Source organism: Populus nigra, chromosome 15 (genome assembly GCF_951802175.1).
Source record: "Populus nigra chromosome 15, ddPopNigr1.1, whole genome shotgun sequence".
Lineage (NCBI taxonomy): Eukaryota > Viridiplantae > Streptophyta > Magnoliopsida > Malpighiales > Salicaceae > Populus > Populus nigra.
The window spans coordinates 2,772,292-2,844,380 of NC_084866.1; the positions used below are offsets into that span (position 1 = coordinate 2,772,292).

Sequence of the window (72,089 nt, forward strand, 5' to 3'; positions counted from 1 at the left end):
GCCGTTGGCCAACAACTTTTTTTGTTTTTAATATGGAAGAAATTTTCTATAAATACATGAAGAAAAAACTTGTAGTTTTAAATTTTTTTATTGTGTCTCACCCTTCTCTCAAATTTAAAAAAACAAGAATTAATTATTCTCCGGTTAATTATTAACATCGGTTGTGTTAATTAGCTGAAATTAAAAGGTATGCTTGTTTAAAAGTTTTTTCTATTTTCTTTTTTATATCTCTTGATTTTTTAGACATTTTGTTGTTAATTTAATATTTGTGATGAATTTTATTTCTTTATTATTTTATGTTTTTAATATGGGTTAAGGAAGACAATTTTTATTTATGTTGTTATCTTTGATAAAATTAAGAGGAATTAATAATGGTAGTTGATATTGATAAAAAGATAGAGTTACATATTTAAAATTTATTTTTGATTGTCTGTTTTAATTTGAGGTCAATTATATTTTGTCTTCTTAAAAATACAATTAAACTATTATATCGATTCTCTTTTAATTCTAAAAAATGGTCAAATTGTTGGCGGTTATGTTGGCGGTCATTTTTTCAAAGTTTGAATTTAAATTTACTTTTAAAAAATTAAATTTTTAACAATAACATATAAAACTTAAAATTAAAAATATTCATATAAATAAATTTTAAATTATATTTTTTAACTTTCATATTACTTCATTAATTTTATATTATTTTTATAAATTACTCATATTAATTATATAATTAATAACATCATAATTATATTATATATAAAATATCTAAATTAGTTATATAATTATATTAAAATTAATTTAACATGAAATATATTAAAATATAAATGGTTTTTTTAAATAGCTTTTTATCATTGGAATGCATATAATTCAAAAAGCTATATTTACACTATTTAAAAAGCTATTTTTTTTATTTAGCTCTTTAATATAACATTTTTCATTGGAGATGCTCTTACACTATAACAATTTAAAAATGAAAAAAACAATTTAAAATAATTTTTATTTTCAAATCTTTTAAAAAGCACAGCCACGCTGAAATATCAAATATGCCCAAAAATTAATAAAATCATATGAGGCTAGGAGCCACCTCCCATCAAGTTTCCCATAATTTACTACCATGCCACTCTCGCCTTGTAGATTCTAGACGGAGCCCACGTGAGTGCTCGGATCCAGCGAGTACTTGGCGCTCTTGCCCTCACCAGTTTGAAGTTTCAAATCTTTAACGATGTCGTAATAGCTCCCTTCCCAAGAAAACACCACCGCGTGAATAAAAATCCTAGGGTTTTGCAGATCACCGTCGAAATCTCCCATCTCCTTCTCCCATGTCTGATTCTCCTCGGACTTGCATCGATCAGGTGGGCCCCCTAAACCCTAGAAACTTCCCAACGGTAAAAAAAATCGATCTTTCTTCAAAGATAAAGAAAATCTGAATCTGAATTTTGAAAACTGGGTTTGTTCGAAATTAGTCAAATTTGAATTCAGATCATAGAAGATTTGAACTAATTTACTATATTTTAGTGCGGATTTAATTATTCCAACACGTGCTATGCTTGTGTCTGTGATTTAATTTACAGTTTTTTGCGTCGAGGAAGAGGAAATCTTCGTCGCCGAATTTGAAGTCGGGAAGGATCGAAAAAGATGCAAGAAGCAAAGTAGTTGAAGGGTCCCCCAGTGCCAAAGGAACTTTGGATAATTACTTGGTGAACTCGAAGGATGATAACCGTGGGCGTGGTCTCTTGGTTAAAAGAAGCTTGGCATTGGGGATTGATGAAGTTTCAAATGAAGAAAAGGAGGAATCTTTTGTGTCTGGTCGATTGTGCGTGGGAAGTTGTGAAGGCGGCAAAGAGGTTCAGAAGGAAATGTCTCAAGGTTCGTCCATTGCAGGAAATGTGGGAAATATTGCGGTTGAAAGGGTTGTGAAGGGTTGCTTGGATCTGGGGAATGGGGTGGAGAATTCGGAACTAAAACAGTTTGCTACTGATTTTTTGTCTCTGTATTGTGGGTAATGTAGTTTAAATTTCTGTATGTCCATTGAAATTATGTTATGTAGTGTGTTTGTGTCTGTTTTCACTATGCAAATGTCATTGCTAATCATTTTATTGCAGAGAACTTCAATCAACTGCAACTTCACCTTCAAAGACAAAGTTGAATGACCATAAGCGAAATGGTGGTCCATTGCTAGTGGATGTTGATTATAAAACATCCAAAAAGAGGCTTTGCATGTCCAATCAGTTAAATTCTGAAGTTGAAACCCCTTGTCCAATCGAGAAGAAGCCAGAAGACAAGCAATCTGCTTTTGTTGTTAAAAATGGAGCATCTGTTTTCAATGCTTTTGGAGAGGTAAAATTGGTGTCTTATGAAGCAGTCTTATGACTGTTATATGTGAGGTTTCTGGTTTATGACCATTCTTTTCCTCCTACTCCTGCACTTTCATGGCAGGTAGCTGTTGGTAATGATCCTGTTCAGCTTCAAGCAAGCTTGAGAAAATGCAACAAAATGGCTAACTCAACGGTAAATATGGCTGAATGCTGTACACCAGGATCATCAATTTGTAGAGAACGGGGTAGTGATGGTCCCAAATCTACACGTGGAAGCTCTATCTTTTCACCAGGAGACGCATTTTGGAATGAAGCAATTCAAGTTGCTGATAGTTTATTTTCTGAAGCTGACAATCCTTTTGTCCAGGCAGTTGGAAATATCATTAATGGGAAGTCTGGCAACCTGTCACGGGAATTGTTAAACAAAGTCGGCAGCAGAGGTTGTTCATTGGAGTTTATAAGGAAGCATATGGAAAAAGTATCTCCACTGCCTGTCAAACAACTTGACTTACTATTTGAGGACAGGAACTTGGAAGTTAGCACCCCAACCTGTGCTAAAGATGATTCAAATGTGGACAGAAGCAGTGAAAAATCTGAGCACGGTTCTAGTAATCTAAAAAGCTTACAAAATGCGAATATTGTAACATATCATCTCAAAGATGAGCCAAGAGAAGAGATGCATAAAGAAGAGGAGAAAACAACTGTGGATACAGAGACCACAAAGAAAGTGGATTTGCCAAATCAAGATGCCAATAGCATTATATATCATTTGCCAGTTAAAGAAACCTGGAATGTAATTGATAATAATGAGTGTGTTGAAGCTGAAACTCCTTCAAGTTTTGGGCCGCTCAAGGACCGGTTAGATCTTAGCAACTGGCTTCCTCTAGAAGTATGCAGCATATATAAGAGGAAAGGAATTTCAAAACTGTATCCTTGGCAGGTATCTTCGAACTTCTGAATCACAATGCTTGAGGTTGCCTTTATATTTTGCTTAGTGATCAGGATGGAAATGACAAGGTTTATTTTGTTATCTCTCCTGCTTATACATAAGTTACCCACCTCGTGCTGCAATTTTGGGTGTTTGGGCATACTATGGAGAGACTCTCCTATCTCTTTCATTTTTGGGACACAGATGTGGATTAGGGTCCACTTGTACTGGCCCCAGATATAATTCTTATGAGGTTGGTTTTCACCATCATGAAATAAGAAGACTTCCACAGACTGGTGTAACTTGTACAAATTTTCAGGGTAGTTTTGGGTTGCCACTAGTGTATTTCTTGTGGAATTTGTTTGTATTGGACGCAATCACATTTAGTAAAACTCAGACAAGTAACCGGCTACTTCATTGGTTTAATTCAATGGCTTGTCACACTCCATCCTTACCAAATTGATGTTCGGATATGTAGTCCAATTTTAACCTGGACAGAGATGGATCATTAGAGCCAAAGTTTGGGGTGTTTTTTTTGTTATATCAGGCAGTAGTGCCAATTCCTGTATTATTTTCGTCACTCAAAAAGTGAATAGGAGCATCTTTAATCGAGGTTCAAATTTACCCTCTGAATCTTTATATTGCTTTCTTGCAGTCTTTATCTCATAGAAAAAACCTTTCTTAGCTTGGGAGTATTCAAGCATGTTTTGTAATCCCTTTTCCAGTGCACATTTATTTTATTTCAAGATCGCTCATCTGAGTTCCAACTTATCTACTTGTTGCCAATCCTTTTTGTTTTGGTTTTATTGTATAACTTGGTGTAAAACTTGATTTACTTTTGATTTTCAAGTGTTGTGCTTTCCGTTTGTATTCTCTCCATATTATTTTTCTGATCTTATCTATATGTTGTTTGGGCTTCATTATATACTCTTTTCCTTTCCTTTTGTTTTAATGCTTTTCTGCACAGGGCGTGTACATATGAACTATTCAAACTCTCATATACAATTTCTCAATTTTAGCTTTTGATTTGCCAGAGGTCATCTATAGAATATTTTTCTCCAGTATTCAAGCACAATTATGCTTCCAGTGGGGTTGCAGAATTCTTTTTGTATTTATTTATTTATTGAGATTTCTGTGTTGGTGCTCATATATTTCAATATGTTTGTCTGACTCTGATGTATTCGGCTGTTCTGTTTTCCAGGTTGATTGCCTTCAGGTGGATGGTGTTTTGCAGAGACGAAATCTTGTATATTGTGCGTCTACAAGGTACTTTTTGTTAATTTGATTTCAGATTATATTCTGTAACAGATTTATACATTTTCTATCACTTATTTCTATTTTGTGCCAGCAAGCTTGTTGTTTAGAAGGAGAACAAGTTCTAATCAATGTTTTCCTTCTCCTTTCCCCTTTTGGTTGTGTCTTATGATGCGGTATTCATTCCTTAAACATGTTTGCTTGCCACAGTGCTGGTAAAAGTTTTGTTGCGGAAATTTTGATGTTGCGGCGGGTTGTATCAACTGGAAAGATTGCGCTTCTCGTACTTCCCTATGTATCAATTTGTGCAGAAAAGGTCTCTTGATAATTTTGTCATGGAATTACGAAATGTTCTTACTCTTTTCTTAGTGCATGACCTGTTTGTGATATACTGTATACCATGTATATTTTATCCGTGTCTTAATTTTCCCAGGCAGAACATCTGGAGGGCCTTCTGGAACCTCTTGGTAAGCATGTCCGGAGTTATTATGGCAACCAGGGTGGAGGAACACTTCCTAAAGATACTTCCGTAGCTGTCTGCACAATAGAGAAAGCAAACTCCTTAATAAACAGATTACTGGAAGAGGGTCGTCTATCAGAAGTTGGAATCATGGTGATAGATGAACTACACATGGTAATTCGAATCATAGGTTCCCATGAATGTAAAACTATGTCTCTTCTTGTATATATCTATATGGCTGTTTGTTCTTTAAGTGAGAACATTGAAACAACCCCATTATGCATGAGGTAACACTTTGCGTCCTTAGCTGATGACATTTTGAAGTTTCATTAATATGGAGTAAAATTACAAATATGCTCTTTAAGTTTCACCCTCCAGAGTCCAGACCCTTCTTTTCATTCTCTCTTAATAACTCCGTCCCTCCCTCTTCCTCAATCTTCACCGGCACTTACAACTGTAAAGAGGTGCTTTAATGGGAGTGTGCAATGTGAAAAAATCTTGTCACCCACAGAGAAGCCTAATCACTGTTCAAATCTTCCTCTAAAACTTTGTATGTTTCAGGTACAAGCATTTTTGTTCATTCAAATAATCTCTAGATGTTTTTTTCCCTTTCTAGTGAAATGACATTTGATCAACAATATAGGAAGAAAATGTTATGTAGAGCAAAACTTAAACTGGATGTTTTCTATGATTTCCCTTTATTTAGACATGTGATTTAAGTATGACTCATACAGCTTTCATAAATTATTCATTAGGTTTATTTATCTGTGTAATTTAAGTATTGTGGCCTTTTTTTTGTGTGGACAGGTTGGTGATCAGAGCAGGGGTTACCTTTTGGAACTTCTGCTGACAAAGCTTCGTTATGCTGCTGGTGAAGGCAATTCAGAATCCAGCAGCGGAGAAAGCTCAGGTACAAGCAGCAAGGGTGATGCTGCTCATGGTCTGCAAATTGTTGGGATGAGTGCTACCATGCCCAATGTGGCAGCAGTTGCTGATTGGCTTCAAGTAAGTGGGTTTACAAAAGATTGTCCGACTAAGGTTTTTTTTAATTTGTGTTTCTGTTTCTTCAACTTACTGGTCAGCCATAGGTGAGAGTCTTTTAATAAACATATAGGACCAGATTAATCTAGGTACAACAGCTTTTAATTGTACTTCTATACCATACAGGATGTTTGTTTGCTCCTACCTTTTCAAGAACTTGTTTCTCTGCCACACTGGCTGTATTATATGTTTTTCTCAATATTATTGTGCATTTGATAGTTTCGTCAAATTGTTTTTGCAACCAATCTTTTGTGCAGGCAGCACTATACCAGACAAATTTCCGACCGGTTCCACTAGAAGAATACATTAAAGTTGGCAACACAATTTATGACAAGAAAATGGATATTGTTAGAACACTTTCAAGAGCAGCTGACCTGGGTGGTAAAGATCCAGATCATATTGTGGAACTATGCAATGAGGCAGGGACCCTTCTTTTTCTAATGTGAATCAAGCTGTATCCAATTATTAGAAAGCTGAATAATTTTGGATGGCTGTTATGTATTTTAGGTTGTTCAAGATGGACATTCAGTGTTAATATTCTGCTCTAGTCGAAAAGGATGTGAATCAACTGCGAGGCATGTTTCAAAATTTGTGAAGAAGTTTTCTATTAACATTCAGAATGAAAGCGAGTTTGGTGATATTACTTCGGCCATTGATGCACTGCGAAGATGTCCTGCAGGATTGGATTCAACGTTGGAAGAAACTCTACCTTCCGGGGTTGCCTATCATCATGCTGGCTTGACGGTATGATTTCCTGGCACTCTTTTTTTATCTATGTTCTGGTAATCTAATTTCTTGCAACTTTTATTATCTATTTTTCATGATGTGTTTTATTTGGTGGATAATGTGATTTGTATATATTCATTCATGTACTCTTTTTTTTTAAAAAATTATGCACTTTATTGTGTGGAATGGTGCAAAAGGATCTATACAGCCAACCCCAAGTAGTTTGAGGCTTGGTTGTTGTTTTTAAGTATATACTTCATTTCTATTAGATGTGTCATCAAAGGATTATAATGTTCTATTTCTTACAGGTAGAGGAAAGAGAAATTATTGAGACCTGCTATCGTAAAGGTCTTTTGCGCATCTTAACTGCTACATCTACCTTAGCTGCCGGGGTTAACCTGCCTGCTAGGAGGGTCATTTTTCGACAACCCAGAATTGGTCGTGATTTCATTGACGGGACAAGGTACAGACAGATGGCTGGTCGAGCTGGTCGAACTGGAATAGATACTAAAGGGGAAAGTGTAAGCTTATCCTAGGAACTTGCTAGTAGTATTTGAATAATCCGTGTTTTATCACCTTACCTTTAATTTTGCTGAAGAGGGCATAAATTTATTTTGAATGAAATTATCCTTTTCCATTTAATAGTTGTATAGCTTTACCTGATCAGGTACTGATTTGCAAACCAGAAGAGTTAAAAAGAATTATGGGACTTCTTAATGAAAGCTGTCCACCATTGCAGTCGTGTCTATCTGAAGATAAAAATGGAATGACACATGCAATTTTAGAAGTTGTGGCTGGTGGGATTGTTCAAACTGCTAATGATATTCATCGTTATGTTAGATGTACTCTTCTCAATTCTACAAAACCGTTCAGGGATGTTGTGAAATCAGCACAGGATTCACTTAGGTGGTTGTGCCACAGAAAATTTCTTGAATGGAATGAAGATACCAAGTTATATGGCACAACACCTCTTGGACGTGCAGCTTTTGGCAGTTCTCTTTGTCCAGAAGAATCACTTGTAAAGATCTGTAGCCTTATTTTTTCTGCATTTTTCGCTCCATTTTCAGACCAATGTTTTGTTGGTTGCATCCCTTTTGTTTAACATGTTTTCCTAAGCATTCTCTCAGTGAGTTTGCTTGCTTTTCAATTTTTTCTCTCTTAATTGTTGTAGCTAACTATTTGACACGTGCCTGTGCTTTCATTTATTGTGGTTTTTTGTCTGGTTTCCTAGATTGTGCTAGATGATCTTTCCAGAGCACGAGAAGGATTTGTGCTTGCGTCCGATTTGCATTTAGTGTACTTAGTCACACCAATCAATGTTGATGTTGAGCCGAACTGGGAATTGTATTATGAAAGGTTTATGGAATTGTCTATCCTTGATCAGGTAATGTTGCTGGTTTTGATCACCTTGTGTCAGTTGATATAGGGCATTCTTTTCGTTGCAAGTTGGAGACAACTGATACCTTGTGGCTGCTTTCCAATTTTTGTGAGAGATGGACTTCTGTATGTTGAATCTATATGTTTGGTGTGTGACATGTGATTTCTGAATAGCATTCTTTCATCCTGGCCAATGGTCTTTTCAGATGTAACCTGCTTGGTGATATTAAAGCCACATAGAGTTCAAATCTTTTGACCTCTCTATGTAGATGCCACTTAGCACAGAACATATGATCAGAGCACCAAGTTCATTAAAATTCAAAGAGTGACAGGAAAGAAAAAACAGTAGAATTGAACCAACATAATTTCTTCATGTAATTAGTTCATATAAACTAACAGATATTGGTACTATTATGCATGATTAAATTACTAAACAGTAGAAATAGAGGCGATGTCTTTCCTCTGCTCATTTTTTTCCCAATCTTTGAGTTATTGTTTCACATTTGATTGATCTTTTCTCTGGATTTTCAATAATGCTTTAAATTTCTTACCCTTTTCTTTTCCAATTTCATGGAATGAAGTCTGTTGGAAATCGAGTTGGAGTTTCAGAGCCATTTTTGATGCGGATGGCTCATGGAGCACCTATGCGCAGCTTGAACAGATCAATAGATAATACAAAAGCCTTGCATGCCAGCAAGTATGAAAACCAATCTGGGGTTACAAACAAAAGTGCCATTTCAGATGATCAGACACTTAGGGTGTGCAAAAGATTTTATGTTGCTCTCATCTTGTCAAGACTTGTGCAGGTGTTTCATCCCTTTTCATCTTTCCTCCAATCTGATCAATAGTATTGACTCAGGGAACCAAATATTTTCCTGTGCGATTCACATCTTTTTGAGTACATCTATTTTTTTGTGCGTGTTGGCATATAATACCATGTGTAAATTGCATATACTAAGAATATACATTATTGGTTATTTCTTTATCCTGAAAAAAGTATATTTATCAAGTATTCTGCTTATTTATTCACATGGTTACTTGGATATGATACCTAATATTTCTTTATCATGGGCTGTGTTTGCTTCTGCTTGCTAATAAATGCTGATTTTTATATTTATTTTTTTAGTTCATTGCTTTGCTGAATAAATGCTGTTTAAATTCTGGCATAAAGGAAGCACCTGTACCTGAGGTGTGTGAAGCTTTTAAAGTTGCTAGAGGCATGGTCCAATCCTTACAAGAGAATGCTGGAAGATTTGCTTCTATGGTTTCTGTGTTTTGTGAAAGACTTGGATGGCATGATCTTGAAGGTCTGGTTGCGAAGTTCCAAAATCGTGTTTCATTTGGAGTACGAGCAGAGATTGTGGAGCTCACTAATATTCCATATGTTAAGGTAATCAATTGCTTCTATTTTTTTCCTGCAAGATTGCTAACACATAGTTGTAATAGTTATTTGTCATCCTGTTGATGCTTCAAAGTTTCTAGTTAATGATTCAGAGATGGCCATTATTTTCATTGCTTCATTTGTAGGGTTCTCGAGCAAGGGCACTCTATAAAGCAGGGTTGCGTACACCTCAAGCTATTGCTGAAGCATCTATTCCTGAAATAGGCAAAGCACTTTTTGAATCTTCATCATGGTCTGCACAAGGTGAACTTGATAGAGTTTTCAGCACATGACCTCTTATACGATGATTTTGTGTAGAAAATGCATGTTATCTCTATTCTAGCTAAAATGTCCTAACTGAAGACTTCCCTTGGTGTAACTTACATGTGATTTCTTCTTTTATGGGAGATTATTTTGTGATTCTTACAGAATTTATTTATCACAGAATTCTTTCCCCACTTTGAGAGGTTTGTACCTTTTATATTTTGGAAGAAAGAAATCACAGATTTATGAACATCATGCCAAGTGGCAGCAGATTCTAGAATGTTGTTGCATGCTTTAGGTTTGGCAATTTGTAGTGGATGAGTTTCTTAGATAGGAAAACGAGTCTTTCTTGTGGTGTATGAGAAACAAATTCTTGGTTCGGATTTTGTGGCACGCCCAAACATGCACTCTGTCTGTAGGACTACATGTGCACCTGCACATTGTATCTGTGTATAAAGATCTATTTACATTCAAATATAATAGTTATATTTCGCATTGAAGTTGTGTGTGTAGGTGCACATGCCTATATTTCAGTTTTGTCCTGTCGTATTCTTTGTGATCCTTTATTTTTCTTTTTGTGCTCAGCAATTTAGGTTTTGGTATATGGATTTAGGTTTCATGTTTATCATTGAGGTTGAGATTTTCAGGATTTAACACTTAGATGTAATTGAGTTACAGCTATAAGGGTTTCTAACCGAGTTTGTTCTCATTAATGACAGGTTTAGTTTTGGGGGTCTTAGGGAAAATGTGCCTAAGAGTTTAGGGTTGTATATTCAGGATAGGTTTGCAGGTTAGGATCCTAGGGCATATAGTTCTTTTTTAGGTTTTAGTGTGTAGAATTTTGGGGTGAGGTTTCATTCTTGGTTGTTATTTCTGTTTTCTAAACATGCATCTATGGATTTCTGATCTAAATCTAAGTATCTCATATTTAATATCATACTTGTAATGGAACTTTTCTAATATTTGCAATGATGTTCCTACTACATGCCTTCTAATAGAGACTTTGTGTACCCTTGTTGTCTCTGTTGTGTAGCATGCATTTATAGATGCATGCATTAAATATTTGGATTTATTATGATTCACACAAGTTGAGAAAATTGATGCAGAAGGTTCAGCACAAAGACGCGTGCAATTGGGAATTGCGAAGAAAATCAAGAATGGTGCACGTAAAATTGTACTTGACAAAGCAGAAGAGGCAAGGGTTATTGCTTTTGCAGCTTTCAAATCACTTGGATTCAATGTTCCACAATTTTCTCCGCCTTTGTTATCCAACGCTCCTGAAAATCTTGTTGAGCAAGGAAATGCAGGTACCTTGTTTGGAGATAAATCTAATATCATTTTGCATGTGGACCAAAGAGATCATGCTTCATCTATGCTGTTCATAGAAGGTAGCAAGAATTCTGGTAAAGTTACAATGGGAACCGGAGAAGACAAACTAATGAAACCAGTCAGTGTTGGATTGGTAGTTGCTGCAGAAGGAAACTCAAATGGTCCCATTCAGTGCTATATTGGTGCTGAAAATTCTACAGTACCGGCTAAGAAATCTTCAAATCTTGGCACCGAGCTTTGTACCACTGTTGATCATAAGAATAGTGCAGAAACAATCCCCTCTGTACAATTTGGACATAGTGGTGATGGAACTGGGACCAATGACCGGATCACTGATACCAGAGTTCAGGGGCAGTGTAGTGGAGAGAATTTAAGTAGTGATAAAAAGGACAGTGCTTGCAAGAAGGGTCCTACTAATGCAAGTAATATTTCTGGTGGATTTGATTCTTTCTTGGATCTCTGGGATGCTACCCAAGAATTCTATTTTGATATCCATTATAACAAGCGATCAGAAGTAAATTCTGTCAGCCTATTTGAAATACATGGTATTGCCATCTGCTGGGAAAACTCTCCTGTGTACTTCATCAATCTTCCTAAGGATCTACTGTGGTCTCATAAGCAAAGGAATGATTCAACTCCCAGTCAATCTGGTGACAAAAATAATGTTCAACCACCTGAGAATTGGTTGGAGATAGTTCGAAAGAGATGGAACAAGATTGGAGAAATAATGGGAAAGAGAGGTGTCCTAAAATTTACTTGGAATTTGAAAGTTCAACTTCAGGTGCTCAAGGGTGCTGTAGTTTCCATTCAGAGATTTGGCTGCCCGAGTTTTCCAAGGAAAATATTCGGTCCTGAACTCATAGACAGTTCGCACTTAACATTATCCCCTATTAACATTAAAGAAGCAATCGACATGTGCATTGTGGCATGGATTCTTTGGCCTGATGAGGAGAGAAGCTCCAATCCGAACTTGGAGAAGGTAATATTAACTAGCTGCATTTAAAATGTGAATCCGAAGATTAGCTTGTGCAGTCTGTCTTTGAAAGGGGAAGTTTCCTTTCCTTTTCCAGATAGGCACCTTTTCTTTATTTTTTTCTTTCCTGTTCCACTGATTGTCATGATGATGAGTTGATGATGCAGGAAGTCAAGAAAAGGTTATCAAGTGAGGCTGTGGCAGCTGCTAATCAGAATGGCAGGTGGAAGAATCAGATGCGAAGAGTTGCTCATAACGGCTGTTGTCGCCGCGTTGCACAAACAAGAGCCCTATGCTCTGGTCTTTGGAAGTTACTGACTTCTGAGGGACTCTTTGAAGCACTTAAGAACATTGAAATCCCGCTGGTAAATATTCTGTTGCTTTCAGCCATACTTCCTTAAATGTAAATTTGTTTCTAGGCATTGAAAGTTTAAACTTTTATACGAGATTTCAATAAAATCAGAGCTTAGTATCTTGAGCTTCACCTTACTTATTTTCATGGAAGTTGTGGGGATGGTAACACATGATCGTTTGGTAGAGATTCTGTTCTATATTAAATTCCTTTATTTGTTTTGTAGAAGAAAAGTTGCTATCAAACTGTTTAATTGGAAGCTGCTATCATCTAGTGTTAGTATCTTCATAGAATCTTGGCCTCTCATATGGCTGGTCATGCACATCCACAAATGGTCATGTGATGCGAGATATTTTTGGTTTTGGAATCACTGAGCCAGTATCATTAGTAATTTCACTCTGTAACTTGATGTTCACATTACTAATCTATTGCTTGCAAATTTGTATCAGGTGAATGTTCTTGCTGACATGGAGCTTTGGGGGATCGGTGTTGACATGGAGGGGTGCCTAAATGCACGCACTGTGCTGGGGAAAAGGCTAAGGTATCTTGAGAAGAAGGCTTATAAGCTGGCTGGCATGACATTTTCACTGTACACAGCAGCAGACATTGCAAATATTCTATACAGACACTTGAAGCTTCCCATTCCAGAAGGACACAATAAGGGGAAAAAACATCCTAGCACTGACAAGCATTGTTTGGATTTGTTAAGGTATGAGATGGTCTTACTTTCTAGTACCCAATACCTTTAAGTGAAAAATATGCTAAGCACATCTTGCAATGTTTGTATATGCAAAATGAATGTCCAAGTTATCTATATAGATCTGCGTTTTCTTTTGTTTTGTGGATAATCAAGTGTTATTCTTGCTCCTGGAGAATGTCATGGCTATGGCTTTTGTCACAAATACACAACTCTTTCTTATTTGCTTACAAGATCAAGTAATTTGGATTAAGTCTTTGTTGAGCTGTACAATGCCCTGAATGGAGTAATAGAATTGCTCTTGTGGTCATTTAGAGCAGCCCACTTCTACCTTTACTCTTAATGTTTTGGGCGTAATGCCTCTGATAAAGTCTGAATATTTAATAAATAGGATGGATTATAATTGTTGACCTTATAGTTTTTCAATGTGAAAGTTTTAATTGCATGATGGAATACCCCATTGACAATATATATGTGTCAGTTGATTTATGGGTCTGAATTATCTGGATTTATCTGAACTACACGATTCAATTTGGGTTAGCTAATTCATTTAGATCGGATTTAGGGTTGGGTTGGGTTACAACCTGAATCTTTTTGAGGCAATTTCTAGTAAGAGAAAGTTTGGGTACCCAAGTTACCTGGACTGTAATTTCTTTTTTCTTTTTTAATTTTGTCGTATATTATTTTTGGGCCTCCAAAGATGCAAGGCCTGCATATCCTATATCCTACAATGGAAATAACATTTTTATCTCTTGTTTAAATTGCAATTTGTGTTATTTTTCTTCTATGCTTATGTTCTAACAAAAGTTGTTGAGATGAGAATCATCCCTTTGTTCATTACCCTTTTTACATCTTACAAAGATTTTCACCTTAACTTTTTATTTGTCGATTTAGGGTCTGTTTTTTTTTTTTTTTTTTTTTTTCAATTCACAAATGGATTGTAAATAAAGGGTATTTGTTTCCCAGAATGATTTTGATTACAAACAAAGCAGTTTATCTGACATTGGTAAAACCAATATTGATATATATTATTATTAAATAGGCAATTTAATAAAAGATAATTAGTTCACATAAGTCCCTGTTAGTTCTTGTCATGTTGTCTCTTGTTTTTTAAGTTATATTATTTTAACTAATAAAATAATATTTTTATTATAAAGGGCCCAAAAAATTCAAAATGGGCTCAGTTAACTTGAACTACACGTTTGGGTTGGGTAAGTTTGGCAACATAAAATTGGTTTGGGTTGGGTAAGTTTGGCAACATAAAATTGGTTTGGGTTGGTTAATGAAAAAGAAAATTGGGGAAATGTTATTCATCCTGAATTCCCTTCTTCCAGCCTGAATTACCAGAAATGACCATCCCTAATTGAAGGCATTACTTTCAAATTTAGCTGGCTTTTACAGTTTATTGATTACTGGCCCATGTACATTTTGATTACAAACAAAGCAGTTTATCCTGTCATGCTCTGGGTATCTAGATGATTCATGGTGGCTTACTCGCTGCATTTATTATGTTTGTGAAAAGAAGTACATTAATAGGATTTGTTTCCTTTCAGGCATGAGCATCCTATTGTTCCAGTCATCAGAGAGCACAGGACATTAGCAAAGCTTTTAAACTCGACACTGGGATCAATCTGTTCACTGGCGAGGCTATCTATGGAGACTCAGAAGTACACACTACATGGCCATTGGCTCCAAACATCAACAGCCACTGGTCGGCTTTCAATTGAAGAACCTAATCTTCAGGTTACAATTATTTATATTCACCCTTTCTTTTGTTACAGTTATTCTTTTCTTTTCTTTTTTTGGTAATCTGAATTTAATTTTAGTGCTGGTAACCATTCTTGCTTTTGAGTTATGCAGTGCGTTGAACATGCAGTTGATTTCGAAATGAGTTCAGATAAAGAGGGGGATGATGCTGAACCTGAGCATTATAAAATAAATGCCCGTGACTTCTTTGTTCCTACTCAGGTAATATGGTCATTTAGCTTGTAACCTTGTCTCATGCTTCTCACTTAATGAATTTATATGTATTTGTAGTTATTATCCAGTATATATCAAATATCTTCTTAGAACTTGAAAGGATAGCCTGGAAAAGAAAAACAGTCTAGGGTATTAAAAATCCTTGAGCTAATTTAGCCCCTTTCTTTCGGTAATGCAAACTGGAGAATGATAAAAGTTTTGTGGGGCCTGTAGATTATGCTTTCTATGCATCAATCCTAATTCCCAAAGGATCTAAAGCTCAAATTCTTATTGCAGGATAACTGGCTACTGTTAACAGCAGATTATTCTCAGATAGAATTGCGGCTGATGGCACATTTCTCTAAAGACACTGCATTAATTAAACTCCTTACCAAGCCACATGGCGATGTTTTCAACCTGATAGCCGCACGATGGACTGGGAAGCCTGAAGCTTCTGTCAGCTCAGTTGAGCGAGATCAGACCAAAAGGATGGTCTATGGAATTCTTTATGGAATGGGTGCTAACACTCTTGCTGAACAACTGGATTGTAGCTCTGATGAAGCTGCAGAAAAAATTAAAAGCTTCAAAAGTTCTTTTCCTGGGGTTGCTTCCTGGCTCCATGAAGCAGTTGCATCTTGCCGTGAAAAAGGGTAAGGGTGTTATCTTATTGCAGTGAGTCTTCACATGACTTATTTTAGTTCTATTGTCATCTTATTCTATTTTTATTTAGTTCAAGTGGGAAAGGTATTGCATAATTTTGATGTCATTTTGGATGCATATATTTTCATCTTTTTTATTTGTAAATGTTTCGCTGTATATGTTTTTCTAATGCATATCATCATAATTTTGAAGTCTTTTTGGATGCATGTATTGTCATCTTTTTTATTTGCAAATGTTTAGCTGTACATGCTCTTCTAATGCATATCATCATTGGTATCAAAAGTTGTCTCTTGTATTTTCTATTTGATGGCATGCGAAGACAATCCTTTTTAAATCAAGAGGCGTGTAGCTCTGTATTTAAAGTAACTTGAGATTATGCATGGCATTCAAGTTTTCTTCTTGTTCCTCAAGATTTAATTGTCAGTATAAGTATCTATTTACTGTTAATTCAGATATGTGGAGACCATTAAGGGAAGAAAACGGTTCTTGTCGAAAATAAAATTCGGAAATAGTGAAGAAAAATCAAAAGCTCAGAGACAAGCAGTTAATTCTATCTGTCAGGTATAGTGATTTTTTGGGATGGTCAAAGACATTAGGACAGCATGGGTTAATAATAGTTTCGTCCTGATAGCTGCTTCTTACAGGGATCTGCTGCTGACTTAATCAAGATTGCAATGATAAATATACACTCTCTGATTGTTGATGGAGTTGATAGGCCAGAGTCTAGCTCTTTACATGCAAACAAGTTTCACATGCTGAAGGGCCAATGCCGAATTCTATTACAGGTTACTTTGGAAAACTGCTTCAATTTCTTCAGTTTTTTTTTTTTTGAAATATTCCTTCATTTCCAATGTCTTTGAGAAGTATATATAGTAATTGCTTGGACACTGGAACTCTGATCTGTGCATTTGTTTGTCTATGATCCGTCAATCCAGCAAGCTGAACTTTGAGTTGCAGTGTCATTTGAGAAAGTTGATAAGAATCTTGGTGACTACTATTCAGGTACATGACGAGCTAGTGCTGGAAGTTGATCCATCCTTGATCAATGAAGCTGCAGTGCTGTTACAAATGAGCATGGAAGATGCTGCTTCTCTTCTTGGTATGTGTTCAATACCTTTTCTTTTTCAAAAAAATCTTGACATCTTGATAATGTAATTAACCATAATTGTACAACATTCATTTCAGTTCCTTTGCATGTCAAACTAAAAGTTGGAAGAACCTGGGGCTCTTTAGAGCCTTTCCTTGCTGATCAACATGTAAACGAAGTTCTTATGCCTGAATCATGAGGAACGAGTTGTTTGATAAAGAAGTAAACAGTTGCGTGGTGTTAGAGGCGAAGATTGTTGGCAATTTGGACCGCTGTATGTTATGTGATTCAATTGGTTAACAATATTTTATTTTATAAGATGGAAGATGTAATTTCAGATCTTCTGATTTAAGTATAGTTTTATGCAGAGATTCCAGCTTCTATATTTATGCTGAGCAAAATGTTCCCCAAGGAGATGGAAAATTTTATGAGCTCCACTTGAATTGCGGTTTTGAAATAATAAGCCTTGACCTGATGTTATCTGGAAGGTTGAAAGAAGAAATCACAGAGGTGCAAAGGAACTGCTTCTCCAAGGTGGGCAAGCTAATGAGATGACTAGATATATTGCCTATGTGTTTCACCAGAGGATCATGTATGAGTTCTCTTGGAACAAAGACTTACAGTGTCCTTCATTGAGCTTGCCTTTTACATACAAGTGCTAATGATTATTTGTTTTCACAGATTGGCTGCTGATCCTGCCAGTGCTAGGAAATCATGAGCACATAGCTATTCCAAATTCCTACAAGGTCACCTGCCAAGCAATTGCTAACGTACTCAGTGTTGGAAAAGAAGGTATGTATTGGTAACAAGGAAGCCAAATTAGTTGAAATAAGCACATATCGCAGATGAGATGCATTTTGTTTGTGCTCTGGTTGTATTGTATCTCTGTCACCATGCTCATTGGATATATGATTGAGCTCTGGGCACACTTTATTTCCATACCACGTAACAAACCAATGCATAGGAGCTGTTGTGGGTCACCATCTATGTTTTTGACTACACCATCGGTTAGCTTAATTGGCAATAACATGCAAACTAGTGGTTGTCCTAGGTTTATCAGGGCTTAAATGATGCAGGCCTCAGTGCCCTGAGGCATGGATGGGATATGTCGTCCAAACATTGCCTGGAAGTTTTATATTTTTCCAGTTTCCATCATAATGGCTTGTGAAAAAATGTCTACTGGTCCTTCTACAGAGTATTGTATGCTGCAGGAATTATATTTCTGCCTTAAAGGACCTTCAATATTGTTTTGTAGCTGAAGAATTTAACTCATGGTGCACAACTTGCAAAATAGTTATGAATCTCTAAGACAACTTGCACGAGGAAACAAGAACCCACATCCATTCTGTACCTCAATTGTGTCTGCACTTCCTGTTGATAACTTCCAACAGTGGACAGGATATCAAACCCAATAGTTTTCTCCTCCTATTTCTTGCAAGTATGTAGTGTGCAGTGATCACACACAGCTGATTTTGGATGCCTATGATAAGCATTCAGAAAAGAAAAAGCGGAGATAAAGGAATTTTTTGTGCTGCAACAATGGAAATCATAACTGAACGGATAGAAACTAATGGCCAGCTAGTTGAAGAAACAAACATGAACATACCATGATGTTCTTTTTTCCTTGAATTTCTGTAGCACTAACGTTTTCTATTACTCCAATTATTTAACTCTCCCCTCAGTCTCTCTCTTCCAAATTATTTGTACCAGTTTTCTCAATTTTTTCCTCTTCTATCCTATCTCTTTAATTGCACACACATCTCTCTCTCTTCTTTCTTGTATTGATCTTGTAGTGCTTTACTGCTTATATAAACAATGAAATACTTGTTTAATAACAATTTTGTGTCATGGCTCAATCAGTTGAGGCGCTTGTGGGGAGGGCACAAGTTGCGGGTTTGAGTGTTGGGAGTGCTTCTACTTTCTCACCTTTTGTTTTTAAATCATCTGCCCCCTTGATAAACAAATAGAGGAGGGTCGGGTGTGCGAGCCTAGCCTACCACGTGCGCGTGGGCTAGGCTCTTTGCTGGCTTTTTTTTCTTTGGTTTTTTTGACTTTCCAAGAAAAATTTACCGGATTCACGTGCTATTCAGTTATGACATGTTTTTTTAAATATTGTTATAATTTTTTATTTGAATTTTAATAATTGTTCTTCAATTATTATGTTTTTGATATGAAAATAATAATAATGAATTGTTTTTGAAAATTTGATTGAAATCAGTTGTTTATTATTAAAATGTTTAAATAGATTTTGAACATGATTTTATTATATTTATGATTTTTTTAGCTTTCAATCATACAAAATATGGACATACTATTTTGATATTTTTTGTTAACTTGCTTTAACAATCATAAACGATATTTTTTTTTTTAAGAAACAATGCTTCTAGTTATAAACATTATATTGTCTAAGATAAACAATAGGAAAATTTATCATTATATTTTTTTTTTCAAAACAACTATTTTTGGGTTTAATGATAATATCAAATGATTTTTTGAGACTCAGATTTTTTTTACATTTAAAGAAATTTGGGTTCTGTGTAGTATTGTGCAGGTATACGAACTGGTTTTTATCTATAAGCACTTCTCCTTCCTGCTGTCTTTTCTTCAGATGGAAAAATATTTGCTAAGTTTTCCTATATTCTATCCATACATAATATTCATCTACCTTCAGTGTATGATTGTAGTTTTAGAATTAACGAAAATGCCAATTGAGCAGAAACCGTAGGCTATGCTTATTGCTTAAATAACAAGATTTTAAGCTGAAGAATTCTTCTTCAATAACATTCACCAGAAGTATTTAAAATAGGAGCAAATACCTTGCTTTCCAGCTGGATGAAGAGAGGCCTGTGGCAATAGGCTTTAGAGCATGTGTGGCTAATCAACCCTTCATTTTTTTTTACCTGAAATTTGTCTTAAATTTTTGTGTTGCAGTTTGGTTGATGTCTTCTTTCAAATGACGTTATGTTTGGAATAAATGAAGGCCTTAAATCTCTAAACTAGATTCATCATATGAGTTACGAAGTCAACCATCTTTGATTGATATGGTGATCACTCAAGTGGTTGGACTAGCTATCAGGTATGAAGGCCTTAAATCTCTTTTGCAGCTTGTTTGTTGGCTTAGCATATTTTGTTGGTGTAATAACTAAATGCCATGAGTAACTGGGTAATTATTAACATTAAAGTGATCATTTTTCATCAGCTATTGGGATTTGAATAAAATAAACAAGAATAATTGGATATTACTGTCTATTCACAGGAGTTTATCACGGTGAATGCCAATATTAGTAGATATCCAGTTGGGGTCTTCAGATGCTTTCTTGGAGTAAATATTATCTAGCAACATTATGCTAAACTTCTTCAAGCATGTATGACCTGTTGATTTCTTTTTTTAATTTCATGGAGATTTCCTTATTCTCCTTATTGCATTCTTTTATTCTCATAAATTCTCTTCACCAATTGAAAAAGAAATTAATATGGGATAAAGCCTCTCTCTCTCCATGATTCTGCTTTAGTTTTTCTCTTGTTTGTAATCCATTTTCTTAGTGTTTAATCATTTATTTTATCTTGGATACAATGAGATTGTGACTGTAGTAACTTCACAAGATTTCTAAGGGGCTGTGTCAACCATAATTATTTTGAAATCCTTCTAAAAACTTGCCTCGTTTAAAACGTGCACATGGGTATGAAGGTGGTTTGGTCAGCCTACACATTTTCTATTTTCCTGAAAATAAACACAAAGGCATGCTATGCACGTGTGATGGCCAAGTTATCTTTCAGTCTTGCAGTTGACATAATTGTGTCCTCTAATTATTATAGTGTTTCTTTGTTTAGTTATTCCTTCTGATAGAGAGAAAAATCTGTGTTACAGTTAGCATGGTAAGCTGGGACATTAGAGGAGAAGAGTGAACTGCAGGCTGAGGCAGCAAAATTGAGCAGCAGCAGGTTGAAGATATTAAGCATGTGATGGAATTGTAAACACGTGATTCATATGTTAGTTGAAGTAATCAGTTGCAGTTTGTTAGTTAGTTTAGAAGATAATAACGGCCAAGTTAGTTATGACTGAATGGCCAACAGTCCAGGTAGTCATTGATGAAAAATTTGCAGAAATTGCGAGATCTTTCTCTCCTTTATTGTCCTCCCTTTTCTAGCAACTTGTAAGGAATCTTCTTACAATTGGTATCAAGGCCACTTTCCAAGGGTAAAGGAAGGTTGCTTTTGTTCCTGAGATACCAACAATGGTGGAAAACAACAAGATCAAGGCTTTAGAGGAGCATGGTAGGAAGGTTGATGAGCATATTCAACACCTACAAGAAATTACAGGAGCATGGCAAGAAGCTTGATCAGATCAACTCACAATTGGAAGCCATAATGACTATGTTGAAGGCTAACTGAGGAAGTCAGGAAACTGAAAGAGTTAACACCATAACTGGAGGTATTATTCAAAGGGTGAATCCGCGAGGAGATGGGCTTATGAATCACAGAGGAGATTGTTTTGGTAACCAAGAAGCAGCACGAGTGGGACATCATATGGCAATGCCAAGGATTGATCTGTCAAATATCCATGGATACATAAATGCAAGAAATTCTTCAAGTTAAACTACATACCAGTACACCAATGGGTTAAAGCTAGCATCACTATACTTGGATGGTAAGGCAGAAGTTTGGTACAAAGGGTTCTTGTATGTAGAATAAAATTTAGCAAGCTAGGAGGAGTTTACAAAAGCTTTGTGTTTAAGATTTTGCAATAGAGAGGATGTGGTGGAAGAATTCAATAAGTTAGCACAAAACAAGAGTGTAGATGAGTATGTGGAAACATTTGAATAACTCAAATCTTTAATAAATGCTTTGAACCTTTCCCTCTAAGAATCATGTTATATTTCAAGCTTTGTAAAGGATGATATCTGACCAATGTTGAAGATCCTCAAACCTACAATGCTGGTACAAGTATTTGAACAAGCCAAATGGCAGGAGGAGTCCATTAATGCCGTAGCTAAGTGAATAAGATTCTTGCAGAAGAGCAATCCAGTTTACAACTTTGGAAAGATAACAGGCAACTCTTATGCTAAACCTTTTATTCAGTCAAATAATGAAATAATGGCCAATACTAAACAACCAGAAACATTGCTGGACAAAGAAGAAGACTAGGTCAATGTTTTAAGTGGTGAAAAATTCATGCCTAGACACCATTGGAGGACGTAAGGAAGAAAAAGGAGTTCATAGAAGCAACAAATGGTGATGATAATGGAATGATAATTGATGGCGAGAGAGTAGATGAATATGACATGCTCTGAATGCCTTTGCCCAGATCTATGCTAGTAAACACCATAAGAATTTTGGGGTGTAGTATGGGAAGGATAGTTTTATTGATGAGTTTAGTGGTGGATGAGATTAAAGCAGTGGTTCGGAGAACTATTTTCAAGTTATTTCCATTTGAATAATAATGTCCTTTTAAAAATAAATAAATAAATATATAATGGTATTTAGATGGGTATTTAGGAATATGTCATGTTGTTTAGGATAATAGTTTATTTCTTGCTATTTAGTCATTGTTTTTTAGGGCTTTCCCCCTGTTTTAATCCGGGTTCCTTTAGGGTTTTGCGTGCCAATATAATGAAAAAACATCCCCATATAAATTTATGCTTTCGTGTTGTTCCTTCCCGTCTTCTACATGCTACTTACGTTAGGAGACATTAGAAGAGTAAAACTCGTCTTGGAAAAATAACAACTGCAGGCATGGTTTAGTGCCAAGGAACTCACCACACAACACCTGAGGTTTTCGGTTGGACACAGTTTCTCAGCATATGTTCTCTAGGTACTTGGTGTCTCGGATCTTCTAACCTGTCATTCCCAGAGGTTTTTGGAACATCTTTGTCAATAACTATAGTTAGTGGGTCTGTTTGTAGTCTTCTTGAGATTTGCTGTGTAATGAAATGGACTTCCTGCTGGGTAAATGGTTGGCAAAATTCGTCGTTGGAATTTTAGTTCGGCTATGAACGACGAAATCTTGTTTGAGGGGAACGGGGACATGATTAACAAAATGCTCTTGTTCAATGATTAACAAAATGCTCAAATAGGCTCTTTGTGCTGGTTAACTCTTCTCATGGAGGTCTCACTTTTCACATTACATGCTCATGTGGATAGGAAAATGGCAACAGAAGAAGATGTTAACTAATAATAAACACCGTGACTCACTGAATCTACAGCAAGCTTTATATTATACATAACCTATTGTAGTGGGTTTTAGATGTATTATTGTGAAAACCGAATAGATATATAAGTATACAACATTCCAATTTCAGCTACCGTGGACTGAAGAGAGACGAAATGACTGGGATCCAGACTCCTAGTTGGGAAACCACACAACATGATCCTGAGGAAGGAAATGGCAGACTGGTACGGTTCCTGGCTTAACATTGAGCACCTGGAAAGCCAAATGCTTTGGGTTCCATGCAGATGTATCCGTGTGGCACACTGCTACAGCTTTAGCATTTGTTCCATCAGCACCCTCCAATGGAACCGCGTAAACCCTCGTGGTTTGTGTTGCATGGCAGTAAAAGACGGCGTATGCATAGTTCTGCTTGTGGCACACTACAGATTTGTCTCCTGCCATCTTCTTTACTCCGGTCTTAATTGTATACTTTTGCATCTGGGTGCTTTCCACTTCTGTGGAGATTGCCTGAACATTCTTTCCTAGTTTGGAAGTGCTGAAGTCGATCATTGACTCCAGTGAAGTTGCGCATTCTTTTTCCTCTCCTTCAATTCCAGGGTTTTCACATTCCTTGATTGTTTCCTTCATTACCTCAGCTTCTGTTGATCCAGGTTTGACTGAAAACTCACTGTAGATTTCTGGCAAATTGTTAGATGAAAAGGGTATTGAATCAGCAACCTGGCGAGGTAAGAAAGTTGCTGTGTTAGTGTTTTCAGTGAACTGCAAGTTCATCATTTTTCCTGGATGCATGTCTTTCTCCAAGAAAAAAAGGGCTACAGTAGGGTCATGGTGTAGTTGAGTCTCGGTGGCCGCATACTTGTATAGGAATGGGCTTGGCCCGGGGTGTACCCCAACAATTACGGGCTTGCCCTTGTGTCCTGTGCCCACCGACACTCCGCCTTTGCCAACACCAACTTGGGTTCCTTTCCCAGGCTTTCCGGTGTTAACACCAACACCTTTGCCTCCCACGCTGACATGGGTCCCGCCGCCTGGCTTTCCTTTCCCTGAGTTTACATTCACTCCACCCTTTCCAACATTTACAGCAGTTCCTCCAGGCTTTCCTTTCCCAGAGTTTACATTCACTCCACCCTTTCCTACATTGACAGCAGTTCCTCCAGGCTTTCCTTTTCCTGCATCAACATTTACACCACCCTTCCCTACAGCAACAGAAGTGCTCTTGTCCTCCACCAAGTCTGCATTTTTAGTAACGTCAATTAGAAGTGCTTTTTTTTATTTTAGACACGGCAAAAAACTAGCAGAAGTTTCATCCAAGTTATTAAAGAGTGTTACCAAAAAAGAAAAAAGAAGAGGAAGTCTTTAAGAGATCAGGTCTTAAAAATCTCACCTGGGTGTAGAAGATCTCTGACAGATTTTGGCATAGGAGTGTTGGGCAGCACATTTTTCCAGTAAAGTTCAGGTGGCAAGGCCGCATGGCTTACCACAAGTGCAAACTGCAGCAGGATTAAATACAAACTTTCACAAGACACTCATTATAAATAGGAATGCAGGTGAAGAATTGGGAACAGAAAATCTCCTGAAAGACCAATCCCTGGTGTATCAAAACAAGTGAAGATTCAGAAACTTACAGCGAGGAAAGCAAGAATGCGTGGGACATGGAACTCCATTTTTAGCCTCTGCACATGCAACAAAAAGCTAGGTAGCTAGGTATTATAATGAGAGAGAAGAACGTAAACCTAAGCTGATAATGTAGGAGATAGCAAGTGGCTTGCAAAATTTATAAAGGGAGTTCTGCTTTGAGGAGGCTGCTTCAGTTGGAATAGCAACACATCACTGACCGCAATTGTCAGCCTGCTCAATAATTTCCAACTGCCCCCTCCCCGGCTGCTCACTCACTTAAATGCAAATGGGTCAGGAGCATTAAAAACAAGAGGTGATGGGCTCATATGAAGTGTTGTAACGCAAAGTGTTGTAACGCAATTTTGGATCCACCAAGATTTTTTTGAATGTTATTTTATTTCTATTATTATTTATAAAAATCCAAAAAAATTAAGAAAAAAGTTTAAAAATTCAAAAATATACTTTTCTCAAGTCAACCACATCTTTCCATCAAAACCGAGTCCACCGGGTCAATACGGGTCAAACCATGTCGACCAGGGTAAAAAATGAGTTTCGGACCGTTTCGGGTCAAAACCGTCATTTTTGGTCAAAACCGAGTCCACCGGGTCAATACGGGTCAAACCATGTCGACCAGGGTAAAAAATGAGTTTCGGGCCGTTTCGGGTCAAAACCGTCATTTTTGACCAAAACCGAGTCCACCGGGTCAATACGGGTCAAACCATGTCGACCACGGTAAAAAATGAGTTTCGGGCCGTTTCGGGTCAAAACTGTCATTTTTGACCAAAACCAAGTTCACCGGGTCAATACGGGTCAAACTATGTCGACCGGGGTAAAAAATGAGTTTCAGGTTATTTTGGGTCAAAACTATTATTTTCGGTCATTAAAATTAATTTTTAGCGGTTGAAACGAGGTTTTTCTAATACTGATTTGAGTTTTTAATTTTATCTATATAAATATATATATTATTATATATAATAAAACAAAATTAATAATTCAGAATTGTCATATTAGGCGGGGCAGTTATATTTATTGTAGGCGGAGGAGTTAGATGAATACAATTTTTATTTAAAGGAGATGCTTCTTGTCTCCTGTCATTGGCTATAAATAGCCAGTGATAGTTCGAGAGAAAAAAGGGGAGGAGAAAAAACAAAAAAAAAAGAAAGAGAAAGAACGAAAGAAAAAAAAAAAAAAGCGAATGTGAAACTTGTGTATTTTTTTTTAGTTTTTCTTCACGAGAGTAGGATATTGTTTTAAAAAAAAAACAATTTAAAAAATACCAAATATATCCCGACACATCTCAGCCGTTGAAATATTCCAAGATTTGATCCCGTTGCGCCATGTCATCCAGTGCACCGAGATTTCTGTGCACCGCGACACACCAGATCAAAGCTCCGCTCATCCAGACCGTCCGTTCAATCTGCTAATCTAGCCAATCACAGCCATCCGGTCATTTCATCCGAGATCCAACGGCGTACAGTGTTCAGAGGTACCGATGTACCATACACGCGTTCACACCGTTGCGTAATCTCGGAGCCTCTCTCTCCTCTCGCCGGCGACGCTCTCTCTCTCATCCGATCTCCAATTTCCGGCCGTCTCCAGCCTCCGCACCACCACAGAAAGGTTTCTCCCCTGCTGTAAAGAAAAACCCCGGTGGTTTGCAGCGTTTTCTCCGCCTCATCTGGCCGGAAAAAGGCCGCGATTTTCGTCGGCCATCGAAGCTTCAAGTCGTCGATTCTCCTTCGTCAGCCATCAACGACCATCGAGACCACCACCATCAGAATCCTCGACATCAGATCTACCAGGATCGACCATCTTTTGGTCAGAAACCTCGCCGGACAATTTCGCTGCCGCCAACAGTAGCCGCGCGTGAGTCACACGCGCTGCCAGTGGCATTTTCGTAATTTTCGGAGAATTTCGAGGGTATTTCAGTCTTTTACCTATACAGTGATACTCAGGTAAATTTTTTGAGATTTCTAACATTTTTTATTTTGTATATAAATTTTCTTGCATGTAAAAAACAATAAAACAAAAAAATATAAAAAACAATGTGGTTCCCACACCCATTTTATCATATTATTGTTCGTGGATCCAAAGCCCAATTCTCGAATATGGTTATATCCATTTCTCAATAATATCAAAATAAAATTTGTTTTTATAAACGAATATTATTTGTCGACACGTCTCTTTTTAAAAAAGGACCGATGTCAAAAAATGTAAATATCAAATATGGATTATGTCCATGATCTCTTTTGGTAACCGAGACGTAACTCTCCTTTTTAGGGTTGAAACGTCATATTTTAGACAAGTCTCCTAATTTTTAGGGACTAATGTCATTTTTAACGCGTCTCCTATTTTTAAGGACCGACGTTAATCATTTTAAAAAAAAACAAATTACCAATAAACCCAAAATATAATGGATTATATCCATTATTTCTTTTGGTAACTCAGACGTAACTCTCCTTTTTAGGGATAAACGTCAATATTTTAGACGAGTCTCCTAATTTTTAGGGACTGATGCCATTTTTAACGTGTCTCCTATTTTTAGGGACCGACGTTAATCATTTAAAAAATTACAAATAAGCCCAAAATATAATCGCATTTGAATCAAATAAAAAACACACAAGTAAGGGTAACCTTTCTTTTGAAAGGATGTTTTAAGGGTGGTGTCTACCTTCCCTTAATCATAATTAACCCCGTACCCGAATCTCTAGGACCAGTGTCTAATTTAGGATTTCTAGTTCCCTCAAATTACTAGATGACGACTCCAATAAAATCTTTGTTTTTCCCCAATTGAAAAAAAAATCATTTTTGTTAAATAAACAAAAAAAAGGGAGCCATCGCCCGACGTCGTGTATCGACATGAGGGTGCAGATTACAAGAAAGAGACCAGCAAGCGATGGTTTTCAATTTGATTTTGGTAAGATGTTAAGCTCTGCAAAATATGGAAACAGAAGGGCTCTTCATACTCTGAACGTCATTATTAGTTAATGTCCATAGCATCCATAAAAATTGACTTGTGGAGCAGTCCTTAAGTGCTTTTACTTTGAACAAACAACTGCCATATTTATGAGGTTAGTGGGTGTTGAGACTTCCCGTCCTCCATAATTATGTGATTCCAAAGGCAGCATGTATTTTTTTTTTTTAATCTTTTCTCTGATGATCATGTCATGTTTTTTGGAACTATTTTCTCATTCAGTTGGAATGGATGTTGCCTATTGTTTTTGGGAGATCATCAAATAATGGGCGAAAACTTCTGTGGCAATAAAATGATGCTCTTGAAACTAAGATGTTAAACCAAATGATCATCAAATATTAATTTTTGAAAGTTCACTCTTGAAACTACAATGTTAAACCCTTGTAAGTAAGAGTTTGTTTGTTTTTGTGTTTTTTTAATATTTTTTTTGATATTTTTAGATTATTTTGATGTACTGTAGTAAAAAAATAAATTTTATTCTAGTTAAGTTTTATTTCGAACTAGAAAAAATATTAATCTAATAAAATTTAATTGATTAGACTTGAATTTTAGTGATCTAGTTGATATGATCAAATCCAATCCAAACTATCAATATCAATACTAAGAAATTCTTTTTTTTTATAAGAAAAATAAAACATGTGTTTGAATAAAAATAATAAATCTAGATTGATCTCAATAATGCATTTTAATAAAAACAATCAATCTGGGTTGATCCCAATAACATGTGAGTTGACTTAATAATCTAATCATCTGGGTCTTTTTTTCATATCAATCTCAAGATCGAGCTTGACAATTATCAATAACTCATCGTTCACGTTGGTGCTAATTAAGAGCTTGTCTTGTTTCTTCATAGACACCTAATGGTTCTAGAGACAACCATACCTTTATAAGAGTTCATCATTAGCTAACCGTTTGGAAGTGAGTTTTAATTTGCTTTTCATTAAAATTTATTTATTTTTTACTTAAAATTAATGTTTTAATGTTTTTAAATCGTTTTAATATGCTAATGTTAAAAATAAATTTTAAAAAATTAAAAAATTATTTGGATGTTTTTCCAACTAAAAAACCCTTTAAAAATAACCACTACCATAAATACCTTTTAAATACCAGTTTAGAAATACAGGTTGCACCACAATTGCGTCCATGTTTCCAAACAGGATTTTAAGTAGACAACTCATGTAGAACTCATCGGAAGCTAAACTTGCTTTGACTAGGAACAGGTAGGAAGAATGGAAGATGGGATTTGAGGTGGCGTATGAGTAATGTTCTATATGCTTTGACTAGGAACAAGTATGTTTTTGTTTCACTTTTACCAGCTTCCTTTGACTAAAGCAACAAAACTATATAATTTATAGTACTAAGTCCTTTTTTCCTGGCTCTTTTTTCGAATTGAAAACCTTTGAGGCCAAACCACCTCATAATGTAAAGCTATTATTGCCAGAAAGAGACTGAAGAAAGTGGCCTGTTCATTCAAAGAACTTAGGCCAGGGCTGCATTGGACCTCAAGTTGCTTCGCCCAATTGCATTTCAATTTTACATCAATGAATTGGTGAAAAAGAGAGTGAAGTCTTTTTTTACTTGTGAATTAATTAGACACAAGTGTTGATTGATGCTAAATCATGTGATTAAAAAATATTTGAGGTTACAGTAGTTGTTTTTTGCTTAGAAATATATCAAAATAATATATTTCTATATTTTTAAATTTTATTTTTAACATCAACACATCAAAATAATTCAAAATTATAAAAAAAAAATTTAATTTGAAGAAAACAATTCCAAAAATTCCAAAAATGTTTTTTAAACACAAAAACTAGTATCATTTTATCCATCGAATCTATTTAACTCTTGGTAAGAGATTGTGATACTCATCTCCATTAACTCTTCAGTTGAGAGAGAGATGAGCTTCTAAATCACAACCATTTCTGGTAGGTTTTTTTGGCAAGATGTTTAAGCAATTCACAACCATTTCTGGTGGTGCTCATTTATGTTTTTCTTGAACAAGGGGAAACTAAGCGTAAGCGCACATCAAAGGTGACTGTTGCCACCACCTTTTTTGGACCTCATTTTTCTTTCTTGGGTTTCAAGCCCCTTTTGAGCTACTGTTTTTGCTTATAAGATATTGGGCTTTTCACTACCACTATCATGTGTGCTAGAGATTTGGGCTTCCATGAATTTCTTCTAAACCACTCAAATTCAGTGGATTCTCGCACTTCCTGTTACCTTGCGTAGGACCAAACGCAGAAATTTTCAGAAATACGTCTTCGATTAGCTGCTAGCATTGGCTTTCCAAGGAGGGGAAAAGAAAAAAAAGCTAGAGAAAAACAAAGACAACAAGAAGAGGAGGTATTTGGTTCTTTATAACAACTACCACCAAGATTTGCGATAGATCTTGCTTTAGGGTATTTGGTTCTTCGCTTAATTTCAATATACACCAGATCAGAAAGCTAGCAGCAAGAAAAATAAATAAAGAAGGCACATTTTCATGCAAAGATGGCTCAGGAAATGAAGCCAGGAACAAAATATGGTAACAAAGGCTCGGGGTTCGGCCTTGTTTATTTATTTATTTATTTATACTTTAAATCCTATCGATCTCATGGTGGGCACTATCTTTTTTAATCTTTCTGCTCTCACATGTAAGCCATTTCGTCTAGTTTATCTAAAAACATCCTTTTGTCCACTAATTTGTTTCTTTTGTACACCTTTAATTAATTTGTTGCGTTCCTCTTCCTAATCTGTGGTGGGCACAGTGTCTTCCACTCATTAGAGAGATTTTTTTTCACTTCATTTTCTTACTATAGCTCAGTGAGTCAATCTCTCTGTAATGGTAGTTTGGTATAGAAACATTGGTGGGACGGTTTACAGTGCCAACATGCTTTTATTTGTGTGGCAATTCAAAAATGAGAGAATCCACATTATGATATCGGCCTGCTATGGCTTCATTTGCATTGGTTTTTGGACATTTCTCGTCTAAGAATTCATGATTTCCCCGATGACTGGATTTCTCAACCACACGAACTCCCATGCATTATATTTTTCAAATAATTATTTTAATTAAAAAAATTTAATTTGTTAAGTATGTTTTCAAGATATAACTTATATAATTTTTTAACATATTCTTTCAAGTAAAAATCATTTCAATTTAAAAAATTGTACAAGTTTACACTTAATATTTATTGAAAAAATAAAAATATTAGTGAGATTTGAATTCATGATCATTTGACCAACAAAACTCTAATATTATATTAAAAAATTATTTCAATTCAAAAACTTTAATGATTAAAGTTTTAAAATATAATTTTTATAATTATGTAACAATTTCCAATGTCATGCTTAATCTCATCTTTTAAGAATTTTCTATGCTATAATGCATTTTGAACGCAATGGACTTTAATCATTCGTTTCTTCCCTTTATTGTACTACTATTATTATTTTTTTAATTAAAAACTTTCTTAAACTCAATATTTTTGGTTGTAGGAGTATGACGTGATTTCATATTCCAAAAGTGTTGTGATTAAGTGTAGCATGCATGGAGAATCTTATTGGTCTAAACCATCACCAAAATGAAGAGCATTCATCGTGCGTAGGAGGATTGCCTGAAGCCTTTCGCTATTGATTATCCGGCTGTCCATATATATTGAAAAGAAGTTCATTGTTAGTGTCACTAATATATATTTTGTTAATAAAATTTAGGATGAAAACAAATATGGAGTTAGCTTAGAGACGTGAAAACACTATTTTTAAGGTGTTTATTTGTTCCACACATAGATAACACCTTCAGGATACAACTAAGCCCTTTAAACCTTTAAAAGAATGAGATGATAAGACCAAGAAAAGAATATGTCTTTTTGTTGTTATTTCTTTTTTGTATAATAACATGCTTTTATAGACTTGAAACATAACGATGAAACAATATGACTGTTCATCAAACAATATGACTATTGATGAAACACTATGATTGTTCATCAAACAATATGATTGTTGATGAAATAATATGATTGTTCATCAAATAGTATGACTATTCATATTAAGTTCCAAGTTCCAAATGATATTATAAATATTCATATAATAACATTAGGAAGCCAAATAGGAGAGTTTGTCCATCATGGCTTAATTTACTACACAATAGAAACTCACACTTAGAAACATTAGGAGAGAGTGTTTCTTTCCAATGTGGGATAAACATATTTTCTTTATTCATTTACAAACTACACCAACATATTTTGTGTAAATTAATTTGGTTTTGATCTTATACCTTTTGGTGGTATAGCAAGCTAGCTAAAAGGAGTGATATTACAGATATGAAGAGGTACCATTGGATTTTACGAGTTGATTTTAAGGATATATTATTCACATCAACCTGATATACATAAAAAAAAAACCCTTTTAAGTAATGGTCTCAAAATTTAAACTAAAACAAGAATATAAATTTTTAAATAATAAATAACCCTTGAAATTGTGCTAATACTTTCAGAAAATATTGAGTAAGTTTGGTGCGTCAAAGAATTATCTCAACCCAATAATTTAAACTTTTAGGTGAGGTTTCAAGATATAATTTATATTATTCTCTACTATGGCGCTCATGCAACAATTAAAAATATAAGGCAAACTATCAACATGCACTTCTGGTTTTCTAGATATTCCTCATTCATATTCTTGTAAATAAGAATTTATCAATTATAGTCTCGATCTTATCATATTGTTTTTAATATACTCTTATTATTAAATAAATTTGTTAAAGTTGCAGTTTTACATTATATTATACTCTTACTAAAGCTAATTAACAGGTCTATTCAATATAGGTAGACTATAAATAAAGGACAAACTTAGAGTTACAACCAATTAATTTTTTTTAAAAAAATATAATTGAGAATCTCTAGAAAAAACAAGGGCGAGTCAACTAAATTTATCAAAAAAAAAAAAATCCCAGAAGAAATGAAAGGTGATGACCTACGTACAGGTCATTATTTGATATCAACCTGGTCGACTACTGAAAAATGCTTTCCCAATTGGTTTATGGAAATTAAAACCCTTGTAAATACATAAAAAAGAATGAAAACGACCATGGAAGCTCTCTTTAAAGGAAAATACACAATGTCTCGCTTCAAAAAGAGAAGAAATGTCCTAAAAATTCTCGTGTAAAGTATATGCAATGCATGTATAGATACTTGTTATTAATCATGACCGATGTTTTCTTGCAGAGGAAAAAAAAATCTTGATATATTATAATTAGGATAAAAGGATTAAGAAAATATCAATAAAAAAGTTTGAAATGATCAGATTGATGTGATGTTCCTTTCCAATTTCTCAATCTTTATTGGATATATGTTTTGTCATTAGGGTTAATGTCATTAAGGTTAATGCAAAACAACACTCACCTTGGCTTTAATACACAATTGGTTTATATCATCTTATTGCCGATTGATCACTGTATTTTGGGATCAAGAACTTTCGAGCTATCAAACATTACAAGTTGCTGTTAATGGTGTTAATCTATGGGTTGCTTATTATCTTTGAATAAACAAAAAGGTCTTAGGACAAATGCACTTTAAATAATGGAAAAGTTATGGCCCTCTACGGTCTAATCAAGCTTTAGATTTGAGTGATTAAAACATGATAATATATAATTTAATCAAATATTTATGTTATGGGGCTAATGCAAATAATTAAAAAAAAGCTCGAGAGAGTGGAAGAGGTGCCCATAATGATTTAATCATGCATATATAGTAGTTTCCCTTTCAAGAGTGGAGGAAATGATTCTCATAAAGTTGCGTTTTTCTCCCTTATATGTGTAAATAAACCGGGACTTGTAGATTGTTTGCTTCTAGCTAGCTAGCCAGCCAGCCAGCTTTTGAGGGATTTCTTGGGCTTGGTTTTTATTTTCTTCCTTCTCCTCTCATTTCAAGACGTCTTAATCAAATAGGTACATCATTGTGCTCAATGATACTCGATGGAATATAAAGTTTTATTTTGTTTCATAAAAGTTCTCATTTGAACTTATTTTAATAGGAGGTTTGCAATCATATATATGTTGTTGAGGGAAGAATCCACAAAAGCTTTCCAAGTAAAAAAAGTCCACATGGATTCATCAAAACATATTACGGTATATATATTACATGTTCGAGCACCTCCACCAATAGGCATGAGAATAAAACCATCAAGTACAAAAGAATCTAATGAAAATTGCGGTATTTACCTAGAAAAATGATCATTCATAGACTTTTTTCTAACTATAATCACTATTTATTTTTTTATTCCAAAACTTTAGTTCATCAAAACAAATCATCAGCACGACGAGAACAAATCCTATCGATTCCTTGAGTGTACTTGTTAAGAGGGATTCAATGAATGATGGAAAGTTGGATATTTCATTTGTTTTGTAAAAAATATGGAAGACTCGAGAATATTTCAAATGTTTCTTCACCTTTAATTCCCCATAATGTATTAGCTATAATCTTTCTTCTCTTTTATAATTTTTAATATTAGAAAAAACTAATAGATAAAGTGATATTACTGTAGCAATTTTCCTTGTAGCATAAGACTCATACGTACTATGAATTGCAATAGTGAATTCATAATGTTTTTTTTGGTTGGTTATTTTTTTTTAATTTTATCGTCTTCATATTTGTTTGATTCATGATCAGATCTCATGGTTCGCTTTGGCTGGCTTTGCATGGGATTCTCTTTGTGTCGGGAAAAACAAATCTAGCACTCAATTGATGTTCGGTTTAGGAAAAACAAATTTGATTTCATTGATTTAAAACAATTAAAGCTTTAGGGATGAAATCAAAACTTGCCAATTCAGGGACTAATTTGAATGAAAAATGGAAACAAATAGGAAAAGTGGTTGGTGCATGCGTATTACTTGCTAGATTGCCAGAGAGGCTGCCTCACTTGAAGGCCCATGTGACAGCCTACGACGTCTAGTTTTTCCCTTCCTTGATGTCATCCAAATCATCTCACCACGATCTACCTCTAAGTGCAGCGCATGTCGATAAAAGGGCTTCTGTTTGGCTCTAGCAAACCATTATTCTTTTCTTCTTTCTCAACTCGATTTCCACGTCAAAACTCTTCAAAAACTAAAGTGGGCTGTCAATTTTTTTTAGCTGTCAAATTTGATCTTCATTCTTATGATTGATATTTTTACCAATATTTTTTTATTCAATTTCATCCTTTAATATTGGGTTTGTTGAGAATTTGATTTTTTGATTTTCTTTATTTTTCCTTTTATGAAGCAATGCTAGTCTCATGACCTAGTTTACAAGGTTTTCGTGTTGACCTACGATTACTTGGTCTTTTTTTAATTTTTTTTTTAGGTATGAAATTGAGCTTCGTGGTTTTTTTTTTATTTGCTATCTAAAAGGTAATATCAGTCTCATAACTCAGGTCGCGAGTTTGAAAGGTTTGCTTGGGTTGACTTGGATCTTTTTTGGATCATTTGTTTATATATTAAAATTAAAATTCATTTGTTTAATTTCATCATTTGACATTGAGTTGATTCAAAATTAAAATTCATGATTTTTTTATTTCTTTTCTATTAAGTTGTCTCAGTTTTATGACCTACGTTGCGAGTTTGACAGATTAACTCGAGTTGTCCCAAATCTTTTTTTGGTTTTTTTATTAAACGGATTTTCTTTTTGCAATTTCATCCTCTAACATTGAGCTGATTAGAAATTAGGCTTAATAAATTCTTTCAGTTTGCTTTCTTTAAGGTTATCTCGGGGTGACTCATGTCTTTTATGTTGGTTTTTTAAAATTGATTATTTGTTTTAAATTTCATCCTTTAATATTAGGTTGGTTGAGATTTAGACTTTGTATTTTTAATTTTTTTTTCTTTTGATGGGGTTATCCATTCTCATGATCCATGTTGTATGTTCTGTGGGATAAACCGTTTGAATCAGTTCTTTTTTTTATCTATTTTTTAAATTAATATATATATTTTTTAATTTCATCATTGAACATTGGATCGGCCGGGAATTGAGCTTCATATATTTTTATATATTTACTTTTTATAGGGCTATCTGTTTCTCATGACCTATAATGCGGGTTTGACCAGTTTACTCGGGTTGACTTCAACAATTTTTTATAATTTTTTTTAAATTGATTTTTTTTTAAATTTAATATTTTTCTTTCAATTCCATCCTCCAACATTGGGTTGTTGAGAATTGAGCTTTGTAGATATTTTTAAATTTGCTTTTTATGAGTTTATCCTGTTATCATGATTCGTATCACGAATTCAATGAGATAACCCGAGTTGACTCAATTTTTTTTTAAATTTAATTTATTTTTTGATTTTATCCTCCAACATTGGGTTTATTAGAAATTGAATTTCATGATTTTTATCAATTTTCTTTCAATGGGGGTTATTATAGTCTCATAACTTGGGTCATAAGTTTTCTAACTTAACTAGGGCTGACTCTGTCAATTTAATATGTCATCATCTCAATATTTAGATAAAAAAAATGTTATTTAATATGTCACAATCTTAGTATTTAAAGAAAATGTTGTCCAATATGCATAAAATTCTTATTTCATGATTAAATTTTTTTATACTGGAAAATATGTTAGTAACCTAATGTTTTTTTTTTACATTTAAAAGAATTAATATGAACCGTGGTGTAATGCAAACCATAGATCTAGTTGTTATTTGAATAAAATGACTTTCATCATTGTCCTTCTTTACTTGTCAAACAATTAAATATTTATCAACCTCATTTTATCTTCTTTTTTTTCTCATTGTTCCAATTTATCTCGCCATCCTTTCTACCATATAAGAGATTTGTTTTTAACTAGTTTGGTTAGCCAAACATACTCTTGAGACATGCTTTGGGGTCTATTGTATATATATTTTTTTATTTATTTTAGTTTTTAGGTTTTTGATTTTTTTTCCTTACACTCACTTCATGTTTATATATATGCAATTTGTCTTTTACTTTTTTCTTCTTCAATTAGGCTTCTCATTTGGTGTTAATAACTTAGCTGTTATACTTGGCTCATGGTATGTAAAATCAAGGGAACATAAAGAAAAAGAGAAGGAGAAAAGGAAGGAGAATTTGATACAAAAAAATTTATATCTTTTGTTATGATTCTTTGTATTAGATTTAATGTGTTATATATATATATATATATATATATATATATATATGTTAATTCTAGTATGTCTCAAACTAATAAAATAAAAATAAAAAACAAGAAAAGTATATCTCCTTGTATTTTTATGAATCTTATGGATCTCTTTATCAATATTGAGATCTAATATGCCTCTTCAAGTTGATTGTGAACATGAACACACAACCAACTTGGATAAATAAAAGAAAAAACAAGCAGATCTTAATGGGTTGATATGATAGTGGATGTATTCTCTATGATAAGGAGGGATGGTTCGAATGCATTAATAAAGCCTTACATGCCTTGCCTAATAAGAAAAGACTTGATTTGAGCTCTCTAGAATAACCAATTCTTTTGTTAGTTTCAAAGAAATATAATGATGAGCATTCGGGAGTGAGAATAATGAGGATGCTAGTGTAGTTTATTGGCTAGTTAGGAGGGAAGATGTTTGTTGAGCAACCTGGAAGGGAGAAATAGGCTACAACTTTGATACCATATAAAATAAAGGGAATAAAAAGAAAAGGAGAAAGAAAAAAAGGAGAATTATGTGGAAAATTATTATACCCCATGTTTTGAGTTTTTGTATTAGATTTAATGTATTTCTAATACATTACAAGTGTGTGTGTGTTAATCTTGATACAATCAAGAAAAATAGAAAATAGAAAAAATATATCTCAAACTAGAGTAGAAAAAATATAAAACAAGAAAAATATATTTTTTTTAACCCTTGAGTTACTAGGTCAATCTAAGTTGTTTGAGTCAACTTGTAAGGTTGAACCGAATTTAACAACTATGGTTAATAATATAGTCTTCAGATGCAAACCAACTCTAGTTTGTATAACAAGAATAAATTTATTTCTCTTGTTTTGAATTATTTTCTTGTTCTATTTCAATATAGATCTTCTCAAGCCTAAGAAATGGTTGGTGTAATTTTTTTTTTACCATAAAGTATTATTAAGGGGCCAACATAATTTTTAATCTTAAAAAAACCAGAAGTATTTCATTAAGTAAATGATAACAATAACAATTTCTCAAATAATAGCAAGAGTAATAATAAGACTCCAAGCACTCTTCATTAAAGAAGATATACAGTGTTTGGCTCCTTGGCTAACTCATTCATTTAAACTAATCAAAGGAAGAATAAAATAGCTAATGAAGACGAAGACGACACCTAACTTCTTTGCATATGAACCATTACTTTATAACCTCCACATAAGTCAACCAATAAGTAATTAAATATGAAATGCTCCATCGATTTGCTTTGTTTGGGTAATTAAAGGAACAAAATACTTTTTAATTAGTTACCTTTCCCCCCTAGTTCTCTTCCTTTCAATGCATCCAGCTGGGTATAAACTTCACAATGAAGTTACACTTTGATATTTATAAATATATCTTTCCCCATTAATTAACATTAACAAATTATTCATGATACTAGTGCGAAAACTTTTTTATATATAAGTACTTCAAAAGCTAGTTGTTTTACTTTCCCCTTTCTTCATGACCCTACTTAATTATGTGATGATTAGATTGATTAGATAATTATATCCTTAATTAATACAATTCACTTCAAAAGCTATATATATGCTTTCGGTTTAATGTCTAATCAAATTAAAGAAAAAAAAAGGATTGTCAACTTAGAAAAAAATTATAGAATATTTTTTTTGATGGATGGTACATGTGTACCTTTTTATTGATCCCATGGTCCCGAGAATGACCAACCTTCTCTTCTTTCTCTAGCGTTGTCTCTATTCTAGTTTTATTGTATTTAAACGAATAAATTTATAAGAAATATTTGAATTCTATATTAATTAATTAATTTTTTTTTGTTTAATAGACTTTTTTTTAACAAATATTTTTAAATTATTACTGATGAGGTTACCGATGGAATTAGAAATAATTTCGTTGGTATATTCTAGAAAGTTAAAAAAGAATTACAACAAATGTCATTACAACTATTAAATCACCGATGAAATAATTCCGTCAGTATATTTCAGAGAATTGAAAAAGAATTACTACAAATGTCACTGCAACTCATAAATCACTGACATAATAATTTCGTCGGTATATTATAAAGAATTGAAAAAGAATTACTGCAAATACCACTGCAACTTAAAGATGGAATTACCGATGGATTGAAGTGGATAATTTTTTTTTAGCACCCATGGTTCGTCTGTAAAACTATAGGTAAATTTATTAACGACGGATTTACCGACAAACTAGAAATTACCGACGAGTTTCAACGGACAGTTTCCGTTCATGATTTCATCTGTAAAATAGTCATAGATAGAATGTTAATGTAAATACCAATAGAAATTTTCATAAATAAAACTATTAAATCTAGTAATATTGGTTGTCATTTAGTTCGCTCTTAGATTTCGTCACATCCCATATCCATATTTTAGGAGAAGCTGAAAAAAACTTTCTTATAGGCATTCATAGTTCAAGAATGAACTAGTAAATAACTCATAGTTTATGTCGTTAAGATTGAAGGACATTGAAAGAAAGTGTTTCTTCTACACCACTCTGTATAATTCTTCACGTGGAAAAATAATTCTCATATATTCAGGCGAAGGAACTAATCTTCGAGCCTGAAAATCTCCTGTGGCTTTAGTTACAGAAGGACTCGGTGCAAACATTTTTTTTATGCATTCTGGCCCAACTACCATTGAAATTATATCCTGAGATTTATTGAAATAAAGCGTATTTCGGAGAAATTGTAGCCCATTATTGCTAGAAGTACATTCCATTCTATCTTTCACCGTTAAAAAAATTGATAAATACAAATATAAATATTGACAAAAACTTTTCATCTGTAAGTTGCGATAAATTTTATTGATAGATTAATTCCTTGTTGTGTTCATCAGTAAACACCACTGGCAAATACAAATTTGTTTCTGGGAATTGATGGCTTGCTTGGGAATTTCAAGTTTCAGAAGTGTTTTCAATGCCAACTCTGCAAGAACTCCTTAGGAAGTACAAAGGAAATGGGTGTGCATGTAGTGCCTTTGCTCAGTTTTTTTTAATCCTTATAATTGGAAGCTTTTATTATTTCTTTCCAAGAAGCTGTCCTGGAATAAAGTATAATATATATATATATATATATATATATATATATATATATATATATAGAGAGAGAGAGAGAGAGGGGGGGGGGGATATCCAGAACAGATTATACACATTTCAATTAATTTCACAAGTTAATCTCACAAGGTTATTTATATTTTAATAGAATGACGAAGATTTCATATATAATTAACGAATATATACCATAAAATGTATACAGATTGGCAAATATATACATGTAAAGATCAATAGAATCATTCATAGCTAGCAGGCACCCAATTCCATGATTCCTAATATCACTAGCGATCGAGTTAACAATATTGCATTATTTCCATAAAGAAAGCAAATGAAAAGGTATGGAATTGGTCTTCTTCGAATAAGTATACGCATGTCATAAGCTATGAATTCATTGGGGTTCGAGAACTAGTTATTTATGTCATCAAGGAGTGATCAAGAAACCGAGCGGCAGAGAGGGAGGTAGGTGGTTAAATTACCACCAACATTGTCATGTCTAAGGGGTGGTGGCCCGCCATCCAGTTCCAAGTCTGCCACCACTCCTCTCATTGATATCTTCTCTGACCTAGCTGAAACCTAGCTAAGGCTTGTCATCTGTGCGCAATTCTGCAATCAGATCAGGAAATCATTAGATCTTAATAATTGTACTTTAAAGTCAAGTTTTAACATGAATGCTGTTCGTACCGAAGGAACATGCAAACAGGATCACTAGAAATTCGAGGGTAGGCTAATTAGCATGTAATCAACTTTTAAGCACTGAATCTTGATTTACCTTCATGTCATGGTTGTTTGTTAGGTTAAATTTAATCTTTTTGCTCTACACTTCTTTTTGATATCAATAATGATGCTCACTGAACTACCTTTCCATTTTCAGAAAAACGAAACGAGAGTCACTCGCTCCGGGGACATGGTTAACAACCTGTGTTTGTTAAAGTGATGCACCGCGGCAAGTTCCATATCTAATTTGAGATTTATTCATTTAAAGAATTCATTAATTAGATACTAATAAGTGCAGCACAACTAACAAATATGTGGGTGTGTATATATGATAGATATCAAATCCGACCCGGGGTTGACCCGGTTAAAGGACCAGGTCCCGAGTTTCGCGAGTCAATCTGGATCAACCCGCAAAAATTAAAAAAAATATTTAAAATTTTAATATTTCATATGAAAAAATTAAAAAAATATCAATGTGAATATAGGTTATACATGTTGTAAATAATGAAGTTTTAAAAAATATTTTTAAAAGTTTTTTATCTCACGTTGAAAAGATACAATGTTATTCTTTTAAGTTAAAGTTTTTAAACCAAAAAAGTTTTTTTTATCTTACATTGAAAAAACAAAATTTTTTTCTTGTGAACATAGAGTATATATATGAAAGGGTTTCAAATTCCACATTAAAAATATATTATTTTTTTCTTGGAAACATAGAGTATATATACGAAAAAGCTTCAAATTTCACATTAAAAAAATAATTTTTTTCTTGGAAACATAGAGTATATATACTAAAGGGTTTCAAATCTCACATTGAAAAAACATAACTTTTTTTCTTGTGAACATAAAGTATATATACGAAAGGGTTTCAAATCTCACATTGTTATAATTTTTTTCTTGAGAACATAGAGTATATATGTTAAAGGGTTTCAAATCCCACATTAAAAAGATATTATGTTATCCTTTTAAGTTAAAGTATTTAAACCAAAAAGTTTTTTATCTCACATTGAAAAAAATGTGAACATATAATATATATACTAAAGGGTTTCAAATCTCACATTGAAAAAATAACTTTTTTCTTGTGAACATAAAGTATATATACGAAAGGGTTTCAAATCCCACATTGAAAAAATAATTTTTTTCTTGGGAACATAGAGTATATATACTAAAGGGTTTGAAATCCCATGTTGAAAAAATAAAATATTTTTCTAATATTTATATAATAAACTTTAAAAAGTGTTAATAACCAACTAAAAAAATATATAAAAAAGAGGAGTATAGAAGAAAAACCATATTTGAAAAAAAAAAGGTCTCATCTGGGTTTGCCCGGGTCATGGGTCGATCGGGTTTTGCCAGGTTGTTACATCGGCCGGTCTTTTAACAAATTTGGACCGGTCCAGCCACCGGGTCGACCCGTCGGGCCGGACCGAGTTTAATAAATGTGGTGTGTGTGTGTGTTATATAAGCTTTCAATTAATTTTAGTAAAAATAATTTACAATAAACCTATGCTAGAACCTGTGATTTAAAATTTTTAGTTAAATTGTTTTCTTATATATTTGTTTTCTAACTTGGTATTAATATCTTCATTTCTTTATTTGTATGTGTGATAATTAAGAGGGAACCACTGAATATTTCAATTTTTATTAAATAAAAAAAATATTATTGATCAAAACTAATTTTAAAGGAGCACAGCCTTCATATTTTAGCTTTAGAATTAATTAATCACATTGGTATGAAAAATCAAGGAAACTTTTCAAGTGATTTCTTTTGCATGATCTTCAAATTAAATTAACATCGAAGCAACCGGATCGTTTGTAGTTTATTTGGGTGCAGTACTGCCACCAGTTCATGGCCTTCACCAAATCCTCTATCTAAATAATATTAACAACAACAGAATTCTTGTGATAGTAACCTTTTTTTAAAAAATTAATTAATTTTTTTTAATTTAATTTTTTTTGGTGTTTTTAGTTTTTTTTTATATGTGATGTTAAAAATAATTTTAAAAAATATTATTTTAATATATTTTTAAATAAAAAATATTTTAAAAATAACTATTATTACATTTCTAAACACCAAGAAATAATTTCTCCATTGTATACCACACGTATCCTGACCAACATATCATCTGAAATGTTGCTCCGATTATATGCTGGAAGTCAACTCAGAGTAGAGATAGTTGATTCTCTCATGATTGACTATTTCGATAGAAATTCAGATACTATGAGTACGTCCAATTGAAATTTGAGGCAGGTCATAATTACCCAAATCAAATGCACATGAATGGAAATCTCAGATTTTAAAGGTTTTTTCACTTTTAGCTAGTCTCTGCCCTACTAGTCCATGATTACATCTTTGCCTCGATATTCATGGTGGAAGACATCTCGGCTACAATTCACACTCCACACAAAGCCCAAGTTGGTCCTTGGTCCAACCCATCGCCCACCCACATAATTACATCACATCCATAGATTCAATTTGGAAACCAGACCTAGTTAGTGCTAACCTTCTTGATTAATGACTCCAATTAATTAAACTAATCTCCTAATTGTGGCTAATTTAGGACTTTGTTTTGCTAACCCACAACCAATTCTTTTACTAATCCTTGCCCAATGAGGTCTCTAGGTCTCTCTTGTGACAAGTGAAGTGACGTACATCGATCTCTATTTTTTTCTTCTGACTTGAAGCATGGCTGAAGCCCTACATATATTTATATATATTCTATGTCGGTTGATGATAATTAATTAAAATTTTCTTTGGCTTAATAATTAAATATTTGAGACCCTTATACATATAAATATGTCCCCACTACCATTACTCATCTTTACCACTCAAGCCTTGCTCGTATTTAAGTTCTTCAATGAACAAAGGGAATATATATAGACATATCACCATCTCTCTCACTCTCTCTCCCCCTCTCACATTCATTGTTGAATGCTGATTTTGCCCCGAAGTTCTTTGCTCATCTTCCGGTTTCACCTCCATTGAACAACACAACGCACAGAGAATTCAAAAAAGAAAACAAAAGTTATTCTCATAAGTGGATAAGTCCTCTTAATCCACTCCAATATTTAAGGAATTCCCAAGGCCTAATCTCTCTATAGATAAGAGAGAAATCCATCACTAAATCTCGGCTTAATCTTTCAACTTAGTCCCCCACTTACTCTCTCCCAACATCAACAACACGTTGTTTGGCCGAAGTGGTTCTCTTCAGTTCTGCTCTTTCTCTTGAACCCAACAACCAAATTAGCTTTGACTCATATTAGTTATAGCTGATACAGTCAATCAGTGTGTTTATAACCCTTTTTTTTTAACCACACTTATATATTCAGTTCTTAAACAGATCATGGACTGCTTGAGAGAATTAGAAGGCAAACATGCTCACGATCCTCTATTTGAAAAAATTATGAATAAACCTTCACGTGTATTTGTCCCTGGTCCAGTTATTGTTGGTGCTGGTCCTTCAGGCCTAGCCGTGGCAGCTTGTCTCAAAGAAAAAGGTGTCTTAAGTATGGTACTAGAGAGATGTAGTTGCATAGCATCTTTGTGGCAGTTGAAGACTTATGACCGCCTACGCCTTCACTTACCAAAACAATTCTGTGAGCTTCCTCTCATGGGGTTCCCTAGTGAATTTCCAACTTACCCTACTAAGCAACAATTTCTTCATTATTTAGAGTCATATGCACAAAAGTTTGAGATTGGTCCCCGGTTCAATGAGACTGTGTCACATGCTGAACATGATAAAGTTAATGGGTTTTGGCGCGTGAAGACTGTTGGGAAGAAGCTAGAGGAGACCGAGTATGTGTGCCGCTGGTTGGTGGTGGCGACCGGAGAGAATGCGGAGGCGGTGGTGCCAGAGATTGATGGAATGGGAGAATTTGGAGGGGACATAAAGCATACAAGTTATTACAAAAGTGGAGAAGAGTTTACAGGGAAAAAGGTTTTGGTGGTGGGGTGTGGAAACTCCGGAATGGAAGTTTGTTTGGATCTATGCGACTATAGTGCTAAGCCTTCACTTGTTGTTAGAGATACAGTAAGTACTGCTCATCTTAATTAGTTAAGCATATTGTTCTCTCTTTTTTCTTAGAACTTTATAGCAAAAAAGAAAAAGAAAAAACCCTTTGAAAGGTTAATCCTTAAGCCTTTGGTCTGTTCAAATCCAAATGTTCTGATGGGGAAAAAAACTCGTTTTGATGATAGAACAATAAGATATACAGGTTTTGTTTTTGAAAAATCAATATAAATATTCAAATTCCTGGTTTCGTATTATTTCTCCCTTTCACTCATTTTTCTTAATAAAAAATCCAAATATAAATAAAACTCATTAAAAACCTTTTCTGTCCTGGCATGTATGATGTATTTCAGGCTCATTTCTTTCATGGGAGTCTAATAACAATTTCAAATTGGCCTGGTGTGCATAGTGACTTCAAGTTCCAACAGGCGCTTTCATCTCTCTGTCTCTCTTTTTATTTAAAAAATGATGAGGAAAAAAAATAGGGATATGTAATTTTATACATAAAAATAAAAATAGTGATCTTTCACTTTCTTGGGATTCCCAAGCATGCGCATACAATGGTAAGAATTGTAAGGTTTTGCATTTATATCATAACAATACATCTCCCTTTTGTGTTCCTATAATTAATTTTTCTCTGTAAAGACCTCTAGGCATATTCAGTCATGACCTCGAACGAATTAGCCCACATGTACACACACATCACTCGGGCAACTAGACGGGTCACACCAATATCATCAAACTTTTAGCTCTTTTTTGAGTCATTCTATAAGCTTTCTAAGTTGTAGAAGTAGTAACTTCTTGTCTTTTTCTTTTTTTATATATATAATATTTGTGGGAATGTTATTTGTTTTGATTGAAGGTGCATGTTCTACCTCGAGAGATGCTGGGCCAATCAACTTTCGGGTTGTCCATGTGGTTGCTCAAGTGGCTGCCTGTGCGCCTTGTCGATCGGTTCCTGCTGATAGTGTCGAGGCTAATGCTCGGTGATACGGCACGATTTGGATTGGACCGGCCGGAATTAGGTCCCATTGAACTCAAGAACTTGTCCGGGAAGACCCCGGTATTAGATGTTGGGACACTAGCCAAGATCAAAAGTGGAGACATTAAGGTACTTTCCCAATTATATCACGTATCTTATAATGAATATATCACATCATCACTTTTCATTTTGCTCTCCCTGGCATCATATGTATGTTTGAAATGAATCCTACTGTGCCAAACAATCGTACTGTTTTTTTTTTTTAATTTAATGTAGGTGTTTGGATCAGTTTTTTTTTTTAATTTTATAGTTAGTATCGTGTAATTCTATTTTTTTTATTTTTTTAATTATATATATATATAGAGAGGTTCGGAACTTAATACACTGTATATCCTAGCTAAAAATCCTATTTTTACTGTAGAATTCCTGAATTTTCCTTTGTTGTTTTAGATATGTCCAGAAATTAAGAAGCTAAAACGTCACACGGTAGAGTTTATTGAAGGGAAAACGGAGAATTTTGATGCTATTATCTTAGCAACAGGCTACAAAAGTAATGTGCCATCTTGGCTAAAGGTAATTTTTTTTTTTCTTTATCTTTAGTTCTTCATAATTTCCATTCTTCTCTAAGTTTCTTATTCTTAAGGATATGTTATTTTTGCACCAAGTTGATGATCAAAATGCTAAAGAAAAAGAGGACATGGGCTTCTTTTTTTTTGTTTTTTAATTGTCAGGAAGGAGATATGTTCTCGGAAAAAGATGGTTTTCCTAGAAGACCATTTCCAAATGGATGGAAAGGGGAGTGTGGGCTATATGCAGTGGGGTTCACTAAACGTGGAATATTAGGAGCCTCAGTGGATGCTATAAGAATAGCCGAAGACATTGAACGATGCAGAAATGAAGAAGCTGCACCGTGTGATCGGTCAGTTTTGATGAAATCACCACCACCACCACCACCACCAAGTTTTTCTTGTCTTGAGTTCGATTTATAGAGAATATGTTGATTGAAGAATTATAGCCTATGAGAGGTTCTTCGGATGGTATATGCCAACAGACACAATACTGATCGATGGTGCCAAAGTTGACATGTATCCTCCAACTGAGGAAAAGAGGAAGAGAAAAAGAAAGAAGGTTGCATAGCTAGGGAGAGAGTTTTGCAAGAGAACCCTTATCTTTCCAAGATGGCACCAACCAGATTAACCCTTGTGAAGGAGGAATCTGAGAAGGTTGGTGTTGTTGTTTTGGGGGGGACCTCAGATATATCGATCATGTACAGCTTGTACAATACAATTTTTCTCTAATTAGATATGACTTCTAGAGAGGGAAAAGAATGAAGAGGGCTATAGATTGTTTTGCATAGGTGAGATGACATGATTGTGCTTAACCTTTATTTTGCTTTTCCATGGGTGGGTTTGGGATGAGACTTGTTAACATTATTCTCAAGTTTTTCTCTAATGTATGCTTCATTTTTTTTTTTCCTTTCCTATTAGGGTTTGTCTTGGGATGTATGTCATGGTGACTTTCGAGAGGAGGAATTGATGACTTCTAATTATGAAATCCTTACATATCATGACTCTCCATCTCTCTGTGTTTGGATTTTGAATTCCTTCCTTTCTTGAGGGCTAATCATCTGCCATTTTAGTGACTTGTAGTCGTCTTGATTCTCATTAGCAGCCAGGACCACCACCTTTCATCAGAACCTACATGTGTACGTTTACAACTCCTCAGAATACTATTAAATGAAAGAAATGCCAAGCCATTAATATTGCCGCATTCAAACTAACCTCAAATTTGCTCCCAACTATTATTAATTCTCTAATAATAAAGTGGATGAGAGGCCTTTCTTTCTTTCTTACGAATAGTTTGAAGCTTGCAAAAAGAAATTGTATATTAACACATGCCAATTCATATAGTAATTTTGTTTTTTTTTTTTAAAAAAAAAAACTGCATATATATTCATATACCTGCAAGCATGCTTCTAACAAAGAAGTAGAAGATCCATTTATATATGCTAAACTCTTTGTGCAAATTCATGTTTCCAGAAAATATGGAAGCACCATGAAAGATATGACCTTTCTTTTTCTGAGAAGTTAGTGGGTAACTTGAAATACGCAAGCAGATGTGATATTCTTCGAATCTTCCTAATGATGTAAAGCAACAATATGGCCATGGGTGCTCTTGAGAGACATACAAGTGAAATGGATGGCTCAAAAAGCAAGCTAGGTATCGCAGTCATCAGTTTTCATCAACCTGAAAAGCAAAAATGGTTGTGATATGTAATCAGGTGGAACTGCAGGATATCTGACCCACGATAAAAAGTGAAACTATCTGAAGAAAAAGTTGCGAGCACAGGTTTCTTGACTAAGCTACATGCCATAAAATATGGCATTAGTAAGTAGTATGTCTGAGTCTCACAGAATATGACAGCTAGAGTTGGAAGCATATGCATTCACCACTTACAATAAGCCTGGAAATTAAAATCAACTCTACTTGTGCTTGTTAATTATTATCAATATTCATGTGCCTAAATACTTCAGGCAGGCTGTTAATGTCACATTTAAGAAGCTGATCTCAAATGTGAAATTTGATAATTAATGAGATTGGGGGTTTGATGATTTCAATTATTTATTTATTTATTTATTTGCGGTGAAATCTTGGTTAATTCGAGAAGAAGATTTAGATATGGATCTATGGTTATGTTGCTATACTGAGATTGAAAGAAGTAAGTTTTCTGTAAAAGAGGGACGCTTTTTGGAATAAAAATCACTATAAATTGAAAGTAACAACACCACCCTAATTAAGTAATGAGAAATTAATGGAAGTACTCAACTATAGATGGATTTATAACACATTAAAGATGGGTTCGGCTTATGAGTTCTATTAGAATACTTATTAAAAGTTTTTTTTTAAAATTCCTAATTAATTTATCATGTATCCTTCTCCTTACAATTTGTTATAAATATTATAGTTATTAGACTTGGCATAAGGTTTAACTAAGGTTAACACAAGAGTCAGCAGAACAACCCAAACTAATTTTAAAATGATATTGTTTTGAACTAAAAAAATTGAAACAATTTGACCGTGTCTAAATTAGGTTTAAGCAAGTCAGTTAGGATAGTTCAAACCCAATGAAGATGCTTGGGTTTACTTGATTCATTTACTGATTATGTTCAATGATAAATCCAACTCGAATCAAGCTCCAAAGCAATGAATTTTCAAATCAACCTATTAAGTCGGGTGAGGTTTCATAACTATAATAAACACTCAAAAACATTGTTATATGCCATATGTTTATTTAATGTATTTGATTAATATCATTGATTTTTATTTTTTAAAATTCCTAAGATCACTTGTTAGCCCTTTTTTTAAGTATGTATATATTGACTAAATTATGATTAATTACTTTTTTTAAGTATGTATATATTGACTAAATTATGATTAATTACTTTAATTAAAGATCTTCAAAACTTCATATAATGTGGATATTAATGTTATTAATTTACACATAATAATTTATGGACCATATAGAAGAAAAAAAATATCAACTAGTCCTCTTGTAAAGTCAAATAAAGAATTCAAATTTTAGATTTAAACTTCACTTATATAGAAAATAAACTCTTAATATCTTCTGATGATATTAAATTATGGTATAATACGAAATCTTAAGTAGTTTTTTTGTTTTTTGTTATAGCAGGTCAATTTTTTTAAAGTTTTTTTTTTTATCATGTTCCTATATTTTGCTTTGGCTATTAGTTTTATGTACTTTTCAATACACTCTCAATGATTATTAAAATAAAAACAAAGAGTTGAAATTTAATTGATAAATTACACATACGGTCAAACTTCACAATTTCAATTTATGGTCACGTATGACCGTTTCATCCGTTTATACGTGTGGATGTGGCATTCATCTAATTAATGAATATGATTTTATGTAGATATCATGTGATTAAGAAAGTAGAATGTGAGGATTCTTATACCCAAAATTATAATACAAGAATTGGAAAGACCAATTTTACTCATTTTCTTGCTATTCCTTCCGATTGTTTTATGGGATAAAACGAAAGGATAAAACAGAAATTTAGAAAAGAGAAAGGATTCTCCATCACTGTGCAGCCAAAGACCAGTTCATTGAATCTCCTAATGAATCGGGAACAAAATGCTTGTAAAAAATCGAAGAAGAAACCCAGAAAAGATTTGATGGTGGGATTAAATTTAACTAACTTATGCACCTATGATAGTTGATTTCACCGACCCCGTATTCTTTGCCGAAAGTAAAATTCTAGGATCTAGTTGTTGATCCCATTATCCAAGATAAGAGGAATGGAAACAGTTTCAATCCCCCATCACTGTAGCTCCATGTTTAACATGCTAATTCCTTTATTATGCTTTCTTGGTACTGTCGTATATATCCAAAGTCAAAATGGTGCCATGTTTTCTTCTTCCTTTGTTTTTCTTTTTTCTTAAATTGTTATAATGAGTTATGAATAGCTAGCTAGGCTGTGTAAGAGGACTAATTCTCATTATTCTTTACCTTTTCTCCGTCCATGTGCATGTAAAAAGAGATTGAAAGTGTGAATTATGATAAAAAAAGGTTAATTACTAGCAATCTCGACTTTTGAATACAGTCAACAGATCCTAATTTTGCTTATATATATATATATATATATATATATATATATATATATATATATATATATATATATATATATATATATATATATATATATCTTAGTTAAGGCTATACGAATTGCTTTCTCAAAAGCAAAACTAATGAATTAATCACGTTACATTCACACAAAATCTTCTCTTGAATGTATTTTCGAGTAAAAACTCTTGCCATGCGTGTCTTTAATTGAACCTAGAGCTCTCTTATTGTTATTTTGGAGCGGAAATAGAGTGTTTTTTGTGTCATATTACTTTTTATAATTTTAAACAGCTTTTGGTGATTGTTCATCATATATTGAACAGCATCTTGTTCCAAGAATTATGAGTTTTACTTATCAATGGGCCACGAAAAAAGCACATAACGTTCTTTACCAGTTCTTTTTGTTCTTTTTTACAGTCTTGGATTTGCATGCTGAATAATATGCCGGCCGGTGATACGTTCCTGAATGAACTTTTGACAACATGTATATAATTACATGGAAAGGGTAGTTAGGATTTTAAAGAAAGTGGGTGGTAGGGTTTATTCCGACCGCATAGTGTTGTTGATGAACAGAAACACATAAATATTAAATCCAGTCTTACGGACACCACACTCCTATCAATCATGAGAGGCTGAAGGATCAACATCAATGGGGGGTCATCCTTTTCTTCTGCTAATTCCATTTAAAGCCAGGCACGGGAGGTTACAGGGAGCTGCGTGGCCCCTGAGATCCATATGGCTATCTACGTCGGACCCCCTTGGGCTTTTATTACCCCCAGCAATTGTCGTTTCTTTCTCCTTTCTCTGTTCTGTGTTCTTGGAATTACTTTGGTTTAAGAAAAAAAATCTTCTTGACAGCCCAACCACCTCTCGTATCTTGAGTTAATTTGGTTTTGGTGCATGCCTTTTTAGTTCCCTTTTGATTCCAAAGGAAGTGCTTTAGCCTCTAGGACCCATTGAACTAAAGCAAGGAGTGCTTGTGCCACTGTACTAATTTGGAGCTTCTGTAGTCTTGCTGTTCAATTTTGGTAACCAAATATCTCGGATATATGGGAAAAGATTTTGTTACCAAGGTCATTGGAGGAGAAAACGATGCATTGAATCACAAAGGAATATTCTAACACCCACAAAGGCTAAAATATTAATAGAATGTTTGATAACGTGGCAGTAATAGGTGATTTTTAAAATGTTTTTTAATTTAGAAATATATTAAAATAATATTTTTTATTTTTAAAAAATTATTTTTGATATTAACACATCAAAATAATCCGAGTGTGTTCAAAAATTAAAAGGAGAAGTTATGGACTATGTAGTTTAGGCTATGTTTGTTTTTGCGTTTCAAAAATGTTTTAAAAAAAATTTGAAATTTTTTTATTTATTTTTACTTCAAATTAATATTTTTTTGATGTTTTTAGATCATTTTCATGTGCTAATATTAAAAATAATTTTTTTAAAATAAAAAAAATATTATTTTAATATATTTTAAAATAAAAAAATAAAAAATATTTTTAAAAAAACCAAAATATACATCAACAACTTGATCAACTTGAACCACTCGATGATCAATGTGATTGATTGAACGTGAGAGTTGCCGTCCATAATCAACAATCAATAATCAGTAACGAATTTTCTTTCAAATGTCCCGTTGATTTAATAACACCCAGCAGTAATTATTGCATTTAAAGACGAATCATAGATAGAAAATAATGTGTCGGTGACAGCGTCGTCTTTAATTATTTCTCTACGGAAATTTGTTTAAAAATAATTACTTACAAAATTACTAAAAGAAATCGAGATATAATGTTACATTTCCAAGATATTCGATACAGTTATATGGATTTAATGGTTTTAGCCATGGATTCATTCAATGCCCACGTGCAGTTTAACTAATAGAATAAAAATAATTTTCAATTAAATACAAATTTAATCAATTAAGCGCAATTATATTCAGAATACAAAAAAACATTAAAGGAAAAAACTTAATAAGATAAATATTTTTAAAATTAAATACAAATTAATTACATTGCTAAAAATAGAAAATTTAAATATATATATTAAATTAACTAACCTAACAAGATTAACTCAAATATAAATATAAAAAACTTGTAAATAATTTAATAAATTATCCTGAATTATACTTAATATAAATTCACAAATAAATTTAATGATTTAATTATTCAGATTAATGACATTAACTTTCTGAATTCAAGGTAAGTTGTTAACTAGATTAATTAAAAAAAAATATTAAATATAAATCAATTCAAATAAAATAAATAATAGTAATTAAGGAATAATAATTTGAAAAAAAATTAAAACAAAGTTTGTACACAAAGTTTTAATTCTTAAACATAAAATTAACCTAATAACTAAAATAATTGACTAACATTAAAAAAGATATATAAATTCCTGTTAATACAGTAAAAAGGTCAAAGCCACGATGAATTGCCTTGATATGTGAAACATCTCTCAAACAATAATATATATTTTTATCCAATCATTTAAGTATATATTTTTCTTGAAATTTCTTTAACATTATGTTTATATGCCTCTTTGGTTAAGAGGCAACAACCAGTATATGGCATTGATCATCAAGTTGTGAGAAAACTTCACATGAAAATTAAGTTTTTTATGGCTAAGTTTATGGATTTGATTCATCATTGTTCAATTCAAGTATAAAAAATAAGTCCCTTGAGGAACATATAATTCTTTATACTTAAATTAGTATTTTCATATAAAAAAAATATACATGAAGAGAAAAACTAAAGTAAAGGTTAAAGAGCATGTATTTAGCATGGAAATTATATGGTCGGGCTTTCATGGCCTTTTGGATGGCTTTGATTTTATGGTCTTGGCTTGTAGACATGGTTGTAATTTGGCTTGCTTATTGATGACTATTCAGTCCTGAAATTTCTTCATGGTAAAGAGATTGTATTGTTAGTCAAAAAATTAGTGCTTGGTTTGCACGTGTGCGGTGTCGCAACGAATGAGTCCACTCTCGGGTTGTATTTGGAAAATGGATTCTGTGGGAGACAAGGATTTCCTTTCTTTTCAGTGGAAAGAAGGAATGAAAGTCACCACATAGTATTTGATCACTAGAAACCCTAACTGGTCTTAAAGATTGAGCATGAGGACTGATTGTGTAAATGAAAGGTATTAACACTCCAAATATGCCCCATCTAAGGTAAATTGCATTATTTAATTATCTGATGTATGCTAAGGTAGTGTCGTGTTTTCTAATTGGTGGTTTGTTTAAGATTTAAGAAAAGTTCTTCTCGATAAGGAGATCCTTATCTTATCGTGTAAAATCTAATCATTATAATATCAATATAAAAGAACTACATTTTCAATATCGAGAATATCTTTTACGTAAAAGTTTATAATCCTAGATACTGAAAGAAAATAGAATATTTTTTTGGTATTTTTGAAATATTAGCGTAATTCTCATCGCTTTAATAAATTGGTTATTAAAGCAAAAAAAATGCATGCTAATACATATATTTTTTTGAATTTTTTATTGTATGAAAATACGATATGGTTTTTGTATCTTTGAGAGGTTTGAACGTATGCATGAAAACAAGATATTTTTTTTTTTTGCAATATTTTGAAGAAAACATGGTTTTAATACCATATTTGTATCTTTTAGTATAAAAATATAAACCAATATTAAGCAAAATTGATAGAAAAATACGCGGGAAAATAAAAATTTTTAAAAGAATGTTTTTGGAATTTTTTTGTCTTTTTTTTAATACAATATAATATTATTAATATATAACGGGATGGGTTGGCCCTATTCTTTTCTTTTTACTGGTCCGGCCTAGTGAACAGTGGAGAACTCTCCAGTGTTCACTTACAGAACAATGGAGGCAGTGAAAACGAAGAAGAAAAGGAAGGAAGTTGACCTGGCAGTGAGGACTGCATTATTGCTATCGTTGATTTTCTTCTTTCCAGTGCAGAAGCAAAGTCTTTGTTTTTTCTTCTCCTTATCTATTTCCTCCCCTTTTGTTTCTTTCTTTTTCTCTTTTTTTCTTCTCTCTGTTTTACTCTGTTTTTTTTTTAAATATTGTCCCTCTCCATTTCTCTACTCTTTTTTTGAATTTCTTCCACCTCCTGGTTATCTCTCTTTCTGTTTTTTTTCCTCCCCTTTTGTTTTGTTATTGTTCCTCTCTCTCTCTCTGGTCTCTCATCCCTCTCTCCTCTCTTTCATTTTTTCCCTCCCTTGCTCCCCTATTTTCTTCTAGAATTTATAAGTACAGGGGGAGAGGGAGCCACCCTGCCCTATCCAATCATGGCGCAGGGGGAACGAGAGCTACCTTACCCCTGTCTAGTCATAAGAACAGGGTAATGTGGCTAGGACGGTCTCTATACAGCCACCCCAGAGCTACTCGCAAGGCATGTCTCTCCTACCCCTTCCATCATGGTGGTAGGCCATGACGAGTGGGGGTTATGTCAGGGTTTGGGCAAGTAGGGAGAGAGAGGGAGCGGGAAAATACAGGGGAGAAAATCTTCTTCTTCCCTTGCCTATGCACGTTCAGGGGAAGAAGAAGACCCACAATGCCGTTAAAAATGACACTGTTTTGGCCTTTTTTTATGAACAGTACATGAAATGATGTTGGTTTGAACAAAAACGTTGTTTCATTTAAAAGAAAATGGCGCTAAAAAAATCAATTTCCAAATCAGTCCTCAATTGTAATTTTAATTTGAAGAATCAATTCAATTGCATTCTTATCGAATTCAAATGTTAGCCCTGATGTTGGCTGCCTTTTTTATTTCAGTCCCTAGTCTTGGATTTATGCAATTGAACCCCTAATTGACCATCAAACTTTTAAATTACTTCAATTTGGCCTTTGATTCTCGTTAATTGGGTCCCTAGAGTTTGGTGCCTTTTACAAATTAGTCATTGGCTGTAAATTTCTTCAATTTAGCCCTTAATTGATCTCAAAACTTTGATTTTCTTGCAATTTTGCCCTTGATTCAACCAATTGACTTGGTAAAAATTAAATTTGGTCTTTTAAAATTTCAATCTTCTCGATTAAACCCAAATTGGGCTCCCAAACTTAATTTTTCACCAATGAAGCCCCTAATAAAATTAATTTGATCCATTTTAAGTCCTGACACTTGATTAAATCCTTCAATTGGACTCAAATTAATTCTGAAACATAATTGAACTTTAATTTGGCCTATGATTAAATAACATTGGTCTATTAAAAATTTAATTATGCCCTTGGGCTTAATTTCTATGCAGATTCGTCCAATAATCATTTAATTTGACCTTGAATTTGCATATTTCTTCAGTTTTTGGTATAATTGGGTACAATTAGGTTTTGAATTTCATCCAAAATTGCAATTTGATTTTCCTATATGTTTGAAATCCTCCTTGACCTATTTTCTCTATGTTAGTCTTTATTTTATTTTTTAATTTTTGTTTTGGAAGAAAAAATATAAATTCGGGGAATCACCAAAAATACATAGAAGGATGTGTCAAGTAGAATTAGTTAAACCGGGACAACACCTAGTCTAAATGAAATTTTAGGTTGAGAATTCCAGCCATTTAAAGCAAGCCCAAATAACTGGAGAAATCATCATCATGTTTTATATGTCTATCATCAATACTATCAATAAGGATTACTCCCAGCCTTGAGGGGGTATAGTTCTAGTGGTCAGACTTTAGGTTTGCTCCCTAGAAGTCATCAATTCGAGTCTCATAAACCTCAAGGCTACTGGAGGCTTACATGATTGTTAACTTTAAGGCCCGTGGGATTAGTTGAAATGCATGCAAGCTGCCCGGACACCCATATTAATAAAAAAAATAAGGATTACTTCCTAAATGAAACTTAACAATATGCTAATTTTATGAAAAGTTTTTAACTAGTCACAATACAGCTGCATTGCTATGAGAAAATTTTTGAAGTCTATTTTTTATTTAATTATGTAATAATAACAATATATATTTACATTAAATATAACAAATAAAATTATCAAGTAAAAATATTATTTTTTTCATTAAAATTGTTTTTCTTATTCAAGTATTGTTTTTACTTTGATAATAAAATGTATTTTCAATTAGCAACATAGTTCATTAAATAAAGAAACAAAACAATATTCACAAAAACTATAAAGATTTGAACTAAAAAATAAAAATAAAACATATTTTTTTTATTAAAAACCTTAATTTTCTTATTCGTTCATTTCTTTTTTATTTTAATGACAAAAATATTTTTTATGAGAAGTATTGTTTTTTCAAGTAAATATATATTTTGATCATGAAAGTAAATTTCAATTAAAAAAAATTAAAATATCATGAATTGCTCGTTTTTACACACCTATAAAAGCAAAAAAAAATGAGGATACTAAATTTAAGAAAATTATATAAAACATTTATAACAAAAAAATTAAAGAATATATATTTATTATCATTAAATATTAATGAGAACATTCTTTTAAAAACTATACATATTAGGCTAATACACTATTATTCATAAAGAAATTGTTAATATAATTGTACGAAAGACATAATCTTAAAAACAATTTCATAATTACATAATTGCTTAAATATTATTTCAATAAATTGAATTGAATAGATTTTAAAAAATAATTAAAAGATGAAACGGATATCTAGAAAAAGAGGCAGTCGTGCTTGACCCTATAATAACATGTCCGCACTCCTGGTTGGTTTTTTTATTTTTTTAATGGATGGATGACACTTCATCTGCCTAACATTTTTTTTTAAGTACTAGATGATGTGTCATATTCTAGTTAAGGGGGTCAAAAAGTCGGTGTCCAAGTTTGTAGACCTTAAAAATCCAATTCTCAACTTGTTTCCACCAGGAAAAACCAAAAACAAATTCTAAAAAACTCAATAAACCCATATCAAACCCTAAAAAATTTACAAGGACTCTAAAAAACCAAAATCTAACCAAATAAAAAAAAACACCTTACAAGTTTTGATATACTTTTCACCACATGTTCAAAGAAAAACATCACCTCCATTAAACTCATCTCTTTAAGACAAATCCATTAACATTAAGATCGACTTCTTTGATGGGTGAAATAGAGTTGATTAACCACTTTCTCTCTCCTCTTACATTTTTCATTGACTTTATCTCCTCTCAAATCTCAAGAATTGAAATGTAAAATAAATAAGTGCAGGATTGAAACATAAAATCCTCAAAATAAATTAAAGGACCAAAAAAGAAAAAGTAAAACTTTAGGGACCTAACTTTAGCTTTCTACATGCCATGAACAATAAAAATGAAAAAAAAAAGAGACTTTTGTTTATACATTCAATTTGGTCTCTGTTATTTTAATTTTTTAATTCATAAAACTAAATCCTATTTTGCAAAATTAAGCATTAATTTAATACCATGACTTTTTTTTACATTGCTAATACAATGTAGTACATGAACAAAAACAATTATTAGGCATAACACCGTGTGGACACTACATTAAAGAGTAAAATTAAAAACAAAAAGTTTAAGAACTATAATAAATTTTCTAGGATCAGAAAAATGAGGGGCTTACTCAAGGGCATAGTTTGGTCCGTGGAGCACTTCAATCAAGTGTGACATTGAAATGAACAGTAAAAAATGATTTTGTTTTAGTATTTCTTACGAGTGATATTGTTCACACATTGTTAGAGAGAATTTTTTAGAATTTATTTTTTACTTAATTATATGATAATAAAAATATATTTTCGTATAATATACAACAAACAAAATTATAAAGGATAAGTATTACTTTGTTTGTCAAAACTATTTTTTCTTATTCATGATTTTTCTCTGTTTTTTTTTTTACATCAAAATAGTTTTTTTATTAGTAGCATAGTTCATTGAATAAAAAACAACAACAACAATCAGTTGCTATAACATTAAATTAATAATTACGTGTTTATATAATTTAGAGTTAATTTATTGATTTTCATGTTCACAAATATGAAAGTTGCACGAACGATAACATCAATGATGAAAGCATAAATGAATGTGTCTTTGTTGTAGTGGAGCCAACTTAGAGATTATCCAGAATGAATGTCCATGGTTGAGGCTTGGAGGGGGAAGTTTAAGGTTAATACATATATAATCTATAATTTTAGCTAATACACATTTGCTTTTAAATTTATAAACTAATTATTTTATTTAAATTATTGTAAGGAAAATTATGTTGGGATGCTGCAAACTCCGAGGTTGCTAGACGAGTCTGGGAAAATCATATAACAACTAGGTGAGTTTTAATGTTTCAAGTTTATAATTTTTGTAAAAGTATAATCTTTTTTTATCGTTATGTATTTTTTAGTTTAACAAATTTCTAAAACAAGTTATGCGACTTCTAGTATGATGCACATAAATACATTAAGAGAAGAACTGAGTCAGATGACATTGACATGTGGAAGAATTGTACACCTCTCCATATCGTTGAGAGTAACTAGGAGAAATATCTAGTGTTCTTGACGTCGAATGGTTTCAGGAAGCAGTCATGAAGTAGGTCCTTGAACAAAAAAGAGGAGACTCACGGTTATATTAGCAAGCATACTGACGGGTTGTTTTCTTTTAATAACCATGCAAAGCACTTAGTAAAAGCTTGTTTTATTTTTAAGTATTTTTCTTAAAATATTAGTTACTATTTATGATAACGTTTAACTAATGATTTATTTTGCAGACTACACAGCTTGGGTGAGAGCCAACTCTAATAAAGTTAAACATGAAAACACATATACAAAGGGAGGATTGGTAAAAATGGATGAAACAGTTCATGGATAGCCGAGCTAAGGCGTTTATTGTAAGTAAACTTTGAAACCTTTTGTATATTGTTTGGACTAATTTTTTTATCCATATCTTTGACTTTTTTTTATATGTAGGAACAATATAAAATTGACATTCATTCCAAACATGAAGAGGACCATTGAACTCATCCGAAATACGATCTACAATTATGGTTGGAGGATGGATCAACTAGTGGACCCAATAGGAATAAAGTTTATGGTATCTCTAAGAGATATACGATTAAATAGTAATGTCTCGACTATAAGCACCATATAATCTGACTCTATATAGCCATCACTAGTTGTTGAGGAGTTGGTTGAACAACAAAATAGTGTTTTGGGGGCCAAAGTGAAGGTAAGGTATAAAGAACAAAGAAACCAATAGGAGGAAGTGATGGCATACTTGTTCACTCATTATCCTTCCCCTTACGAATCTCCATGAGATTTTCCTCCCCTTTCCCCTTTCCTTTGCCCTCCCCGTACATCTACAACTTCTTAGTAATGTATATAAATAGTTATAATTGATTTTGACAAATAAATTAATAATATTAAATATGTTCTTCAATTTTAATTTTTTTTAATGTTATTTAATGTCAAATTGTTTGATAACAATTAAAAAACAAGCTACTAAACCATTGATGGACATAAAACAATTTATCGATGATTTCGTTGGTACAACAGACCCATTTTCCTAGGAAAATTACAGAGTTGTTAACTTGTTTTTATATAGACTAACGAGTTGTTAGACATGATATATGACCGATAGTTTATCTATTAGTGATATGTCGATAATAGTAACTGACGGATAGATCAATAGAAATTGGGTGTCGCCTATTTTGATCTTTGGTATTAATATTTTTTTCGGATTTGAAATCCCTAACAAGACATTTACCAACTAGAGATTTCCTTCATTAAATTTATTGGTGATATTTGCACCTATAAAAACACAAATTTTACAGTGATGGAATATTATGTCGATGTAAATCAATTTTCTAGTGGTGAATTTAATTCAAAAACAAAAACAAAATCTCTTTAAAAAAATGAGTTAAATTTAATAAAGAAAAACAAATAAAAAAAATCCAAGATAACCCAGGTCCTTTTCAAAACTAGCAAAACAAATCTTATAAAAAGGAAATTAAAAAAAAAGCCCAATATCCAATATTTAAATGGGAGTTGAAAGGTGAAATTGAAAAAATTTAAGCTTAAAAACAGAGAAAAAAACCAAGCAAACCAAGTGAATATCCTAAACTTGAGCTAATCTTTTAAACTTGCAAAAATCTTAGGTCCAAGTTCAATTAAAAAGCTTAATTCCCGACTAATTTATTGTTAAAGGATGAAAATGGGAAAAAATTCAATTAAAAAAAATCTCTAAGAAATCAAAAGAATGATGATCAAATCTGATAAGAAAAAAAAACTAAAGGAGGATAAAATCATTAAAAAAAATAAAAATCATCTCAAATAAAATAAATAGCAGTCAAAAGAATAGGGACCAAATTTGAGATATGAAAGAATTGGAGGATGATATTGAAAAAAATCCTGATTTTTATAAAATATTTCAAATAAAATAAATAGCAATAAAAAAACATGTAAGAAATTTGAAGGAAAAACAAATGAAAGGCTGCTCTAAAAATTTAAAGCGCCAATTGTAAAATTAAGATGGAGAGAGAAAAGAAGAAGAAAAAAAACATTGTCAGCACCTAGCAAGAGGTCAGTACGCTACACGCACACACCTAAGGAGGGAGTGTTCGCTAAGAAGATTCCAAAAACACCAATGAATGTCATTTTTTGCTGCCAATCCGCTAGAAACGTCGCTTGAATACAGCAGAGCAACGAGCTCATTGGCTTGTGCAACTGTTTTTTGTTTTTTAATTATATTTTATATTTATTAAAATACAAAATTTCTCCTTATTCAACTTAATTATAATTAAAAACTAGAATAAAAATATGAAAAAGCTCATAGACACCAGTTGAACAAAAATGTGCTTTTAAGGTGATTCGTAATTAATGTTTGGATGAAAAACTAGCTAAACTTAATTTAAATGGAAGAAAATTAATGAATTACATCTAACTGCAGCTTAATAGATAGAGAGACATAAGCAAAAACTTTATAAGATTATTGTGTTTTGCAATGTGGTGCGAAATGTTTTTTAAGAGTATTTTTTACTTAAAAATACAACAAAATAATTTTTTATAATTATTTTTTTTACTTTTAATATCAACATATCAAAATCGTCAAGACACATTAAAAAAAAATACTAATTTTATGTTTTTTTTTCATGTGAAACATATTTTTAAAACACAGTTTAAAACATAAAAACAAATTAATGTCTATTTAAGAAGCTCTAACATTACAAGAGTTATCCTTAGACTTTTTGCTTTTTTTTTTCCTATGTGGGGGATGATGGTTCAACGTTAGGTCTTAAATAACTTCATTATAAATTTTGTGAAGGAGAAAGGAGAAAAGAGTTTAGTGTTAGGTCTTGGATAACCCACTAACTATATTTGGTATATATATCATATCAAAAGCAATACATTTTAAAGCAACTACACTTTCCATTCCAAGTCATTAAAAACCCTAAGGTAGGAGCGGTCCAGCCATGGTACTGTCCATATTATATCATCGAGAACCACAAGCTCATGCTAGGCACATAAATTTTCACAATTTTTCTTCTCCTAGCCCAGGTACGGACACAAGGTGCACATGGTCACTGATCGATCTGGACCATCCAATTTGATCAAATCATAAATCCTTTCAATATTGTTTCTGTGGTCCAACCAAAAAAATTGATTGTGCCCTAACGGTTTGATTTGGACCCTTTTCCAGGCTTTTATGATTGAGTGGCAGAGGTCAGTATCAAATCAGATGGTGGGGAGTTATTTAGTCAATGAAATAGTCATCTATCAGACAGTATACATCCATGATTGGTTTCAATCCAATGATGATCATTGTTATTCCTTGGAATGTCTAGCACGACAATGAAGTTGCAATCCCACAATTCTAGATGAGGAGAAGATAAAAATAGAGAGTCATGTCATCGCATGAGTTGTATTTAGTTCTTGTGCTAATAAAAATTACAATTAAGAAATATATTTAGAGCATGTTTAGCAGTGTGGTTGCGGGTGCTTTTCAAATAACTTTTCGTGCCAAAATGCATGCAAACGATGTTTTTTCATTTTTTAAAAATCATTTTTGACATCAGCACATCAAAACGATCCAAAACGTACAAATCATATTAAATTTTAGTAAAAAAAAATTCAAATTTTTTGGGAACGCAGCCGCAGCCGCGTTCCCAAACGGGACCTTAATCACAAAAATCCATACAATTTATAATATAGTTTTAGAATGAATTTATATATTTTTTGAAATAGAAAATATAGAGAGATGTGTTTTTTTATCCTATAATCTTCATCTTTTCTATTATATACACATATCAATACATCATTATTTATTCCTACATGTAATTATATCTATCCTATACATATATGTCTTTTTCTTTAGAGATAGCTAGACAAAATTTCTTTCAAAAATGTATATGCTTACAAGATAAAAGAAAAAGAAAAGATAAATAGTATTATGTTTAATCCTATTGTAATATTTGGAGATGTAGCTATCTCTAAGTAATTCATCCATTAAGATGTGATCGATAGCTATAATGATTTTATCTTTGGTTACAATCTCTAATTGAGCAATTCCTTTGGGAATTCCAAGCTTGTGATGTGAAAATTGATTTTTGATCTCATTAAATATGGAAAAGATTGAAATAGGAGTGTTGCTATGCAAATAGGAATCGACAACAAGATACTATTGTTGGAAAACATTTCATCAGGCTTTCTATTCTGTTGAGAATTTTGTCACTATTTATTCTCTTGACAGAATTTTTCATCAATTATTTAATCGGTATATTGCTACATATTTTTTAGAATGGTGCAAAATTTCTAGTGGAAATCTCAACGGAAACATCAATGGAATAGCATTTTCATCAATGATTCAGTCAAAGATTTTATTTTTTTTTACTTTGTCTATTTTGATCCAAAAAATTGCTTGCTCACAATCCCATAACCACAACAAAAAGCATCTTAAAAAAATTGACTTATATAAATTCCAAAATAAATAATGCTAAATGGATTACGCAAACTTATGAGTTTTCATAACCGAAAGATTTAAGTAGTAAATTCATAGAAATAATTCACAAGAATAAGATTAATAAAATTCCATATGCAAACAATTTTAAAACAAAAGTAGATATGAACAACTCATTAAAATTCTTGTGGGAAACAATTAAAATCCTAATTAAAATACAATCAAATCAACATTATAAAGTATTTATACTCAATACATTATATTGGAGGTGCTGGAGAAAGTAGAGGTAAAAGAGGAGAAAAAAATCTTTAACTAGAAGGTCCAAGAGAAAAAGGTACAACCATAGCTGCACTTTGTTAAGTCTAATACATCATATTTTCTTGTAGGAGTTTCACTCTCATATTCTTCATCTCAACAACCATTTGTTATTGAATCCTTTCTTAGATAATCTCATAAAAGTCTTGTGAAATATAACTTAGATCAGAATGTGGTGTGCCTATAATTGAAATAGTATTGTCAACTCTCAGTTCTCAGACCGATACTATGAGCAAATTATAAACTCAATTTTTATCAGGTCCATCACTTGCAAAAACATTCAACCACAGTTGAGGATCATATATAAGGAGGAAATGTCTTCTCTAAATTTCATAATCATGTTGGTGTTATATCTATCTCATAAAAAAAATCTTAAATTCAATTACATTTCATATTATTGATGCAAATAAACAATTTTAAAACAATGATAACCATCAAAACACTTACGAAGAATGCTTTTGCTCTTGTATTGAGAAAAAAAAAATCTTTTTCTCTATATCCTCTTACTTTATATGAGTTTTCTTATATAATTTCATTAGAGTCAGTTCTTGCTTATGTTGTTTTTACTACAAATTAAATAGTTTATTAAAAGTCTTACAAATAAACATGTAATTAAAAGTTCAAGAAAAATAACAAAATATATAACAACAAGCTCTTAATTACTAGACTCTTTACATGGTTGATAAACATAATTGTTTCTCTAATGCGTTTGTTCATCTATGACCTTCTTTATTTCTATTTTGTATATTGAATCGTGAGTGATATGTAAGACTTTATAAAACCATAAATTGTTTATGTAAAGCCTAATTATGTTATGTGACATGTCTTAGTTTACAGTTTTTTTAGTTCTTTATACCATCTAACCCGACCTTATAAATTGCTTATTTAAGGGTATCGTATAAAAAATCACACAACCTGGTATAGATATTTATTAAACATAAATTAGGTATGGAAATAAAAGAGTAAAAGTTTACAATAATATAATAATAATTGATTTAAAATTACCTAGTTGCATTGTGGTTTTCTCACTCTCTTCTGACAAGCACTTTGTTGGTCTCGTCCAACCAAAATTTTTTCCTTAATTAATTTTATACATTAATTAGTTTTTAAATTTTAAAAAACTAGTAACTCAAATTAGAGATTATTTATCTAACCTTAAACTTTTTCCCCAAACATCTATCGTATACATCCATTTAGGATGGTCATGAAGTTGATTCCATTGAAATAATTAGCTCTTCGAATGACCATTTCCCCTTAAAGGTGATAGAATAAGTAGCTTCAATATTGGTAAACCTAAAAATCAATTTAAGAAATCTATTTTTATGTAATTGTAAAACTTAAAATAACTCAATTCAAATAAATAACATCATAAGACAAAACATTAATTTTATAGAGAGGTTGCCCTTTCATTCTACTATCCATTTGCCTAAAATTGACTCTATCAAATAAGAGATGGTTGAAGGGATGCTTGCTATGTTATCTCCAGTGATTGAGCCTTGGTTAATAATTTGTACATTATATGTCTCCTCATAATCATTACCTAGATTCACGACACAATCATTGAAACTGTCAAAGAACAAATTCAATCCAATAGCTTAAGTTTTTAGGTGAGGTCCCAATGTATGATTTATATTATTCTCTAATACACCTCATCAAGTGAAAATCTTTTGGGTTTGAAACTTGCATATGCTCACACTATCTTGTGCTTAATTTTTATCAAATAAATAAAGATAGTGAGATTCGAATTCGTGATCGCTTAGTCATCAAGACTCTGATACCATGTTAAAGAACCAATTCAACCTAAAAATTTAAATTCTTAGGTGAGGTCTTAAGATATGATTTATATTATTCTCTAACAGAAACTACTACTTGATGAAGCAGTAGCGTTTTTGTTGGATTTGGACTTTTTTTATTATATACATGGTACCTAAAAATAAATGATGAAAACAATTAAAAAATTGAAATATACAATCAAACAAAAATTAGTTTTAGACCTCACATGAAAGAAGAAAATATGACTTCCTATTAAGTCATTTATCACTAGAAGTCTTAGAGAAAACACGTAAACACATGTTCTTAATAATCCTTTTCTAAGTATTTTTACTGTTATTCTAGAGGGTTTGCTGTGATTTGTATATTTATTGTGCTATCATGTTCTTAAATGTAATGGAAACTCTATCATCGATTTCCTCCTGTTAGGTTATCATAAAAATCAAATGTTCAAAGCATATATCAAGTGGACAAGGGTATTATACATATGGTAGATTATCATAGCAAAAGTAAATCACCTAAGTTGTATACAAGTTAATATAAAGCTCATAGAAATCAAGAGGACCGGTTGTATTGAAACAACAACACTCGGATGTACCATAGTACAAGTTAATTGATAAGCCTTTCCTAATTAATTAATTAGCAACATGCTTCGGAAGTGATAACTAGTAGCAAAGCAGCCATATCTCCTTTTTGTGCCTTAATTTCTATGATAAATTGATCTATTCTATGATAAATTGATCTAAGCAGAGAACCAGTGCAAGAGCAGTATAAGAGCACCAGACCCTGGAACATAACTCAGCGCTAATCTACCATAGGAAACAGATAGAAAAAGCTACATTCCATTCATAATCAACCTAGTTTTAAGTAAGGGAACCATAATTGAATTCATGAACTCGAAATAACAGCAAGTCATAATCCCAACAATTACGAAGGTTCAGACTACTTGTAAACTAAATCATGAAATAAGTTAAAACATAATTACCCAAGATGAAAATTTCTTATGTTTAATGTTGTCATTAAACCCTTCCTGCGCTCTCTCTTTCAATAGTCATTTATTGTTTTTTAAGTCGAAATGATTCTAGATTTAGATTTTCTTTAATCTTAATTTATTGGTTTTTGTGGGATGTCCTTAGCTAGTGAGGTTTTGATCTCTCATTGAAAAATTCTATGTTTTTGTTTTTGTTTTTGTTTCTGTATATCCAGTTGGGTTTGAATATCCATTCAAGGATCAATGGTGAAGAGGAGTGCAGATCTTCATCTGCAATATTCATGGGGTGAAGTGATCGATTTTATTGTTGAAAAAAAATATGTTAGCACGTGATAAAGAGCTTTGTTTTTCCCTTCAGTGGAGTGTTATAGTGCGGTCTATTCTTCTATGCGTTGAATTAGAATGGTAAGTTATTTGTTGTCTTGGGGGATGTTGTAAGGAGCTGGAAAAAACAAAAAAACAAAACTCGAGAAAGTGTTCCCCGGAGAATCAACATGCAATATGCTATTCGTTTAATACAAGTAGGCTAACTTTTTCTTCTTCTTTTTCAGATTGGGCGCCCCATGCCACAGGCATTAGCAAGCCTGGAGGTTCCAAGACCCACAAAACTCCTGAGTTGATGGGAGATCTTTAATAGTACAAGTGCATGAAAGGGGCAAGACAAGCAAAGGCGTGCATATACATGAGAGTGACACAGTACTGACTATGAGCTCTCGATGCAATAGAAGATCATGTCACTAACTCAGTGCATCAATCCTTCATGCAAAATGTGATCGAAATGTCCACGATAGCAATCCTCTTTCTTTCTAAAATCTGGGACCGCAAGACCACGACCATTCTTCTTTACTTAAAAATTGATTAGATTCAGTCTCTCATTCTCACATGAGTATGTAGATTCCAAAGTGAAATGTGTTCTTGCAAGTCCATGATCATACACCTCCTTTCTTGATGAAAACACAAGAAAGGAAAGGGGGTTTCTGATCCAATCCCTTCTCACCATGATAATCAAATTTTAATGTCTCTTTCTCTCAATCGATCTTTATCATATTTTGTAGCTATAAACTTGTTTTCTTTCATTTGATTATTGATTATACGTACGTTTTGCCCAAGTTTGTGGGTTAGGTTTTTCTCTTGTATGTGAAAGGAGAAAATATTCCTAGCCACTTGCTCGCCTTTTCTCCTTTTCTCCTTTTCTCTCCCTTTCAGAATCTTTGTGAGTATTGGGTAGGGATACTTTCTAGTTTTTGAATGATTGATGCTATCATCTTTAAAAGAAGAAGAAGATACTTCTTTTTGCTTTTTCTAAATTTTCATCATGAAAAGTAGCATAGGTTTTTGCATGGTTTTGCTTTTGCTATTTCTAATGGGAAGTCAGCAACTTTTCTCGAGTACTACATGCATGCTCCTTCTAGTTCTAGCTAGCTTCCATTTTCCCTTCACGATCTCCCTTTGTTGCCTTGTCAGTTTTCACTCGAACGTAATCAAAATTAATTCCCACTCATGAAATAGACAAAGACATATCCCCATTGTCACAAAGGAAGTGCCATAATCACCCAATTAGAGTTGGTGTTTTGGTCCATGAGTTTTCAACTAAGATAATAAAACAAAACTTATTCTTTCTTGCTAGTGCTGCATCTTTATTAGTTACAACACTTCTAGAAAATTAACAAATACAAATGAAAATACTGGCAGAATTTTTTTATTGGTAGATTGCGATGACCTTTACCGATATAATTTTTCATTTCTCTATCTATCGGTAAACACCAACAAAAAAATTATCTTGGTATATACCGAGAGAATTGCAATGGGAAAATAAGAAATGAAAAAAATAGTCAAACAGAATGATGACATGTAACTTTTACAGACGACATTACTGATGAAATTAACACTAAAAATTTCATCAATATATACTGAGAGAGTTACGGACAGAATGACATGGTATTTTTACCGACAAAATGACCAACAAAGTTACTTACAGAATAATTTCGTTGGTAACGCCATCAGTAATATTTCATTTATGACCTGGCGATCGACCTTTCTCTCCCCCTCCCTCATTTCTCCTTCTCTCTTGTGCATTTTTTCTGCAACAAACAGTCGCACCCCCCCCTCCCCCCTAATCTCAACACAATTCAACCTCTCACAATAATTTCAACAACCACAACACTCAGTTTGTCAACATTCGTGTTTTGATTCAAATTTTATTGAACATTATCCACTTTAAGTAAGCAAATCTACCCTTTTTTTCATTTGAACTCAATTTTAAAATGTTAATTTTTTTGCATATTTTGCAGTATATGTATTTTGTTTGGGTTTTTACTTGTTTTACACCAATAAAAACACTGACCAACTGTACATTACATACGGGTGTACCAACAGAATGTGTCTATCGGTATATTCCAGTGACTATAGGAACTGTTCCCCTTTTTCCTGATATTGTTCATGATGTTCATTACATACAAGTATATCGATGAAATGTGTCTGTCAGTATATTCCAATGACTATGGGAATTGTTCACTTCTCAATGCGCCTATAATTAAAGTTCTTTTGACTGTCCATTTTTGTCCCAACAACATCACTCACGAAATGAAATGTCATTGGTAATATTTTAAGGGCTTTTTGAAAAAAAAATTATGCAATGTTGCAATGTTGAGAGGGGTTCCCTTCACAGCAGGATCTATTTACTCGCAAGTACGAGGCCCAGTGGAAGAATGACCTTTCAATGTAAGTTTGCTTTCACAACGACATTTTTAATACTTTTTTAAAATATAATTTTATGTAATGACTGCAATTTCAGGTTTACAAACATTGAGGCTACGAGAACAATAACATCAACTTTTGATCAATCATCGATGGGAATCCTATTATTTCAATGGAGCTAAGTTTCCAATCATTTTGAATGAAACCCGTAGGTTGATGCATAGTTTTCAAGGTTCAAGGTTAGTATTAACTTAAATATTTTTTATGTTAATTTGGTTAGTTTATTGAAATTACTAAAAAATTCTTTTTATAAATTTTTTACTTCAAGAGAAGTTTTGAATGGGCGGGAGGTGATAATAATGTTGCAAGGAGGGTTTGGGAGAATCATGCTGCAATTAGATAAGATTGAATTTGAGATAAAAAAAAATTCCATGTTGTCATAACCCATTTTTTTATTATTCCCCAAAATTTACCCTTTTTTCTTTTAAAATAAAAAAAATAAATATAAATAATAATAGCAAGAAGACTAACATTTTAGCAAAAACAAGTTGGAGAGAATTTCAAATATAGAGAAAGACCAAGCTGTAATTTTGAATGAATTGAGAGTTTAATTGTACCTCATTATACCAAAAATTGGAGAGAAGATATAGATTCAAGGTCAAATTAAATCATTATTTTCAAATCTACATAAAAATTAAGTCTAGAGACATAGTTAGATTTTTAATAGGCCAATTTGATTTAATCATGAGGTTTAATTAGTGAAAAAATAAGTTTGGGTGCTCATTCCAAGCTTAATTGAAAAGATTGGAATTTTAAAGGACCAAACTTAATTTTTATAAAGTTAATTGATTCAAATCATGGGTAAAATTGCAAGAAAATTAGAAGTTTAGGATCAATTTGGGGTTAAATTGAATAAATTCATAGGCAATGACCATTTTGGAAAAATACATCGAACTCTGGGGACAAAACTAAATGAAATCAGGGGTGAAATTGAAGAAAATTGAAAGTTTAATGGTCAATTAAGGGTTAATTTGTATAAATCCAATAAAGACAAAATGTTCATCTTCCACCCTTTATAAATAGAGGATCATTCCAAGCTTTAAAGGAGGAGAAATCAGAGAGCAAAGTTGGAAAAAATTACCTTTTTCCTAGTTTTTTTCCTTCTCCACCAGCTCTTTTCTTCCTCTTCCTCCATCGCGCCTTTGTCATTGTTACTACCACCAGTTGCACATCGGGCTTCCCAACACCACCAGCTATAAGTTTGGCAGCCATTTGCATACAGAACATTGGTTCTACATGCAAAAGGCTAAAAAATAATCATATGGTCACTGGGCCGGATAATGTGAAGCTGGGTTAAACCCGTTTTAGCCCAACCCAGATGGTTGGACTAGGTCCGGCACATCATTTAAAAAATGAACAAAAAAAGAAAAAAGATTGTTAGGCCGTGAGCCAACCTAACCAAGTCAGGTTGCACTCATTTCACCCAATATATTTAATAATATAATAATATTAAAATTTTAAAAAAAAATTTAAAAAAATACTATTTTCAAATTTTAAAATGGGAATTTTAAAAATATTTGTTGGCCCCTCGCATGTTTTCCTAACAATTTTACATAATATCAGGCTATAGACTTACATTGTAAGATACAAATCCGATATTAAAAATATCTGGTTTCCCTTAAAACTTCAAAAAAAATCAAAAAAATAAATTTTCATTTCTAAAAAACAAAAAATTATTTTTGTGCATACGGCCAAATCCTAAAGGTTTTTCATACATATTTTCTAAAAGATAAAATCATATTTTTACCATGTTTTAAAAATGCAAAAATAGATATTGTAAACAGTTTATGATCATCCGTTAGACTTTGATCAAAATATCAGAAGTCCTTCAACAACTATTTTGTTTAATTAATATTTATAGTTTTAGGATTTAGCTGTAGACTATAATACTTGGTATAAAATTACATTGTAAAGTATACCCTTAAGTATTAAAGATAGAAAGTGCAAAATAAATGAGATACTAAAATTTAGCCCTTAAAACGATTAAGATTCAACTTAATAAGTTAAAGACTTCCTCACGAAAAGAGACATACCTTAAACTTTACACAAGACTAATGAACAAGAACACGACTTAGAATAACAATTAAACAACAATGTAGCTTACCTTAATACTAGGTGGTGACTTCTGAGCTTCATAATCATAATTTTATGATTAAACCCAAAACTCATTTCCAACACACTCAGGAGGCAAACTTGTCATTCTTAACGCTGCGCTCGCCACGACACAAGTAGTAAAATTTTATTTTTTATTTACTAATAAATAATTAATTTGTACCATATAGGTTGCTTGACTTTTGGTACGATGCGTAAAAGAAAGCCAAAAAATATACGAAAGAAAGAGAGCTTTCAGGATGGAATGACGTGGTGGTTTGGAATGATTTCAGATCATCGTACATCTCAGAGGTTGTATAAGTGGAAGACATTCAGCACATGATGTCCATACAATTCAAGCGACGTCATAGTTCAGTGCGGAAAATCAAAATCAGCATGTACAAAGTTTTGTTACCACACACATTGGCAGCTCCATTTCGTTTGTTTCACATGCGAAACAAATGGTAGGATTTTTTTATTACATCCATTTTCTTATTAGTGTTTTTTTTGTAAATATATTTAACTAACAATATTTTTCTCTTGCAGGCTATGGTTCTTAGACGTGAGCCAAGCCCGATAGAGCTTTTTGATGAAACACATGTGTGGAGTGATGATCATCAAAAAAAGGTGTAATAGTTCGTAGATAACCGAGCTCATTACTTTATGGTATATTGGTTTTCAAATATATTTTTCTTAAGTTATTATTTCCTTGAATTTGATGAATTTATTTTTTCTTTCGATGATACATATAACAGCCAGTTAAATGAGAGATACAGGGACGATACTTTAACCTATCCGAATCTCAATCCGGATTTGCGGTTAGAGGTAGGATCGTCCAGTGAACGCGATAAAAATCGAGTGTATGAACTTTCTAACATTACAGCCGAGAACTTGCGGATGGCCTATAGTGTTTTGATCGTTGGATGTTCGCAATCGATTCTAAGAACTCGGACTTTAGAGTTCGTAGTGATGTTAGACCAATGAGTATAGGCTCGGACAATCCATCTTAATGAAAAATATGAACGACTCACTGCTAATTATGAAAAACTTTGTTGATTGGTGATGGAGATGAGATCACAGATGGGTGGTACATGTGCACCCCTTAATTGGCCCCACGGTCCAAGCGATGATCAACCTCTTTCTCCTCCTCCTCCAGCGCCGTCTTTATTTTTTATTTATTGTATTTGAGCATACAAATGTTTAAATTTGTAATAAATATTTGCTTTTATATTATTTTAATT

General features: G+C 32.9%; 3 protein-coding genes across 9 annotated transcripts; 2 read left to right on the forward strand and 1 right to left on the reverse strand.

The window, feature by feature from the left end:
* The first annotated feature begins 1,103 nt into the window (after positions 1 to 1,103).
* Positions 1,104 to 21,663, forward strand: LOC133674483 (helicase and polymerase-containing protein TEBICHI). Of its 7 annotated transcripts, XM_062095602.1 has the most exons (31): positions 1,104 to 1,346; positions 1,566 to 1,993; positions 2,097 to 2,331; positions 2,431 to 3,249; positions 4,439 to 4,503; positions 4,702 to 4,807; positions 4,925 to 5,125; positions 5,759 to 5,956; positions 6,250 to 6,411; positions 6,500 to 6,736; positions 7,027 to 7,239; positions 7,386 to 7,736; positions 7,950 to 8,102; positions 8,677 to 8,901; positions 9,267 to 9,485; positions 9,623 to 9,740; positions 10,847 to 12,048; positions 12,210 to 12,407; positions 12,844 to 13,103; positions 14,645 to 14,834; positions 14,952 to 15,059; positions 15,348 to 15,700; positions 16,163 to 16,271; positions 16,355 to 16,495; positions 16,713 to 16,809; positions 16,896 to 17,071; positions 17,166 to 17,389; positions 17,479 to 17,589; positions 19,729 to 19,873; positions 20,054 to 20,162; positions 20,666 to 21,663. In XM_062095602.1, the coding sequence occupies exons 1-26, from the start codon at positions 1,314 to 1,316 to the stop codon at positions 16,994 to 16,996; spliced, it is 6,522 nt and encodes a 2,173-aa protein (XP_061951586.1). In that variant the 5' UTR covers positions 1,104 to 1,313; the 3' UTR covers positions 16,997 to 17,071; positions 17,166 to 17,389; positions 17,479 to 17,589; positions 19,729 to 19,873; positions 20,054 to 20,162; positions 20,666 to 21,663. The 7 variants fall into 7 exon arrangements, with proteins under 7 accessions (XP_061951586.1, XP_061951584.1, XP_061951583.1 ...); XM_062095600.1 differs by lacking the exon at positions 20,054 to 20,162 and having other exon boundaries at positions 17,156 to 17,389; XM_062095599.1 differs by lacking the exon at positions 20,054 to 20,162.
* Positions 21,664 to 22,966: 1,303 nt separating this feature from the next.
* On the reverse strand, positions 22,967 to 24,751 carry LOC133674667 (BURP domain protein RD22). The gene is made up of 3 exons (XM_062095879.1): positions 24,592 to 24,751; positions 24,351 to 24,456; positions 22,967 to 24,198 (listed from the first exon to the last, which is right to left on the reverse strand). The coding sequence occupies exons 1-3, from the start codon at positions 24,628 to 24,630 to the stop codon at positions 23,141 to 23,143; spliced, it is 1,203 nt and encodes a 400-aa protein (XP_061951863.1). The 5' UTR covers positions 24,631 to 24,751; the 3' UTR covers positions 22,967 to 23,140.
* Positions 24,752 to 43,299: 18,548 nt separating this feature from the next.
* On the forward strand, positions 43,300 to 47,027 carry LOC133674266 (indole-3-pyruvate monooxygenase YUCCA6). Its single transcript, XM_062095300.1, has 4 exons — positions 43,300 to 44,485; positions 45,327 to 45,575; positions 45,897 to 46,019; positions 46,178 to 47,027. Exons 1-4 carry the CDS (start codon positions 43,799 to 43,801, stop codon positions 46,433 to 46,435), a joined length of 1,317 nt encoding a protein of 438 aa, XP_061951284.1. The 5' UTR covers positions 43,300 to 43,798; the 3' UTR covers positions 46,436 to 47,027.
* The last annotated feature ends 25,062 nt before the right edge of the window (positions 47,028 to 72,089 follow it).

Excerpts from the sequence above, each read along its gene's own strand:
- LOC133674483 (XM_062095600.1), top strand. The coding sequence starts at position 1,314 with ATGTCTGATTCTCCTCGGACTTGCATCGATCAG. Across the intron at positions 6,412-6,499 it reads TTGTGGAACTATGCAATGAG|GTTGTTCAAGATGGACATTC; the intron begins GCAGGGACCCTT and ends TATGTATTTTAG. Across the intron at positions 12,408-12,843 it reads AGAACATTGAAATCCCGCTG|GTGAATGTTCTTGCTGACAT; the intron begins GTAAATATTCTG and ends AATTTGTATCAG.
- LOC133674266 (XM_062095300.1), top strand. The coding sequence starts at position 43,799 with ATGGACTGCTTGAGAGAATTAGAAGGCAAACATGCTCACGATCCTCTA. Across the intron at positions 44,486-45,326 it reads CACTTGTTGTTAGAGATACA|GTGCATGTTCTACCTCGAGA; the intron begins GTAAGTACTGCT and ends TTTTGATTGAAG. Across the intron at positions 45,576-45,896 it reads TCAAAAGTGGAGACATTAAG|ATATGTCCAGAAATTAAGAA; the intron begins GTACTTTCCCAA and ends TTGTTGTTTTAG.
- LOC133674667 (XM_062095879.1), bottom strand. The coding sequence starts at position 24,630 with ATGGAGTTCCATGTCCCACGCATTCTTGCTTTCCTCGCT. Across the intron at positions 24,457-24,591 it reads GCATTCTTGCTTTCCTCGCT|TTTGCACTTGTGGTAAGCCA; the intron begins GTAAGTTTCTGA and ends ATCCTGCTGCAG. Across the intron at positions 24,199-24,350 it reads CAGAGATCTTCTACACCCAG|ACTTGGTGGAGGACAAGAGC; the intron begins GTGAGATTTTTA and ends CTAAAAATGCAG.